General features: G+C 41.4%; 4 protein-coding genes across 4 annotated transcripts in view; 3 read left to right on the top strand and 1 right to left on the bottom strand.

Annotated features, from left to right (window-relative positions):
• The first annotated feature begins 9118 nt into the window (after positions 1-9118).
• LOC143541134 (DNA replication licensing factor MCM4-like) lies at positions 9119-9915 on the top strand. The gene is made up of 5 exons (XM_077034033.1): positions 9119-9132; positions 9237-9396; positions 9479-9615; positions 9718-9771; positions 9841-9915. The coding sequence occupies exons 2-5, from the start codon at positions 9273-9275 to the stop codon at positions 9913-9915; spliced, it is 390 nt and encodes a 129-aa protein (XP_076890148.1). The 5' UTR covers positions 9119-9132; positions 9237-9272.
• Positions 9916-11072: 1157 nt separating this feature from the next.
• On the top strand, positions 11073-14711 carry LOC143541160 (uncharacterized). The gene is made up of 9 exons (XM_077034054.1): positions 11073-11265; positions 12456-12672; positions 12743-12900; positions 12993-13138; positions 13228-13290; positions 13394-13486; positions 13570-13731; positions 13813-13904; positions 14148-14711. Exons 1-9 carry the CDS (start codon positions 11148-11150, stop codon positions 14614-14616), a joined length of 1518 nt encoding a protein of 505 aa, XP_076890169.1. The 5' UTR covers positions 11073-11147; the 3' UTR covers positions 14617-14711.
• Positions 14712-50524: 35813 nt separating this feature from the next.
• On the top strand, positions 50525-55070 carry LOC143541159 (cationic amino acid transporter 3, mitochondrial-like). The gene is made up of 14 exons (XM_077034053.1): positions 50525-50726; positions 51243-51444; positions 51527-51611; positions 51693-51833; positions 51911-52029; positions 52126-52222; positions 52321-52493; positions 52592-52658; positions 52764-52922; positions 53586-53853; positions 53942-54050; positions 54292-54404; positions 54508-54583; positions 54690-55070. The coding sequence occupies exons 1-14, from the start codon at positions 50579-50581 to the stop codon at positions 54850-54852; spliced, it is 1920 nt and encodes a 639-aa protein (XP_076890168.1). The 5' UTR covers positions 50525-50578; the 3' UTR covers positions 54853-55070.
• Positions 55071-55515: 445 nt separating this feature from the next.
• LOC143541158 (polyribonucleotide nucleotidyltransferase 1, chloroplastic-like) overlaps positions 55516-60948 on the bottom strand; it is a 7642-nt gene continuing 2209 nt past the window's right edge. The window contains 19 exon segments of the mRNA XM_077034052.1: positions 55516-55867; positions 55972-56321; positions 56420-56461; positions 56537-56590; positions 57590-57748; positions 57820-58001; positions 58084-58156; positions 58226-58273; positions 58360-58543; positions 58761-58939; positions 59024-59116; positions 59197-59310; positions 59484-59558; positions 59625-59888; positions 60007-60074; positions 60077-60119; positions 60323-60379; positions 60481-60637; positions 60744-60808. Coding sequence (XP_076890167.1) covers positions 56037-56321; positions 56420-56461; positions 56537-56590; positions 57590-57748; positions 57820-58001; positions 58084-58156; positions 58226-58273; positions 58360-58543; positions 58761-58939; positions 59024-59116; positions 59197-59310; positions 59484-59558; positions 59625-59888; positions 60007-60074; positions 60077-60119; positions 60323-60379; positions 60481-60637; positions 60744-60808 — 2142 coding nt within the window. The 3' untranslated portion in view covers positions 55516-55867; positions 55972-56036.

Genomic DNA, 60948 nt, shown 5'->3' with positions numbered 1-60948 from the left:
TCATATTGTGGCATGACGTGGTGGGCAAGACCAAGAAGTTGACAACTTCGGCTCGCTTGTGCTCATCATCCCCCATAGTTAGTTCAAACTGAATTTGACCTAGGGGATGGATGATTTCATTTGAAACACCACAAATTGGTGCGTTCACCATCTCGAGCCGCGCTTGGTCTGCCGGGTCTAACTTTCTGAAACATTGCTCATACATAATGTCAGATTCGCTTCCAGTGTCCACCAGGACCTTTGACACTTCGTAATGAGCAATGTGTGTGGTGATGACGAGAGGGCTGCTGATTGAAGGGCCTCCCCTGATTCTTGGGAAGATAACTTGCTGCTCGCGCCAATCTCCGTGGATTTGCGCGCTTCTCTTTTTTGACGACTGCCCTTGTCGTCCCCCCTCAGCCACACAGATTCTTTTGTATTTCTTGCTGGCAGAGGCTCCTTCAGGTTGCTCATCCTCTATTCTTGGGTTTTTCACCAAGTGAGCCAGCCTGCCTGATTTTACATCCTTCTCGATCGCATCCTTTAAATGATGGCATGCGTCGGTGTTGTGGCCCGGGGACCTGTGAAATTCACAATATTTGCCACTGTTTTGCGGTCCCTTGTAGTGTAGTTGCTTGGGGGGCTTGAATTGGACATTCTCAGTACTTAACACCTGTGAAGGTGTTTTAGTGATGGGAGTCCATATTCTTGGCAGAGGTCTGCTAGGATCTCTGCCGCCCTCCCTCTTGTCACCCTCCCCGCGATTACGAACATCTTTTTGGGGCTGGGGTGAGCTTGGTTGCGTTTGCTTTTCTGCGGAAGAAAAACTTGTTGGTTGCAACCTGGACCATACAGAGTTCTGTTTGGCCTTCTTCTCTTTGCTGCGCGGTGATTCTGCCTGATGCGCTCTTTCTCTTGCCCTATCTTGGGCAATCTGCTTTTCATTTCTCGCGAAGACTCGCGATGCTTCCATAAGTTTTGCCCAAGTGGTGGGCATACCATCTCTGCTTACGAGAGCTCGGCGGAGTTGATCACTGCGCGCGCCTTGTATAAAAGCCACGCGCAGGAGTTGCTCAGTTATACCCCCGATTGCCAGAGACTCCTGATTGAAACGAGTGATGTAGTCCTCAATCGTTTCATCATTCCTGCGCACGCAGTGCATGATGTCATCAGGATCGCGCGTGTGTCTGCGCTGCTGTACGAAGTGGGCTTGGAACTTTTCCAATAGTTCCTCGAACCCATCAATTTGCCCAGTCGGCAAGCTCTCGAACCAGACCCGCGCCGCGCCCGTAAGGCAGCGGGCAAACATGTGACACCATGTTGGCATCGTCCAGCTCTCTAGGTTTCCCGTGTTATAGAAACCTTGCAAAAAGTCATCTGGATCTGTTGTACCATCATATTTGCCCAGACCACTTGGCATCTTGGTCTTGTGCTGGATTGGGGCCTTAGCGATGCGCTCAGTAAATTTTGAGTGCTTCACTAAGATGGCCGGCCTGTACGGCGTGGTTACGTCCACTTGCCCCCTCACTGGCGGGCTGTACGGCATGTGCAGATCCAGATCTGCTTGGCTCCAGGCGCCATGTTCACAGGCGCGCGGAGTTGTGAGCCTCCTGCATGAGTATCTCGCGTCTTCCTCATGCTATGCACTTCTTCATCACTGAACTTAGTGTGTGCAGTGTGAACAGAATGTCCTTCTTCCGGCGCGCGCGGCCTTTTTGTAGTCTGCTTATCAAACGCTTGCCTTTGTGTTTGGTCGGCTAGCTTTTTCTGTTTGACCATTTCATTGTACTTTTCCATTAAACGCCGCTGCTCGTTTATGAGCCATTCATTCGGATCATTTGTTTCTTCTTCTGGACCCATTGGTCCTTTCAGTTTCGCGCCGGCAAGATTTTGTAACGTGAGATCGTCTGGGGGAGTTTCAGTCTGGCCGTGAGGGGTTGTGATGAAGGGACGGTTACTGGTGGTGCGCGTAGAATCACGCGGCACCCTCAGAAACTGTTGTCCCTCATTGACACCCTCACGTTCAATATCCTCCAGAGCTTGATCAGCGTTACGAATGCCAGAAACCATGGTGATTGATTTTTTTTTATGTAGATCTGATGAGATCTGATTGCCGTTTGTAACAGTGGATGGCGCCAATGAAGAAACGTGGATCTACTCGCTGGCAGCAGATCTACTTTCCTCGGGTTTTGATTGTATTATTTCACCGATGGTTCTTCTGGATCTGTGTTCTTCCACCTACAAAATGAACAACGCCGTTAACTTACCCCTCAGAAAGGGACAGAGGGGTCCTCTTTGGGGTAACCCTCCGGCGTGAGAATAAGTATGTGTAGGAGAAGACAATAATGTGTGAGTAAAGGAATTTGGAGGGTATTGCTTAATAGCTGAATACTGTATGTTACTCTGTATGATTATGTGATTGTGTTTTTGTATGTAACTGACTGTGAGTGAATGTAATTCAATATGATTGAATGTGATATCACTGCCTGTAACTGTCAATGATTGAGTATGAATGTGTCCATCAAAGTGGAGTTGATGCTGTATTTATAGTGCTAGGGTTTCCACTGATTAGGCTCAACCTCGTTGGCCTCCTCCAATCGCACTGCGCCACGTGTCCTCTGGGACACCTGGCGCTTTCTCGTTGGTTGTAATCACGTGGTAGCACATGTGTCATGCTGAGTTGTCGACCTTTCATTTGGCAGCTGTCAACATCAGCATATTCTTACTCCTTAAAAAGATGCCTTCTGGAAGGTTGTCTGACGTGCACAATCAAGGTTGCCCTAATCCTGATTTGGATAAGGACGAGGTCGATTATGTGCATGTGTGATATGCGCCAATCCTGAGGATGCGCGAGGTCTTCTCTTTATTCTCACGCGCAGATATTTCATGCGCAGATGTGATATGCAAGAGCATGTGATATGCGCCGCGCGCTGATGCGCCGCGCGCTGATGTGATGCGCGAGCATATGTGTGCCTGGGCAGATGTGATATGCACGAGCATGTGATATGCGCCGCGCGCCGATGCGCCGCGCGCATATGTGATGCGCGAGCATATGTGTGCCTGAGCATATGATGTCTGAGCATGTTTTGTATGCGCCATGCGCATAGGTTTTGGCTTTGTGCCTTCATAATGTCTTTATCTTGTGGGTTGACCCGCCTTGGTCGGTGTTGAGGCGGGTACATACCTCTTCATATACAAAACAGTTGAAATCTTAAATTGGGAAAAAAACATGGTTCTATATTATTTTAAGCAAGTGAAATTTATGAAGAAAATCACATACAACGTTTTCTTTCTTTTTTTGTGTGGGTGGGGGTGGGGGATCTTTTGTGTGGTTTATGATTTGAATAAGTAACAAATTATAAAGAAAGGTACAAAAGAAAAAGGGATTTAGTAGATTATGTGCTTTTCCTTGTTATAAGTACCATACGTTTCCAACATTCTATCTGCAAGATATATATATATATATATATATATATATATATATATATATATATATATGTAGAAAAGGGTTTAAATAAAAAAAAAGAGTTTCCTAAGAATGGTAAGAACTAACAAAGTTTTGACAAATGACATTACAATCTATGGTGAAAGAACAATTTTAGGAAACTATGTCGGTTATAATGATGAAAGAGTAATTCTAGAAAACTATGTCGGTTTTTGGTGGCTTTAAATCTCAACCATTGATCAACATGATCCAATGACTATGATTTATTCCTAGTCTTCCTAGAAAACTACTTCTTTTTAGTATAACCCTCCCCTATATATATATATATATATATATATATATATATATGATGAGGATCATGAGAGAACCTTTTTAAAATTGAGAACTATAAGAATCATTTTGAACCATAAAAAAACCCAAAAATAAAAAAAATCATAAAATAAAAAAAAACACAAAAATAAAAAAAGTAAAAAAACCAAAATTCTTATTTTATCATCCCGGTTTCATTAAAAAAAACTCGGTTTAGCTAAATTATATACACCTATGTATAGTATATACATATATGTACATTTACATGTTTTTTTGTACACATGTGTATAATTTAAGATAAATGATACTGTACATATGTGTATATTACGTAACTAAAGATTAAATAAAATTATACATATGTGTATAATACGACGCATTTTTTTATTTTTTAATTTTTTTTAATGAAACCCGAATGAAATATAAGAATTTTACTTTTTTAAAATTTTTATTGTTTTTTGTTTTATGATTTTTTTAAATATTTTTTTTAAATGTGTTTTTAGTAGTCCAAAATGGTTCTCAAAGTTCTCAATTTGCAAAGGGTTCTCTTAGGATCCTTACCTTATATATATATATATATATATATATATATATAATTATGAAGGTACTTGAACACGAGCATCCGTTGAAGCTCATTGATTTGCAGGTGAAGAATAAAGATGCAAAAGACTCTGATGATTATGATGAAGATGAGGAAGATGATTACGATGAAGAGGAGGAAGAGAAGAAGAATGTGGTTGCACAACATGAGTTTGTGTGTCCATGCAAGCGGTGCGACCTACCAATCAACGAGTATTATAGGTACTACTATGAATGTGTGGATGATTCATGTGATTACTCTCTTTATAAATTTTGTACAAAGGTCCCACCAACTTTAATACACACATCACATTCACATCCTCTTCCCCTCAAAATAGCTCCATATGAAGAAAATTGGCCCAATTGGACATGCTTTTCTTGTGAAAGGGAACACAAAACTCCTGGAGTAAGGTATATGTGTTATTATCCTTGTTTTTTTCGCATTGATATAAGTTGTGGCGTGGAAGCAGACAAAAAAAGGATCCATCACCCTAGCCACCCACACCCACACCCACTAGTGCCTCTCATCTCCAAACCCATTTTATGTCTATATGTAATGCTTGTGGGGAGGAACATAAAGGGATATTTTTTCATTGTGTAACATGTTCTAACTTTGCTATACACAGTGAGTGTGCTTTCCTACCAAAAAGTTTGATATCTTTCATCATACACATCCACTCACTCTATGTTATTCCTTCCCAAAAGAAGAACAAGACACTAAATATGACCCTATATGTAGAGTATGCAATGATGATTTTTATAGGAAAAGGGGGAATCTTTGGATTTATAAATGTGAAAAGTGTATTTATTATGCCCATTTGAATTGTGCAACATCAAGAAAAGAGTCATTCATGTCCATCATGTCTATAAGTAAGTTAACAATTGCATGTGATTTCTTCCATTTAGTTATTATATAGGCCATCCAAACGAATAACTATTTGTTTCCAATCTTTCTTTCAGGTAGAGTTCATACGTTTAAAAATTTTGAAGATGCCGACTATCCTCATCTTGTCCATCTACCATTTCCTAATCAAACTTACAACATATCCAGACAATTATTCGTCAAAGATATTGGACCTGCAACTCAATACCTGGAAAGGGTACATCGTCATGAGCTAATATTAGTTGATATACAATGGATAGATGGTGCAAGCTCCTCATCGAAGACCAGCTCGTTGATGGTGTGTCATAACCCAATGAAAAAGATAGAGCTATTGTGCAATGGATGTGTGAGACCAATCACGGAGATGCCTTTTTACAAGTGTGGGGCCAATGAAGATGAAACTTGCAACTTTGCTCTTCGTGAGTGGTGTACTCGCCTGCCAGCAGAAGTATACAACCATCCAGGTCACCCACAACATCCATTATTTCTAGCGTCATTTTCCTCATGCCCAGATGAGTTATTCGGCATTTTTCGTTGTGATGTTTGTCTCCTATTTTGCAATGGATATGCTTATTGTTGTGAGGAATGTGACTACAACGTTGATGTCACTTGTGGGTTTTTACCGGAAAATATCACACATAAATCTCACGCAGGTCATATTCTTTCAATAGATAAGGAGATTCCTTCTCGATATATATCTCGCTTGCCTTTATGTTTTATGTGTCTGGAAAGTGTCTATGCTTATAGCTGTCGCATGTCTTGTGTATATATACATCCGAAGTCTGCTTTCTGCTTTCTCCTTTCTTTCTTTCTTCTTTACCTATGAAGCAAAACAGTGGCAAAACCTAAATCAAATAATTATTTTTCATCGTCAAAAGCTGCAACAGGTACTCACCCAATCACCCTTCTTTGCAATTGTCTTAAGTATTTTAGGTCTTTTGTTGTTAACAAAATATGTATTTGGGTTTTTTGTAAGATGAATGAAGAAAAAGTATTTATTTAGATTTTATATTGTTTGACCCGCCCCGCCCCGCCGACTCGAAAATTTTTTATTGTTTGACTTTGACCCGACCCAAACCGAACTGCTGTCCCGAAATTTTCTGGATCCATAACTTCGGCCCCCGATGATTTTGGTCAAGCTTCGCCACTGATGATTTGAGGTGTTCTTTTCTTACAAATATGTCTGCGGGATAAGAGAAGTTAATTAGGGTTTGTAGATGTTCTAATTCCATGTTCTTGGATAGTAATTTGGGTTTATTGGGGTTTCTAGATGGATTGTAATTTGGTTCATGATTAGGGTTTTGGGTTGAGTTGTGTACTTATTTGTTCATAGAGAATAAAGATGGTGGTTTCTTTTATCATCATATTTAACACGTTTCAACTTTGTGTGGATTTATTTAATTTATTTGGTCCATTTTATTGTTTTTAGAGTATGCAAGTTGTTTTCTTTTCTTGATTTAATACAATAAAAGTTACAAAGTAGTACTGATAGTGGAATTATCCACATAGGATGAAGTTTTGTAGAACATGAAATAATTAGGGTAATTAAATTGTGTTCATTTATGTAATCAGTATGTGTTATAATCGTTGGCCAGCTAATGAAACTATTGTGACTATTAATAGATAAGAGAACACATTCAATAAACTGTTATATTTCTTTACCAATCCTAATATAATAATCTTTGTACTCTATTGTAGTTTTGAGTATGGATGCACAAGATCAAGGTGTATCCTACACCGATCTTCTTTGTGGGAATTCTATTGTGAGCCTTGACGACTCTCCACCTTTCCCCGCAAATGCAAACAGTGTTAAGAAATCAAAAAGGGGTGTGAACTTCACCGTTAAAGAAGACGAGCTAGTCGTTGCTGCATGGCTTAATCATAGCCTTGATTCCATTCAAGGAACAGATCAGAAATACTCTCAATTGTGGGAAAATATCTATTTGTACTTCGAGCAACATAAAGAAACCACAAACGAAAGGTCAATCAAGTCTTTATCAAATCGATGGTCTAGCATTCAAAAGGCCACTAATACTTTTTGTTCGTGCCTAGATCAAGTTGAACGATTAAATATAAGTGGCATAACCGATCATGATAAGGTAAAATTCCACACTCTAATTTGTTTTGTGAGTATTTTATAATGTTGGGTTAATCTTGACGGGTCGGGGTCAAAGTTGGGTCATGAAATTAAATTAAGTTTGCTTTTAATGGGTAAGTTAAGTGTCAATAAAGCAAAGTGAGTCCGAACCAACATAAAAATACTTATTTTGTTTTTCTAACATGTATTTTATTTGTTTAAATGCAAGTTTGATAAGGCGAAGTTTTTGTACCATAAACAAGAAGAATTCAACTTCGCGTTTGAGCATTGTTGGAACCTATTAAAGGACCAACCTAAGTGGATTTTACGAGACGCGAAGGGCGAGTCAAAGAAAAAGAGGATGACGGTCCCATCCCAGACCCCAACCACAACCCCATCCGAGGCTGGAAATGCAGTTGAAAATGAAGTTATCTAATTGGATCGACCACTGGGTAGGAAAGCTGCAAAACGATCACGAAAAGTTGAAGGTAAGCAAACCGAGGAAATCAAACAACTCAGAAAGATGAAGTATACACTTTTAGAGGAGTCACATGCTCAAGAGAAAGAGTTTTATCGCCTTCAGGCCGAGAAGATGGCGTATGATAGACTTGCTGAAGAAGAAAGGATGAGATTGAAGGCAGAAAAATTGAGAATTGAAGCTGAGAAAGCGAAGCTTGCAAAGAATGAATCCGATCAACGGATTATGATGTTGGACGTGAGTGTTATGACAGAACTCCAACGACTATATTTTGAGGAACTTCAAAGAGAAATCATAATGAGACGCAATCGTGATTGAGATAATCAACTTTAAAGGCCGAACAATAGTGCATATATATTAGTGCTACAAGAAATCGTATTCCCCTTTTTGGTGTTACATGGAAGTCTTATTGCATAAGAACAGATTTTTTTTGGCATTGTCTAACCTTATACTTTTATATTTTTTGGGTTTCATGAATTCAAAGCCTTCTGGCCTTGTGGATGCTGGACTTATTTTGTTTTTAATTAAAGGTTGTTGAAATGTTGTTTTGTTTGAAATCAATGTGCTTTAGGTTGCAATTTAATGTGTGTGTTTTGTTTGGGTGTGTGGTTGCTTCAAATTAATGTGCTATAAGCTGCAATTTTGTTAAACTGTGTGAAAAGTTAAGGGGACATCAATATCATTCTGCAGCTCTTGTTGTTCTATATGTTCATGTAATTGTTTCTTTTGTATTGCATTACCTGCTAGTGCATTGGTCTTTGGATTACAGCTGTGATTTGTTTGTATTGTGTACAAGCATGTGGACAAGAATTTATTGGACAAAAGCCATGTGAATATATTTTGAAGTTATGTTTTAAAATTGGATGGAGATTGTTATGGTTTGCTTATTGTTGTTTCAGATAAGTTGGTATGCTAGTTCCAATTTTTCTTTTTGGTGGCATGATGATGATACAAGTATCTGATATACAAAAGATAACATCATTCTTGGTATTTTGTAATTTTGATTTTTAAGCCAACATAGTAACCCTAAGGGTAATTTTGGTATTTTATTTACCTTCAGTATTGGCAGCAGGTTATAGATTTTTAGAAGGCTAATACGAGTAGTTCATAATTACAAGTGCAGTTTAGTGAAGCTTCTTTTCGCGTTACAGTGCAATATTTTCGCATCAGTTGGCTACAAATGGTGTATGGCATGTTTGGATCGGTCAAGTAGACTTTAATCTATTTTGGATGAAGTTAATTGGGAATTTGCTGCGAACTGTTTGGTTTATTGGAGGTCAAGTTTGCTGCGAATTTGCAAACGGGTCAAAGTCAACATAATAAATGGAACTAGGGATGAGCAAATTCGGTTGTTAATTGTTATACTTCCAGGAAGTAGTAAAAAGGTTGTTAATTGTTATACTTCATTACAATTTTTTTGTAACTTTTTTTTTTCAAACGGGCCGAATCGAAAAAAGTCGTTAAATTTTGCTAAACTTTGAATCAACAGGTGATTACAGCTACTCCTAGACAACTTGAGAGCGTTATGCGCCTCAGCGAGGCTTTGGCCCGCATTCGCTTTTCAGAAGAGGTTGAAAAGAAAGATGTTGTTGAGGCTTTTAGGCTTCTAGAAGTTGCATTGCAGCAGTCTGCAACCGATCCTGCCACTGGTAAGCATTCAAACAAGATAAAACAAAATACATGTTAGTTGGTTAATTAGTTAGGTAACTGATAAAGATGTTTTCTTAACAGGAACCATTGACATGGACCTGATTACTACTGGTGTCTCTTCAATCGAAAGAATGAAAAGAGACAATTTGGTTGCGTTGACTCGCAACATTATTATGGAAAGGCTGCAACAAGGAGGTCCATCTATTCGTATGGTTGAGGTGCGCCTTTTTTTATTTTTATTTTTATTTTTATATTTCAGTTAGCTTATTTATTGTTATTAAGCATTAATATTTAATATGAAAACCATAATTACTCTACAGCTGCTTGAAGAGTTGAAGCAGCGTAGCGAGATTGCTGAGTTGCATCTTAACGATGTAAGTGTCGCTCTGTTTTTCTTGAGCAGGACTATTTTAAACATCTCCTAAGACTTTTTTTTTTGGCAGTTGCGAAATGCACTTGGTACTCTTGCAGGTGAGTCGTTGGTGGATGTCCGCGGTGATAGTGTAACAAGAGTATGAGCAAAGGCTAATATCCGCTTCATACAAAAGTTCTAGAGATTGTATGCTTATTAACATTAAGACGGAGTATTGCGACATTTGTGTACTTTTGGGTTATATATATGTTGAACGCTTTGACATTATATGTGTGATGTTAGTTAGAAATGCTTGTGTATGAGATGAAAGGTGTTCGGATTTGCTGCATGGTTTAACCTCAGTATTGGCAGCAGGTTATAGATTTTTAGAAGGCTAATACGAGTAGTTCATAATTACAAGTGCAGTTTAGTGAAGCTTCTTTTCGCGTTACAGTGCAATATTTTCGCATCAGTTGGCTACAAATGGTGTATGGCATGTTTGGATCGGTCAAGTAGACTTTAATCTATTTTGGATGAAGTTAATTGGGAATTTGCTGCGAACTGTTTGGTTTATTGGAGGTCAAGTTTGCTGCGAATTTGCAAACGGGTCAAAGTCAACATAATAAATGGAACTAGGGATGAGCAAATTCGGTACTACTACTGAATCAGTACTAAAGTTTCGACTTTCGGGATCGTTACGGTACCGGAACCGGTATTTCATGAATTTTTACCTTCGGTACCGGTATTATCCCGGTACCGTACCAGTACCGAACCGAATATTTTGATACCGGTACCAAGAATTCGCGATTTTCGGAATCGATATTTTTGGTACCGGTACAGTACCAAGCTCATCCCTAAATGGAACTCAGTTGAAGCGTTGTTCAATGAAGTGCTATTTTGGATGAAGTTAATTGGGACCTACGAAGAAATTTAAACGCATATCGATTATAATGTTTGGTTTAATATACTATATGAGTTCGAGCCGACTTTAGGCTTGCATAACGTTTAACGCAATTTTTCGGAAGGTTATTAGAATTATTTTAGACGAAAAGTATAATAAGACAAAATAGTCTTTAGTTAAAATTGTAAATGAATAGAAAGAGAAAAATAATAAAAAAGAATGTAGAGATAAATATAGAGGTTAGGATGTGTGGTGTTTTTTAAAATGAGAGGCATATTTTAAAAAGTAGTGAATTTTTGTTAAATTATATGGTTAAAGATGGTGGATGGGATAACAATGCTCTTAATGCGTACTTATAATAATAATAATAATTAATCTGTTTTTAACGCACACGGCACACATGTACGATCATTTCGCTAGCGGTGATGCAACGCCACGCGCCGTCGCACGCGGCGTATCCCCAATAAATAAATGAATGTTACCATCGGAGTGTTTCAATGACGGCCATGGCTAATAATAATAACAATAATATTGTATACACTTTCATGTTATTATGCATTGTTTACGGTTTCCTTTGGATCTCACTTTGCTCCGATCACCGTCTTCCACCACTAGGTACACACTTCACATTTGATGTTATCATCGATTAACTTCATATTCATTAGTAATCGATCATAATTTTCTATCAGAATTTAATTTTATTGTTTCATGTTTAAGTTAGGGTTTGATATCTTCTGTTTACGGCTTAGGTTTACATGAATTCCAGTTGCAAATGTCATTAGAGACTGAAGTTCAATTTGGTAATTTATTACGAGAACTCGAGCTCGCCTCGTCTTGAGTTACACTCGAGCTCTTTTTCTAAAGCTCGTCTGCTAGTGACTTAGTTTTTCATGCTCGAGCTCGGCTCGTTTATTATTTATTAGTTTTATTCATATAAGGTTTTAATTGTTTTTATATATTTTGCGAAAAGCCTTAAACGAGCCTATACTCGGTTGTGGAGTGTGAAATCAATACATAGAAGCCTAGAAGAGATAAAATGTAATAATGCATGAGTCTAATTGAGCTTCTCATACAAGGCTCGAGCTCGGGTTCGATAACTAAATGAGCTTTGTTTGAGGCTTGTGAATCATTTTTTCAGGCTTGAGCTAGGATCATTTATTATTTATTAGTTAATTTATGTATGTTTTTAATTATTTTTATATAGTTTGAGAAAACCTTTAAAAAGCCTAAGCTCGGCTCAAGCTCAGCTGTGTGGTGTGAAATCAATACATAGAACTAGGGGTGTAAACGAGCTGAGCCCGAGCTTGGCTGGGCTCAAGCTCGGCTCGTTTTAGCTTATGAGGGCTCGGGCTCGGGCTGGAGCTCGGCTCGTTTGAGCTCTTTTTATAAAGCTCGAGCTCGGATCCTGAATTTTTTTTCAAGCTCAGGCTTGGCTCGTTTATTATTTATTAATTAGTTTATACACGTTTTTAATTATTTTTATATATTTGGAGAAAAATCTTAAACAAGCCTAAGCCCGGCTTGAGCTCTTATAGTACCTTAAACGAGCCAAAGCTTAGCTCGAGCTCAGTAATGTAGTGTGAAGTTAATACATAGAAGTCTAAAAGGAGGTAAAACTTAAAAACACACAAGGCTCGAGCTCGGGCTCGATAACTAAACGAGCTTTGTTTGAGGCTCAAGCTCATTTCCAGCATTTTTTTGATTCGATCTCGAGTAGCTCGTTAGCGGCTCGGCTCGTTTGCGCCCTTCTATATGAGATTTACAGTCATACAGATACTAACTATTCTTATTGTTTGAGATCACAGGCATTAATGTTGGGAATCCAGCTATAGATGTTAGTCCTACATCATTAAATGTACCTTATGAAGGATCCAAAGATGTTGTATCATGTGCACGTGTTCCTGTATCTGGTGTATCGCGATTGAAGCTCCAACATTATGCAAGTGTGTATAATATCACGTTGTATCCTTCTGTATTGATCCCTAAGAAACAGCACACCAAAATTCAAGTCTGCTTTCACAGGTAATGCATTTCAGATTCACTCCTGTTACTAATTATTATCTCATTCCATATACTTGTTAAATTATTGCAGGAACTCGTCACTGGGATTATGCGAGTGTGAAAACGATGACTGGAGATCTCTTCAAAACGGGCTGTGGATTTCCACCATGTCGCCATACGAGCACAAGTTTGTTGATGTGAAATTCGGTAGTATGATTACTAGTTCTGTAACTGTCACTCTTGAAGAAGGTCCTTGTTTATCTTCATTTATTACAGTCTGTTTGATCCATATGCTTATTTGTTAGTTCTGACATTTAGTTTGGTGATTGTGTGACATGCAGTGCAACAAAGATGGCGTTACGTATTACTTACTGTAGGCATTGTTTTACTTTTTTTGGCACCCGTTGTCAGTGAATGGGTTCCCTTTTATTACGCCAGTTCTATGGTTATTGGAATCATAACTGTTGTTCTCATAATTCTTTATCAGGTACATGTTTCTGTTTAACTATATATGGTTATTAGCTCTCTGGTTTTCAGGAATTGTTTAATAATGATATTATTTATGTTGTTGAACAGGCAAGAATATTGTTACCCATTGGTAGAAGAAACACATTTTACCTCGCTATAGTGTGCTCAGTAGTAAGTTTTACACACATCTTTTTCGGTATAATTTACAAAACTAAATACAGTATATTTTGGTGTTCTAAAATATGTATATATTTTGCTTGTGTAATTCTTTCAGATTGGAGCAGGATCTTTTGTAATGCATCATATTTCATCATATCTTAATTCAGTCCTTTCAAACTTTGGAATGAGTCCAGATATACAGAACTTAGTAAGTTTTCCTTAACCTATTCCCACATTATCGGTTGTATTTCAATAACACGTGTTATATGTTTATTATCTTTAATTCTGCAGGTGTATTATTTTGTTGGGCTTGGAATATTCCTCTTAGGAGCCGCTCTTGGATATTGGATTCTTAGAAAAAATCTTATTTCAGAAGATGGTGAAGTTTATGTTGGTGTTGCTCAATTTGTCAAATGGTCAATGTTTGTTGTTGCAGTCACATGTATTTTCCTGGTGAGTTATTTGTGCATTAATTGGTTTTACAACTTTCCAAAAATTATTTGCTCATTTATTTATTTTCATCTCTTTTTTCAGAGTCCCAAGGACAACATTCTGGCAATGGTTGCAGTGGGGTCTTGTTTGGCATTATATCATATGATCATGTGGACGAAGGGGTACTACTGTGAGTAAGTTAGATTAATTTAAATGTGCCGTCAAGAACAATATGTGATTATATATCTTGATTGAATGTCGATCAAAATAAGAAAACAGGTTATAAAAAACATATAATAGAAAAGGGTAGAATGGTCATAAAGTAAAAGTTCTATCATAAAGTAAAACATATAAAAAAGTTTCAATAAGTGGAACCTTAACTTTCTAATATAATTTTTTAGTTATGTTATTAATATAAAGACTTTGGTTTCTTGCAGTTCTCAGTTATATACTAGGAAACGGTATCTCGGGGCTAGATGTAAACAGACAACCTTGAAGTACGGGCATGCTGAATTTCTAACCTGCTCAAAAAAGACTAGTCCTTTAAAGGGTTTGATGAATTCTTTCAAATGGTCAAACTCCCGGGTCAAAGGTAAGGTGTCACCATTGACCAAAACCTGGTCAGGTTATGACGTATACTCAACATTTCACAAGACTCCAAACAGGAAGAAGTTCTCAGAGGAAGAATGGGACGAATTCACAGAACAATCAACCCGACATTCAGTTGCTGAGCTGGCGTCTTCTCCTGAGTTCACTGATTGGGTTATTAAGAATGCTGGTAGATTCAAACTTGTTCGTGAAGATAGTTCAGATGATTTAGAGGGAAGTGATTCGAGTTCTACAAACGATTGTCAGCAACATAATGGAAACGGGGTAGGGTTTTTCAACCGGTTTATGTTCAGTTGAAGTGAATAGCTGGTAACACTAAATAGTAAATAACTAATATTACTGAGTTCGGGAGTTTTTTAGTCATGAAGTCTAGTCAAATGTTTGACTTTACCGTTGGTCAAATTGGAATATTCGAGAGGAGTTGTATAGCTTAGAGTCAAATTTTGGTTTTATGCTAAAATTGGTACAAATTTGATTCTTATTTTGCCTTGAGGGTTCTTAGTTTGACTTTATGGGGTCAAATTTAGTACTCTTGGTCTCTAAAGTTACATGATTTTCTATATTGTTTTTGTTATTTATGCAGCTTTTATTATTACTAAAAGTTTTAAACAACATATTATTGAGATACTAGAAAGTCAAACACTGACTTTTTCAGGTTCAAATCTTTTGATTAGTTGGTTGGATGCAGATGACCAATGTATCAAAGTTGATAAAGGTTCAAAACTGGATGGAGCTGTTCATGGCTGACTTTTCAATTTGGGTTTAAAGAACCATCTTAGGCGGTGATAAGAAAACGAAGACGTTGAATATCCTTATCGATAGAAAATTTTGTTGGTCAAAAAGGTTGTTGAACCCCGAGCTTTCAACTTTAGGAACCTGAAGTACATACGTGTGATCGCTGTATCTTTTCTCTGCATGCATCAATGAATTAGCAAATGGAAGTGACCTCATATGATAGGATGGAATATTGGAATTTCACATATGATCTATAATCACTTGATTGTAAAGGAAATGAGAGAGAATGGAACATTACAAGCTAAAAAATCTGGCGCTCGATATTCTAAGATTGAGAAGTGTGTTCAATACAGAACCAATTTTAAGTAATAAAAAAACTACGATAACCATACAAACACTTACACAGTCATGGCAAGTAATTATGTATGTGGTAAGATAGAGAAAGAGAGAAGTAAAAAACTTGGTTTTGTATCATATTTTAAACTTTTAGTTTTTTACTTCAAAATTACTTGGTATTGAATTATTTTGAGTTGGGAAACAAAAATATAAGCAAATTTTCTATCTTGGGAGGAAAACAAATGGGTTGATTGTATAACTATAAACTAACAACACACATCAGTATTTTATTTTATATTTGTTAATAGATTTACCTCCTTGTGTTTGTATTTGGTTTCACCGAAAGGTTGTGCGGGGCGTCTAACTCAGACAACCAAGCTCGAGTGAGTTAAAGTTAGGTGGCACATGTTTATTGATTGGTTTATCTGATATCAGACACTATAAACAATCTACGAGGCATCATATTGGGGCAATACTACGATAGAGTTAGCTTCTCATTTTCTTAGTAAAACATGTATATCTATCACGTTAAAACTTAAAAGGTTAAATGTTACTGAGTCTTGTTTCTAGTAAAAATATATGTCATGTGACATAATAGTATCTAGTTGCTGGTAAGTAAAAATAAATAAGCTCTATTCGATTCTTTTAAAGTTTCATGAAGAGGTAGGTCCCAGCAGAGACCAGTTGGTCCCGCAAGACTCACCTTGAACAGGTACGTCTGTGCAAAGGTCATCTGCTCCCGCAGGACCCACCATGCTCATAGAATCTTACGCGCAGTACGCAAGCTGTACACGCAGGGAAAGCCTCCCAATGGTGAAGTACCCCGCCTGTTCCCGCAGTTGCGGATACAAGCCATCAGGGAAGGCTACCCGCAGACAGCAGAGCTACACGCACAAGACACTAGCTACTTCAGCAGTCACGTGAAGGAATGAGCAAGGCGGGAACAATCCCGCCCAAATGAGCCAGTCTGAGTCTGAAAGATCTTTTATACCATACCTACCAAGGTATGGATAGGACAGACGATCTGACCAGAACAGCCCATGAGCCAATCACAGGGTGACAGCTCACAGACAACAGTGCGAGGAGGAGCACCCTCTAGTACTGTTTGTCACTATTAGCCGCTGCCTACTCACCAACCCTTACTATGGAGCATGCGCAGCCTACAGTTGGTGGAATAGTGTTACTGTTGGCCGTAACCTATTCACCAACCAGCATGGCCTGCGTACAATCCACCGTAAGTGGGACGTGCATAGTCTACAGTTGGTGGAATAGTGCAGCCGACTTTGTTACTGTTGGCCGTAACCTACCCACCAACCAGTATGGCCTGTGCGTAATCTACTGTTGGTTGAACAGGAATACTATTCAGCCGGCTGTACCTTCTAGAAAACCTACCTTCGGCTATAAATACTCCAACATCTTGGAATGGTAAGATCATCTGCTATCCAGTTATCTAGCAATCTCTTAATATACACTTATATTCAGAGCAACCTAGTCTGATTCTCACGCCGGAGGGTGGTCACAAGGAGGAACCCCCCCCCCTTCTCAGTGACGAGCTTACGGTGTTTGTTTTGCAGGTCTCCTGAAGAACAGCCTTCTCAGCTAGACCTCATTCGTGGGAAACATTACTTAACCCTCAGATTATCTATAATCTGTACCGGGTCACTTAGTGTTTCTTCATTGGCGCCATCCGTGCATAAAAGCTAGAACTATTTTAGTTTTCACAATTTCTGAAGAAATGGTTAACGTTACTCCGGTCCAAAGGCCCGTAACTGATCAAGAAACCCCGGTAACCACCCCAGCAACTGGGGGGAACACCGGCGGTTATACAATCCTTACGAACACTACCCCGACTACCCAAGCCGGGGCAAGTGGAGTAAATATTCCATTGGGGTTCACCGATACCCAACTGGAAAAACGAACGAAGGTCCCTCGCCAAACACTAGATCAAGTGAAGGCGTGGGCCGAAGCACGGCAAAGAGAATTCCAAGCCGAATTGGATGAACGCTTGCGTTCAGCTCAACAGGCTGACGAATTCACCAGTACTCGCCAACACCTCAATATGAGCAGTGACTGCGAGTACTCAGAAGACGAGTTGGAGTCTGATACCGACGCGAACCCTCGCCATAAGGCGAAAGGGAAGCGTAAGGACACGGACGTCCAACTAAAAAGGAATTTTGGGGAAGCTTTTAAACCAATCGCGGAGAGAAACCCGCGTGACTTCTCCAAAACCTTTAGACCAACTGCTACAAATGCAGGAAGGTCAAAATTCGCAAGAGACATTGCGGAGGCAATCGCCCCGAGAAGTGCCAAACAAATGTCAAACATTGGCACTTATGATGGTCTATCCGACCCAGACGACCATCTGAACAGGTTCATTGCGGGGGCTACCGTCAGCAACTGGACGGAACCCACGTGGTGCTACATGTTCCAGATGACTCTGGTCGGAGCAGCCAGGGCATGGTTCGATCGTTTACCGATCCACCACATATATGACTGGGCGGACTTTCAGAACAAGTTCAGCCAGCACTTCAGCCAACAGAGGAAGTACACTGAAGAGCAGTGGACGATCCTCAACTGCGTGAGAGAGGAGGATGAATCTTTACTAGACTTCATCACTCGCTTCAACTCCAAAAAGCTTAGTCTCGGCAACATAAGTGAGGATCTGGTTCGCGCCGCCTTCATCCAAGGCGCCGAATACCCAGAACTTATCCGCACGTTGACGGGTAAGGATGGCATGCCATCCACATGGGATGCCATCATGACGGCAGCAAAGCGCTTTGCCGAGACGGAAAAGCAACTGGGAAGGGACCTTCCCCAGAGTACGCACCTCTACACGCAGAGGACAAGAGAGAACAATGTCCGGATCGCCCGGCAGAACAAAAAGAGGAGGCTAGGTATTTGGCAGTCAAGGGTAAACTTTGACACCTCATCCAGCTCTCGCCCTCTTGTTGGCGGAAGGGACAACACACACCCTTCAAATCGAAAACACCGGTGGACGCCACTCACAAAGAGCGTCACGGAGATATTTGCCACGGAAAAATTGCCATGGCCCAAAGCCCCATCGATCCGGCAGAAACCTAATGCGGATCAAAGCAAATCCTGTGATTTCCACGGGACAAAGGGTCATGGTACCGAAGAGTGCACATCCTTGAAGGATATTATTGAAACATTTGTTAAGGATGGAAGGCTTGCACATCTCGTGGCATCGATCAGGAAGGGAGGAAGGAATGACAACCGGTACAGAGGTAACGGACGAAAGCCCGTCGACATCAGCATCAACATGGTTCATGGCAAGGTCAGAGGAAAAAAAAGACGGGTGATAGAACCATGCGCGTGGAAGGAAGCTGAGGTGCGCTTCCCGCGAGTGCCAGGAGGCCCCAGCAAAGAAGGCCCCATCGTCATCAGAATCCAGCTGGGGCACTACATCACCTCCCGCACTCTTGCTGACAACGGCGCTTCGTCGACAGTGATGTACAGGCAGTTCTTTGATAAGCTGGATGATGAAGACAAGGAACGCTTGGAAACGGTCTACGCTTCAATGGAAGGGTTTGATGGCAGTACAGAAACACCCCTGGGTATCCTATCTTTCCCCGTTACTCTTACTGATGGGAATCATTCACGCACAGAAGACGTGGATTTTGTCGTAATGAAAAAGCCACACCACACATACGACATCCTATTCGGAAGAGATGGGATGGCAAGATTCAACGCCGTGGTATCTTCAGTCCACGGCATGATGGGATGGCCAACAGCTGAGGGTGTAGCAATGATCTTTGGCATTCCCCAGGTATGCATTGCATCTGTCTCATCTAAACCCAAACCGAAGAAGGCTAAACCAACCGTCACTGAACCGGAAAAATGGGCCTTCAATGGCAAATACCCCGACCAGGCCGTTACCATTGGACCAACAATTGTTGATCCCACCCGCACCTTACTCAAGCGCTTACTGCAGAAAAACGCTGACATCTTTGCGTGGACACCAGCTGACATGACTGGTGTACCCCGAAGTAAGGCGGAGCATAAGCTCAAATGCGATCCGGCTGTTACGCCAATCGTACAAAAGCGCAGGGTAATGGGGCCTGAACAAACTAACGCGTGTAGAACCCAAGTCAAGGAACTCCTTGACGCAGGCATCGTACGCGTTAGTAGATATCAAACATGGGTTGCAAATCCCGTAATGGTACCGAAGAATGACAAACAATGGCGCATGTGCATAGATTTCAAAGATTTGAACAAAGCATGCCCCAAAGATTGTTATCCGTTACCAGAAATTGATCTCAAAGTGGATTCGTTGGCGCCATTTCGCCTTAAATGCTTCTTGGATGCGTATAAAGGGTACCACCAAATCCACATGGCCATTGATGACCAGGACAAAACCGCATTTCGGACGCCCGATGGTACATTTTGTTATAAAATGATGCCATTCGGACTTAAGAATGCAGGGTCCACGTACCAACGACTAATGGACAAAGAGTTTCATGCCCAAATCGGGAGAAACTTGGAAGTCTATATGGATGATTTGGTCATCAAAAGCCTCGAGCCTGAGGCGATGTTGAAAGACATTGAAGAAACTTTCAACACGCTCCGAAAGATAAACATGAAGCTCAACCCGAGCAAGTGTTCATTTGGGATGGAAGAAGGGAAGTTCTTGGGAGTCATTGTTACTAAAGATGGCTTTAGAGCGAACCCTGAAAAGGTCGAAGCCATTGTTAAAATGGAATCACCTACCACCATCAAACAGGCTCAGACACTGAATGGGCGACTAGTCGCACTTAATCGCTTCTTGGCAAACCATGCGGATAAGTCGTTTCCCTTCGTGTCAACACTGAGAAACTGCTTGAAGAAAACGCACTTCCGCTGGACACCAGAAGCGGAAGCAGCTTTTCAGGAGATTTGGTCACGCCTGATCGAACTCCCAACGCTTACAGCACCACAAGCGGGAGAGGAGTTAATCCTATACCTTTCCGCAACAGATAGAGCAACCGGGGCAGTCTTACTAATAGAACGAAAGGGCATCCAGATGCCAATCTATTATGTTAGCCGTATACTAACAGACGTAGAAACCCGGTACTCTACCCTCGAAAAATTGGTCTTAGCACTTATACACGCTTCACGCAGGTTAAGACGATATTTCCAGGGCCACCCGATCACCATTCTCACCAACTTCAAACTCTCAAATGTTCTAGGCAAACCCGAATTATCGGGACGTCTAGCCAAATGGGCAATTGAATTGGGAGAATATGCAATTAAGTACAAACCAAGACCAGCCATAAAAGGCCAGGTCTTGGCCGATTTTATTGCAGAAGTCCCCGTTTCGCGGGAAAAAGAGTGCCAGGAGGAGGCTCAACCCTCCACAGCACAGGACGTCAATGATGTCTGGCGACTCTACACTGATGGAGCAGCCAATAACGAGGGTTCAGGCGCAGGGTTAAAATTAACCAACCCAGCAGGCCAAGAATATACTTACGCTATTCGGCTGGACTTTCCAAGTACGAATAACGAAGCCGAATATGAAGCATTCTTGGCCGGTTTAAGAATTGGGCGTAAGATGGGAGTGAAAAACTTAGAAGCCCACGTGGATTCCATGCTGGTGGCCAACCAAATAAATGGAACATACACGGCTGTGAATGACACCATGGCCCTGTACCTCGCCCAGGCAAAAACCCTTATGCGTGATTTTAGTGATTGTAAAGTCATACACGTCAAGCGCAGCGAAAACAAATCTGCGGATGCGTTAAGCAAGCTTGCATCACTAGCCTTCACCCACTTGGGAAAGGACATCCGCATTGAACTCCTCGAAGCACCATCAGTCCCGCACAAGGAAATTTGTGTCATCCAAACCGGTACAGAAACGTGGATGACACCAATAATAAATTACCTTGCAGCAGGAACACTACCAGAGTCAAAAACACAGGCAAGAAAACTACGCTGTAAAGCACTGAATTATCAGCTCGTCAACGACATCCTTTACAGACGTAACTTTCTTGGCCCACTCTTGAGATGTGTGGACAACCAAGATGCCGACTACCTCCTAAGGGAAGTACACGAAGGCATCTGTGGGGTACACGCAGGCCCCCGCGCTGTTGTAGCCAAGCTAAACAACGCGGGATACTTTTGGCCGGGGATGCATACGGATGCACTGGCATACATCAGAAAATGCAGGTCTTGCCAGCTTTACGCACCTAACACGCATCGCCCAAAAAACGAACTGGTTCCAGTCACTTCTTCGTGGCCATTTCAGAAGTGGGCCATCGATGTGACAGGCCCATTTCCTACAGCAGCAGGAAATGTTCAGTTCCTAGTGGTAGCCATCGACTACTTCACCAAGTGGATAGAAGCAAAACCTTTAGCCCAAACAACCGCAAAGCATATCAAAAAATTTATTTGGGAATTTATAATTTGTCGTTTTGGACTTCCACAGAATTTGGTGAGCGATAACGGCACCAACTTTGCTGACAAGAAGCTACAACAGTGGCTGAAAGAACTTCAAATCACCCACACCTTTACCTCAGTGGCACACCCGCAAGGTAATGGTGAGGTGGAGAGAGCAAACAAGAGCATCGTCGAAGGCATCAAGAAAAGACTTTTGAAACACAGATCCGGCTGGGTGGACGAGCTTCCGCACGTCCTTTGGGCAAACAGAACGCTGAAGAAGGCAAGTACGGGGGAAACCCCGTTCAGCCTCACTTATGGCACGGAAGCCATGGTCCCGGTCGAAATTGGTCTACCCTCACCAAGGGTCTTGAGTCAGCCAGAAGACAATGATGCGGAAAGACGGTTGGATCTTATGCTAACCGAGGAACGCAGAGACTTAGCCGCAGTGCGTGAAGAGAATTACAAACGACAAATGCAAAAGTACTACAACACGCGGGTAAAACTCTGCAACTTCAAGGAAGGAGACTACATACTGCGTAACAACGAGGCTTCGAACCAAGAGCGCCCAGGAAAGTTGGCCCCAGTCTGGGAAGGGCCATATGTTATCAAACAAGTTCTGGGAAAGGGCGCATACCGGCTCGAAAGGCTCGATGGCACTCCCATCCCAAGAACATGGAATAGAGCTCAATTACGCAAATGTTATATGTAGATCAATTCCAAAACTTGTAAAGAAAAGGCCAAGAGCCACTTCTAATGGAAATGATTCTCCTTTCATAATGTGTTTACCTTTATTCTTATGAACTCCCCACTGGTGCCGGTGTTTACCACATAAAGGGGGAGAAGTAAGTCGTTACGTGTGGAAGGCGGCAAAACCCGCATAAACACAACGTTAGAAATAAGGAAACCCTACACGCAGGTCAGGTATGGGTAAAGTTTAGCCATCCTACCAAGTGCAAGTGACGGTTCTATCCGCACAATCACGACGGAGGAAGCGAAACTTTAACCCACTATCAACCACGTTCAAAGGTTACCTTATCCTAAATACTTAGAAATAAGGAAACCCTACACGCAGGTCAGGTATGGGTAAAGTTTAGCCATCCTACCAAGTGCAAGTGACGGTTCTATCCGCACAATCACGAAGGAGGAAGCGAAACTTTAACCCACTATCAACCACGTTCAAAGGTTAACTTATCCTAAATACTTAGAAATGAGGAAAACCTGCACGCAGGTCAGATAAAGGTTAAAGTTTAGCCATCCTATCAAGTGCAAGTGACGGTTCTACCCGCACAATCACAAAAGAGGAAGCGAAACTTTAACCCATCATCAACCACATTCAAGAGGTTAACTTATTCTAGAACACTTGGAAAATTGCTAACTTAAACCAAGTATGCAAGTCATGAGTTTATAAAGCAAGGAATCCAAAGAAGGAAATAACAATCTTATACGCAAAAAAGATTTACATTTCAATAATATATTACAAGAATGATCGGGTTACTACCCGCCTAGAAGAGAATCTATACAAGTTTAAGCAATGGAAAGGGATCTTCGGGGTCAAGCTTCAGGGCCGCCTCCACTAGGACCCGCTCCGTCAGAAGAACGGGGTGGTTTGAGGAAAGCTTTGAGGACAGCTAACCCATCATCAGCAACAGCTACTTCATCCACCTTTTCCACCACTGGATGCGGGAAGGCGGCATATTGGTTCAATGCTTGGTCGTAAAGGGAAGTTGGAAGGCGGGACGCCTTTCTCAACAAACCCTAGACCAAGCATGAAGCCGGCCTTTTCCCCATCATCATGAGAAGCGTTGAGGGCTGCGGTTATAGCATCATCGTAGGAGGTCTCTGAAAAGACCCGACGCACAACCTACAAAGAAAAAAAATACATTAGAACCTTCTTACAAAAGAAATGCGTGAAGATAAATCTAAACATACCTGAGGCAACGCTTCTCGAAGAAGCCATTGGAGGGCAGCTTGAGCTTCGGTATGGGCGCGTTCGGCTTCGCTCTTGTTAAGGTTGGCAAGTAAAACTTCCTTAGCGGCAGCCTCTTCGACGCCCTTAAGCTTCCGCTCGATTTGGTCAAGCACCCCCCTCTGGTCCAGGATTTCCTGGAGTTTCTTGGCATCTTCCATTGCCAAGGCATCATGAGCGCGTTGGAGAGCCTCTAATTTGCCTTTCAGCTCCTCATTCTCCAAACGCAGAGGCTCAACAACGGCTTCAGCCTGGGCAGCCCTCTCGGTTGCGTTTCGCGCAGTTTCTCTGGCCAGCCGAAGCTGTTCATTCACAGCTTGGGCAGCCTTAGAACGGGCCTCGAGTCGCGCCTGAACTTCAACCTCGAGGGCCTTGAAGGCCTTCTCCTTGGCGGCGGCAGCTGCCGCCAGCTGTTGGTTCTCCTCCCGGAGAGCACGCGCTTCAGATACGTCTTTGGCGCGAGCTGCTTTCAACTTGTCGTTTTCACGACAAAGCAGCTCGATGCGCGGCTGCATCCGGGCCTGGAGAACCCGAAGCTCATTGGTTAGCCTACCCTCCTGGTAGCTAGCCATGGCTTCCCCCAACGCACCATGAGGAGCAGCGTGGCGAGCCCAGTCCACGCACTCCACAGGGGTACGAAGGGTTGTTCCTCGGCGTATGTTCCATCGTGGAACATACACTTCATTGGAATCCGACACTGCAAAAGAAACAAAGACAGTAAGGAAAAGATGATAAAAAAAGGGGAAAAACAAAGGAACCCTACGCACCTGTAGGGTCAATGACAGGCCGATATCCGCCAAACCCATCACCTGAACCTAAAGGAAATCCATCCAACAGGTCAGGCAGATGGGAAGGTGGCAAAGATCGGCGGGAAGCCCTGCGCATACCTGATGGTCCGGCTGTCGGTGCCGGTGGCGCGGGCATGGTGGCAGCCGCCGTGGTTGCCGTCGTGGTCTCCGCCGCGGTCGCCGCCTCCTTAAAAGCAGCAGTAACCGCCGGTTCCGTGAAGGATGCTGTAAAAATCGCACTCACGGCCGGCGGTGACGTCATCTCGGCCGGAACAGTTGGCTCGACGGAACGAGCAACTGGACCAGCGGATGCAGGCGCAGGCGACTGGGTCGACGCCTCAGGAAGGCTGACCGAGCCTACCGTCATTGGCAAGGAGGTACTCCCCTGCGTTTTACCCCGGATTGCGTCAACATCCCCGCCTGCACAAAGAAGAAAGTGTTAAAAGAAAATTATGAAGTGACAAATCTACAAAGGCATTATGATTGTACTTACGGGTTTTCTTGACCCTGAACGTACGGACGGGCGGGGAGGAACCCGATGGAACCGGCCTCTTGGTACCGGTCACCGTCGTCTTCGTTGGTTCTCCGGAGGTAATGGTCGTAGCCTCCGGAGCAGTGGTCTTCTCACCAACGGGCTTCCCCGCCACCTCTTCACTATCTGACTCCGTGTCAGATAGAACCACTGGATCAGCTGTGGGGGCCTTCTCTTTCCCCTTCACGCCGGCAGCAGTCTTCTTCTTCCGCACAAGGGGAGGACCATCTGCGGATTCCTCAGAAGAAGATAGGATGTAAGGATTTCCAACAGCGGGTACAGCATTGAGGGGTTCGGGATAAAATATCTCCTTACCTGGCCGCCGGTGGCTCAGGATCTCTTGGCCCGGCGGATAGACCTCCACAAACCTATCCGCCGTTTGCTCCAGGATGGGCAACTCATTGTCGTCCAGAGCACGAGTGCCCACCCGCACGGGACTGTCAGCTTCCCGCGGGAACAGGAGCGACTCCAAATTATTCCCCTCTGAAAGAAAAGAGTTAGAAACTAAACTAATATCAGCAAGAAAGACAAGACATACCATAAGGAATAGAGTTCAAACCGTATTCGAGAAGGATAGGAAACCGAGACGCATCCTTCCATACCCGGCTCATCCCCAGCAGCACCATCCCGGACTCCGCAAACCGGTAAACCGGAGATTGGACCCGGGATATCTTCGCGAACCATTCCGCCTCCTGGTAGCTGGAAGCGTGAAGGCTCGGAAGCGCTTGACCCTTCTTGAACTTCATAGCAATGGGGATGGCGCGGGCAGAGATGTAGAAGAACTCCCGCTTCCACGATCGGAGACTGCGCTCGGTCACGCAGATCTTTAAACCCTTAATACGGGTTGTCAGGGTGTACCACCCTTGGACGCACCTCCAAGTATAGAAGGTCATCAGGCGGTCCACGTAGGGTTCAATACCCAGAATCCGGCACACCCACTCGAAGTGCCGGACCTTGGCAATCGCCATCGGATGCACCTCGGTCAGGTGCACCCCGTGCCTCTCCAGGACACGGTACATAAACTTTGTCAATGGGAACCTAAGGTTTCCATACACAAAGAATGCAGCATATACCCCGATCTTGCCACTGGGGGCATCGTACACAGTCTGGTGAGATTCAGGAAACTCAGGCTCGAGGGACTCGAGCATGAACTTCCTGACGATGTACTGGTACTGATCGATAGGTAGAGCACACTGGCACTCGCCAGCAGTACTCCTATCGTCGGCTACAGCTTCAGCATCATGAGAAGACATTTTTGCAGAAAGAAGTGATTTCGGGAAAATGCTTGCCTGAAAAAGGGGAGTATTTGCCGGAAATCACTAAGAAGAAGAGAGGTGAAAGTGTGAATTGCAAATAACCCTCTTCCCCTTTATATAGTAATCGCAATTAATGCGGTGAATTTAATGCGGAGGAGAGAGAAATCGACAGTGCAATGAAACTATGACACGTGGCAAAAAGCAAGCTGGCAACAGCTGTTGAAAGGACGTGCCAGTAACTTCGCGGCCACGCGCCCGAAAAAACACGCCCACGCGCCTGAAAAAGCGACTGGAATGACCATGTTCTGTCACGTCACCATAACTTCCTGCACGTCCTGACACAGTCAGAAGAAACTGTCGCACGACGTTTCAGATGTTTGGATTGTTCTTATCCTTACCAACCTTTTGAATTTCAAAATTCAAAAAGATTCAAAAAGCGGGAAAACACCCCTTACCTTGGCAACCAAGTAACCATAAGACGGACGCGGGTACAGTGTTAAGGCAAAACCCTTCACATACCTTGCACCCGCAGGGAATTGAAGCCAAGAATACCTCGGCAACAAAGTAACTATAAGACGGGTGCGGGTACAGTGTTAAGGCAAAACCCTTCACATACCTGACACCCGCAGGGAATTGATGCCAGAGGCACCTTGAAAGTAAAGTAACCGTAAGACAAGCGCGGGTACAGTGTTCAGTCAACCCTTCACGTACCTAGCGCTCCGCAGGGAATTGAAACCAAGAAGGATCTTCTGGGCAATGCTTGCGGAAACGGAAATAACATCCCCGCATAGCGGGAACGTCGAGAACTACATTGTTTGAGGCTCCAGGATGGAATTGGTGGTTTAACATAATTGATCACTATGTTCAAAACCACTAAAACCTCAAGGAGAATCCACACAAGTGAGACTCAACGCTCCTGACTTGCGAGAAGGTTACATACCTACCCGCATCATACCCAAAGATCAAGCAAAAAAATCGGGAATTTTTGCAAGTGACATTAGGAAACCCGCGGGAAGAATCCCCACGGAGAACCTTAAAACTAAACCCTTTTCAAAACCCCTTGCTTAAAGTCCAAAAGTTCACCTCACTTTATTAAACATTCGTGAGAAGAACATTGGACTGGGGGGACTTGAAGAGGTAGGTCCCAGCAGAGACCAGTTGGTCCCGCAAGACTCACCTTGAACAGGTACGTCTGCGCAAAGGCCATCTGCTCCCGCAGGACCCACCATGCTCATAGAATCTTACGCGCAGTACGCAAGCTGTACACGCAGGGAAAGCCTCCCAATGGTGAAGTACCCCGCCTGTTCCCGCAGTTGCGGATACAAGCCATCAGGGAAGGCTACCCGCAGACAGCAGAGCTACACGCACAAGACACTAGCTACTTCAGCAGTCACGTGAAGGAATGAGCAAGGCGTGAACAATCCCGCCCAAATGAGCCAGTCTGAGTCTGAAAGATCTTTTATACCATACCTACCAAGGTATGGATAGGACAGACGATCTGACCAGAACAGCCCATGAGCCAATCACAGGGTGACAGCTCACAGACAACAGTGCGAGGAGGAGCACCCTCTAGTACTGTTTGTCACTATTAGCCGCTGCCTACTCACCAACCCTTACTATGGAGCATGCGCAGCCTACAGTTGGTGGAATAGTGTTACTGTTGGCCGTAACCTATTCACCAACCAGCATGGCCTGCGTACAATCCACCGTAAGTGGGACGTGCATAGTCTACAGTTGGTGGAATAGTGCAGCCGACTTTGTTACTGTTGGCCGTAACCTACCCACCAACCAGTATGGCCTGTGCGTAATCTACTGTTGGTTGAACAGGAATACTATTCAGCCGGCTGTACCTTCTAGAAAACCTACCTTCGGCTATAAATACTCCAACATCTTGGAATGGTAAGATCATCTGCTATCCAGTTATCTAGCAATCTCTTAATATACACTTATATTCAGAGCAACCTAGTCTGATTCTCACGCCGGAGGGTGGTCACAAGGAGGAACCCCCCCCCCCCCTTCTCAGTGACGAGCTTACGGTGTTTGTTTTGCAGGTCTCCTGAAGAACAGCCTTCTCAGCTAGACCTCATTCGTGGGAAACATTACTTAACCCTCAGATTATCTATAATCTGTACCGGGTCACTTAGTGTTTCTTCATTTCATTTACAACTTTTTAATGCGGTATTACATCTAGTTGGTTAGTGATAATCGTATCGCTAGTTGTCGCCTGATCGAATCAAACTTTTTACCGATGACAGCTTGTATGATCAAGTGAATCAAACATGTGCGGTTTTCAACTGGTTTACGTGCAAGTGAAGCAAGATTATATTCAAAATAAAGTTATGATATCGTGTTTAAAAGATATTTCAAAGGTCAAAACTTAAACAAATAAACCTTTTTATTAATTGTATGGATACATGGACTAGAAAACCATTGTCCATTTGTCCATTGTACAGTTGTACTAAAGTTTATTAAAATTGTATGAGCTGATCAAAGTTGGCTTTGACTCTAACCAAATTTTTTAAGGCGATTGTTTCAAAATAGAAGTCATTTTTCTATTATAATTAAAATTCTTAAGACAGGAAAATATAAATATTAAATATGACATGACTCACTAATCGATATGAAAATAATCTTTTACTTTTATAATTATATTAAGTATTTAAGAATGATTCGATATATAATATACTATCATTTGCTCTTGTCATGCTAATACCGTTATTATATAAGAAGTTACTATAGAAGTTTGAAAAGTTTATTTGTGAAGGTATATAAAGAGGATATTGTTATGTGCCACCAAGCATGCACAAAGTGGGCATAGTGAAGATCATGGGAAATAACATGCAATCCTAATTCTTTTAACTTGAGTATTTGTAGTTAATGTTTTGTTAGTTTGCAAGTAGTGGATAAATAGGTAGTTACTTTCTTAGTGGGTCTATTTAGTTTTCAATTTGAAGCCTATAAAAGGATGTACGATTAGGAACGAAGGTATGAATAAAATTATTATGATTTGATAAATCAAAGTCGCTTCCAAAAATCTATGAATTCTATTCTGGTTTCCGTCTATTTTCTTTGGACCATTTGATTAACGAACACGGTTCGTAACAGATATGTGAAGTTATTTTATCTTGTTACTTTAGAGGAAAGTTGTTAGGACTTTTAACTAACGTATAAATTTTTATACTTACGAGATCCTATGACATGTTAAAATAAACGGAATCACGTAATAGCAACTTGTATTGGATATGTGGTCTTCATCAGGTTATAAAATATGAAACCTAATATAAACAAGATTTGAAATTGAGACATCTGCTAAAAGAAAATCATGTGTCACTCCTTTAGTTTCTATTATTTAATCATGCAAGACAACTACATTATTGTTGTTTGGCGATATACTTTTCAAATATTATGGGCAATAACTTAAAATGTTTTTATGTGAAAATAAATAATTTGTAAACTTATCCTAATTTTTAAATATTATCTTGTCATTACTTTTGTTGTTTTTATACATGTAGCAGTGTAAACACGTGAATAAATAAACTAGTTAACTTAAAATTGATACAATATAAATATATTATATTATATACACTTGCGTTACCTATGGGAGTTTGCAAGAACCACTAATTTTTTTATTGGATTAACCAAGATCCGGTCCCAATTATTAGTTATCACTTTCGTGCGTGACTGTCATACTCAATGTTTAGGTCCATAAAGTTTTTTTATTTTTCTTCATACTTGCTTCTTATGTCCCATTTGATTTATTAAAAGAATAAACTCTTTGGATACATTATACGAGAAACATAAAAGGTGTTTACATGGTTGGTTGTTACTTCGTCTATGGATTTCGTGCCAGACATGAAATGTCAAATAGCTGGGACAATTGAAGACCCGTCACAGATTGACTAAGAAAACAAATAAATCTTAATTAAATCATCAATTCAATATGGTACATGCATATAAATAAAATAAATCTTAATTAATGGTATTATTATTTAATACGCATTCATAATCAAGTTGAGATGATAAACACTCAAAGTTAGACGCAAACGATAACTTCATAAAATCTAGATTTTAACAATCCAAACTATCAACTATTATATAATATTAATGTTACTTAGAATTTTCTTAGTGATAATCCACACTTACATTTTTATTACCAATAACAATCCCAGTCGGACAGACAATTAACTTAATTTATTTTTTAAGACGCAGCATGTGATGTGACAATTACCTGCACTTTTTTAATTATTAGTATTATTTTATGCTCAAGATATGAGTAAGAGAAATGGTTCTTTATTGTCTGTTTCACATACAATTATTCTCACAATTTTGGTTTTGTAGCTAAATTGGGTGTTTTGAAAGATTTGTCACGTGGATATAACTTGTTCAACTTAATTATGTTTTATTAATTAGCATTCAATAATTGACGTATAAATTTAAATTCTGATCGGCCACTCCATGTCCTGCTGGAACCATTACACGCCTATACGTCTTATGGACCCCGTGAATTATCAACATGTCGGGCCTGATATGGGATCTTCATTATCGATTAAAAAACATAAAAAGTTGATAGGGGTGTTCTTCGGGTTATTTATTCGGGTTTCGAGTTTGAGCTCAAAGCAAATAGACCCAATAACTGACCCAAATAAGGTCGGGTTGTTCGGGTTTCGGGTATGAAGAGGTAGGTCCCCGCAAAGCCCAGTTGGACCCGCAAGACACACCTTAAAGAGGTACGTCTGCGCAAAGATCAACTGGTTCCGCAGGACCCACCAGGTTCAGAGAAGACCTTACACGCAGTAAGCCAGCTGTTCCCGCAGGAAAGCCTCCCTTGGTACAGTACCCTGCCTGTTCCCGCAGCTGTGGGTACAAACCAAGAAGGAAGGCTACCCGCACTAACAGTAAAGCTACACGCATAAGGCACTAACTCTTATACTTCAGCAATGTCACCTGAAGGAATGAGCAGGGCGGGAATATTCTCGCCCAAAAGAGCCAGTCCGTACGCTCCCAGAAGATCTTTTGTACTATACCTACCAAGGTATGGACAAAAAGACAAGATCTGGTAAAAGCGACCCATGAACCAATCACAGGGTGACAGCTCACCGACAATAGTACGAGGAGGAGCACGCTCCAGTACAAAACGGCGCCATCAGTCGCTGCCTACCCACCAACTCCCATCGTGGCACGAACATAGCCCGTAGTTGGTGGAAAAGGAATATTATACAGCTGGCCGTACCTGCTTGGAAACCTACCTTCGGCTATAAATACTCCAACACCTTGGAACGGTATCATCATCTCATATTATCTTATCTTCTCTAGCTATTTCTCTCAATATACACTTATATTCAGAGCAATATAGTCTGATTCTCACGCCGGAGGGAGGTCACAAGGAGGAACCCCCCCTTCTCAGTGACGAGCTCACGGTGTCTGTTTTGCAGGTCGAGAAGAACAACCATCTTTGCCGGACCTAACCCTCGTGGGAAACATCTACTTAACCCTAAGATTATCCTTAATCTGCCGGGGACATTTAGTGTTTCTTTATTGGCGCCATCCGTGCATTAAGCTAGAACTAATTCATTTTCTCAGTTTTTTCAAAACTTCTGGAAAGATGGTTAAGGTTACTCCGATGCCAAGGCCACCGAGTGACCAAGAAACTCCGGTAACCACAACCCCAGCTACTGGGGGGAACACCGATGAATACACGGTTTTTACGAACACTACCCCGGTTACCCAAGCCGGGACAAGTGCAGTAAACAATCCTCCCCTGGGATTCATTGATACCCAGGTGGAGAAGCAACAGACGAGACTCCCCCAACAAACACTTGAACAAGTTAAGGCTTGGGCGGAAGCACGTCAAAAAGAATTTCAGGCTAAGTTGGACGAACGTTTACGTTCACTCCAGCAGGCCAATGACAAATTCGAAAGCACACGACAACAACTCAACATGAGCAACGATTGCGAGTATGCGGATGATGAAGATTGGGAAGAATCTGACAGTGACGCAAACCCTCGTCATAAGGCGAAAGGGAAGCGTAGAGAAGACTTCCGCTCGAAGAGAAATTTTGAGGAAGCCTTCAAACCAAAGAACACGGGGGGAAACCCACGTGACTTTTCCAAAACTTTTAGACCAACTGTTGCGAATGCGGGAACGTCCAAATTTGCAAGGGACATTGCGGAAGCAATCGCTCCAAAAAGTGCCAAACAGATGTCCAACATAGGCACTTATGATGGCGTATCTGACCCAGACGATCACTTGAACAGATTCATAGCGGGGGCAACCGTCAGTAACTGGACGGAACCCACATGGTGTTACATGTTCCAAATGACGCTCGTCGGGGCAGCCAGAGCGTGGTTTGATCGTTTACCGGTCCATCACATCTACGATTGGGCAGACTTCCAGCACAAGTTCAGCCAGCACTTCAGTCAACAAAGAAAATATACTGAAGAGCAATGGACGATCCTCAACTGCATCCGAGAGGAAGATGAGTCTTTTCTAGACTTCATCACGCGCTTCAACTCAAAAAAGCTAAGTCTAGGCACTATTAGCGAAGATCTTGTTCGCGCCGCTTTCATCCAGGGCGCTGAGTACCCAGAGCTTATCCGCACGTTGACGGGTAAAGATGACATGCCATCCACATGGGATGCCATCATGACGGCAGCTAAACGCTTTGCCAAGACGGAGAAGCAACAGGGTAGTAATCTTCCCCAGAGCACAAACCCTTACACGCAGAGGACAAGAGAAAATAACGTCCGTACCGCCCGACAAAATAAGAAGAGGAAGCTTGTTATTTGGCAGTCAAGGATAAACTTTGACACCTCATCCAGCTGTCGCCCTCTTTTAGGCGGAAGGGACAACACGCACTCATCAAACAGGAATCCCAAATGGACGCCACTCACCAAAAGCGTCACCGAGATATTTGCCACCGAGAAACTCCCATGGCCAAAGGCTCCAATAATCCGACAGCGTCATAACGCTGATCAGAGTAAATCCTGTGACTTCCACGGGACAAAAGGCCACACCACGGAGGAATGCACATCTTTGAAGGATATCGTCGAAACATTCGTCAAAGATGGGAAACTCACACACCTCGTGGCGTCAATCAAGAACGGAGGGAGGAATGACAATCGGTACAAGGGCAACGGACGAAAGCCGTCGACATCAGCATTCACATGGTTCATGGCAGCGTCAGAAGAAGAAAACGACGAACAACAGAGCCGAGTGCGTGGAAGGAAGCTGAAGTGCGCTTCCCGCGTGTGCCAGGGGGCCCAACAAAGAAGGCCCCATAGTCATTAAAAGCCAACTGGGGCACTACATCACCTCCCGCACTCTTGCTGATAACGGCGCTTCGTCAACGGTCATGTATAGACAGTTCTTCGACAAGCTAGACGACGAAGACAAAGAACGCCTAGAAACGGTTTACGCCTCGATGGAAGGGTTTGACGACAGCACAAACACCCCCTTGGGTATCCTATCTTTCCCCGTCACTCTCACGGACGGGAAATACTCCCGCACAGAAGACGTGGACTTTGTCGTAATGAGGAAGCCACACCACACATACGACATTCTCTTCGGGAGAGATGGGATGGCAAGATTTAATGCCGTGGTGTCTTCGGTCCATGGCATGATGGGATGGCCAACAGCTGAGGGTGTCGCGATGATCACGGGTATTCCCCAGGTATGCATCGCATCTGTCTCATCTAAACCCAAACCAAAGATGGCTAAACCGACCATTACCGAGCCAGAAGAATGGGCCTTCAATGGCAAATACCCTGACCAGGCCGTCACCATTGGCCCAACAATCACTAATCCCACACGCACCTTACTCAAACGCTTATTGCAAAAAAATGCTGACATCTTCGCGTGGACACCAGCTGACATGACTGGTGTACCCTGAAGTAAGGCGGAGCATAAGCTCAAATGTGACCCGGCTTTTACGCCAGTCATACAAAAGCGTTGCGTAATGGGTGCGGAACAGGCTAACGCGTGTAGAACCCAAGTCAAGGAACTCCTTGACGCAGGCATCGTACGCGTTAGTAAATATCAAACATGGGTTGCAAATCCTGTCATGGTACCGAAATCCAACAAACAATGGCGCATGTGCATAGACTTCAAAGACCTAAACAAAGCATGCCCCAAGGATTGTTACCCGTTACCCGAAATTGACCTTAAGGTAGATTCGTTAGCACCGTTTCGCCTTAAATGCTTCCTTGATGCGTATAAGGGATACCATCAAATCCACATGGCCGTTAACGATCAGGAAAAAACCGCATTTCGGACGCTCGATGGCACATTTTGTTATCAAATGATGCCATTCGGACTTAAGAATGCCGGGTCCACATACCAACGCCTGATGGACAAAGAGTTCCATGCCCAAATCGGGAGGAACTTGGAAGTTTACATGGATGACTTGGTCATCAAAAGCCTTGAGCCAGAAGCGATGTTGAAAGACATCGAAGAAACTTTCAACACGCTCAGACGGATAAACATGAAACTCAACCCGAGCAAGAGTTCCTTTGGGATGGAAGAAGGGAAGTTCTTAGGAGTCATCGTCACCAAAGATGGCTTCAGAGCGAACCCTGAAAAGGTCGAAGCCATTATGAAAATGGAATCACCTACTACCATCAAACAGGCTCAGACACCGAATGGACGACTAGTCGCACTTAACCGCCTTTTGGCAAACCATGCGGATAGGTCGTTCCCATTCGTGTCAACATTGAGAAATTGCTTGAAGAAAACGCACTTCCGCTGGACACCAGAAGTGGAAGCAGCTTTTCAAGAGATTCGGTCACGCTTGATCGAACTCCCAACACTCACAGCACCAGAAGTGAGGGAGGAATTAATTCTCTACATCTCCGCCATAGACAGAGCAACCGGGGCAGTCTTACTAGTAGAACGAAAAGGCATCCAGATGCCCATCTACTATGTTAGCCGCGTTTTAACAGACGTAGAAACCCGGTACTCTACCCTGGAAAAATTAGTCTTAGCGCTTGTACAGGCTTCACGCAGGCTAAGACGATATTTCCAAGGCCACCCAATCACCATTCTCACCAACTTCAAACTTGCAAACGTTCTAGGCAAACCCGAGTTGTCAGGGCGCCTAGCCAAATGGGCAATTGAATTGGGAGAATACGCGATAAAGTACAAGCCAAGACCAGCCATAAAAGGCCAGGTCTTGGCCGACTTTATCGCAGAAGTCCCCGCTTCGTGGGAAAAAGAGTGCCAGGAAGAGGCTCAACCCTCTCCAGCACAGGACATTGATGATGTCTGGCGACTCTATACTGATGGAGCAGCCAACAACGAGGGTTCAGGCGCAGGGTTGAAACTAACTAACCCAGCAGGCCAAGAGTACACTTACGCTATTCGGCTGGATTTCCCAAGTACGAATAACGAAGAGGAGTACGAAGCATTCTTGGCCGGATTAAGAATTGCGCGTAAGATGGGGGTGAAAAACTTGGAAGCCCACGTGGATTCCATGTTAGTAGCCAACCAAATAAACGGGATGTACACGGCCGTGAACGACACAATGGCCTTGTACCTCGCACAAGCCAAAAACCCTTATGCGCGATTTTAACGATTGCAAAGTTGTGCACATCAAGCGAAGCGAAAACAAATCTGCGGATGCGTTAAGCAAGCTTGCATCGTTAGCCTTCACCCACTTGGGAAAGGACATCCGCGTTGAACTCCTTGGAGCACCATCAGTCCCGCACAAGGAAATTTGTGTCATCCAAACCGGAACGGAAACATGGATGACACCAATCATAAATTACCTTGCGGCGGGTATACTACCAGAGTCAAAGACACAGGCAAGAAAGATACGCTGTAAATCACTGAACTATCAATTTGTTGATGACATACTTTACAGGCGTAACTTTCTTGGCCCACTTCTCAGATGCGTTGACGACCAAGATGCCGATTACCTCCTAAGGGAAGTACACGAAGGCATCTGTGGAGTACACGCGGGTCCACGCGCAGTTGTAGCTAAGCTAAACAACGCGGGATACTTTTGGCCGGGGATGCATACGGATGCGCTGGCCTACATCAGAAAATGTAGGTCCTGCCAGCTCTACACACCCAACACGCATCGCCCGAAGAACGAACTTGTTCCAGTCACTTCTTCATGGCCATTTCAGAAGTGGGTCATCGATGTGACAGGCCCATTTCCCACAGCAGCAGGGAACGTTCAGTTCCTAGTGGTAGCCATCGACTACTTCACCAAGTGGATAGAAGCAAAACCCTTAGCCCGAACAACCGCAAAAACATATCAAAAAATTTATTTGGGAATTTATTATTTGTCGTTTTGGACTTCCACAGAATTTGGTGAGCGATAACGGCACCAACTTTGCTGACTAGAAGCTACAAAAGTGGCTGAAAGAACTTCAAATCACCCACACATTTACCTCGGTGGCACACCCGCAGGGTAATGGTGAGGTGGAAAGAGCAAACAAAAGCATCGTCGACGGCATAAAGAAAAGACTCTTGCAGCATAGATCCGGCTGGGTGGACGAAGTTCCACATGTCCTTTGGGCGAACAGAACGCTAAAAAAGGCAAGCACGGGCGAAACCCCGTTCAGCCTCACCTATGGCACTGAAGCCATGGTCCCGGTCGAAATTGGCCTACCCTCACCAAGAGTCATAACTCAACCGGAAGACAATGATGCGGAAAGACGGTTAGACCTTATGCTAACCGAAGAACGCAGAGACTTATCCGCAGCGCGTGAAGAGAACTATAAGCGATAAATGCAAAAGTACTACAACACGCGGGTAAAACTCTGCAACTTCAATGTCGGAGACTACATACTGCGTAACAACGAGGCTTCGAACCAAGAGCGCCCAGGAAAGCTGGCCCCGGTCTGGGAAGGGCCATACATCATTAAAGAAGTTTTGGGAAAAGGCGCATACCGGCTCGAAAAGCTCGTTGGCACCCCCATCCCAAGAACATGGAATGGAGCTCAATTACGCAAATGTTACATGTAGATCAATTCCAAACTTGTAAAGAAAAGGCCTAGAGCCACTTCTAATGGAAATGATTCTCCTTTTATCACATTTTGTTGATAGCCTTACCTTTATACTTATGAACTGACCACACTGATATGCCGGTATTCACCGCATAAATAAGTGTGGGAGGAAGTAAGTCGTTGCGTGTGGAAAGCGGCACAACCCGCATAAACACAAAAACAGTAAATATTTCTAGGGAGATGAGGAAAACCTTCACGCAGGTCAGATATAGGTAAAGTTTGATCATCCTACTAAGTGAAAGTGACGGTTCTACCCGCACAATCATGATAGAGGAAACAGAACATTAACCTATTATCAAACACGCGTCGAAAGGTTAACTTATTCAAAACATTTAGAAAATTGCTAAGTTAAACTAAAATATGCATGAGCAAATCATATAATGTTTACAAGGCAAGGCGTTAACAAAATATTTATATTCACAATAAAAATTCAAACATTACAAGAAGGGCTAGGTATCTACCCGCCTACAAGAATACAAATCTATCCTAACGGTTGGAATGGATCTCAAGGTTCAAGCTTCGGGACCACTCCCTCCAAACCCACTTGAACCCGCACCATCAGTTGGCTGTGGCGGTTCAAGGAAAGCTTTGAGAACAGCTAGCCCGTCATCAGCAGCCGCAATTTTGTTCACCTTCTCCACAACCGGATGCGGGAAGGCAGCATACTGGTTCACAGCTTGGTCGTAGGCAGCTTCAGTGTCTGCATCGTGTAAAGGAAAGTTGGAAGGCGGGATGCCCTTCTCTGCAAATCCTAGACCAAGCAGGAAACCAGCCTTCTCCCCGTCCTCATGAGAAGCGTTGAGGGCTGCACTCATGGCATCGTCATAAGATGTGTTCGCGAAAATCCGATGCACAACCTACAAAAAAAAATATATAAAAAACTTTTCTAAGTATAAAGAAAAGCGTAAAAAAAAAATTAATTATGGAGCTATGCATACCTGAGGCAACGCTTCTCGCAGAAGCCACTCCTTATTTGTCAGAGCCTCTTGAAGGTTAGCTTGAGCTTGATCGCGGGCGCGTTCGGCTTCATTCTTGTTGAGGTTGGCAAGCAACACATCCTTAGCAGCAGCCTCTTCAACGCCCTTAAGCTTGCGCTCAGTGCGATCAAGCATACCCTTCTGATCCAGGAGCTCTTGGAGCTTCTTGGCATCTTCTAAAGCCAAAGCATCATGAGCCTGCTGAAGCTTCTTTAGTTTGGCTTTGAGCTCTTCGTTCTCAGTGCGCAGAGGCTCAGCAACGGCTTCAGCTTTGGTGGCCCTCTCGGTCGCATTACGCGCAGTTTCCTTGGCCAACCTAAGTTGTTCGTTAACAGTTTGGGTAGCCTTGGAACGGGCCTCATGCCTGGCCTGAATCTCGACCTCAAGGTCCTTGAAGGCCTTCTCTTTCTCCGCAGCAATGGCGGCGAGCCTCTTGTTTTCCTCCCGCAGCGAACGCGCCTGAGCCACCTCCAAGCTACGCGCCGTCTTTAATTTGTCGTTTTCACGACAAAGCAACTCGACGCGCGGCTGCATCCGGGCAAGAAGGATTCGTAGCTCATTGGACAGCCTACCCTCCTGGTAGCTAGCCATTGCCTCCCCCAACGCACCGCTTGGAGCAGCATGGCGCGCCCAGTCGACACAATCCGCAGCCGTCCTTAGGGTTGTTCCTCGGCGGATATTCCACCTTGGAGCATACACCTCATTGGAATCCGAAACTGCAAAAAACAAATAGTTAGGAAAAAATGATAAGAATAGATAATAGGCCAAAGTAACCCCACGCACCTGTAGGGTCGATAACAGGCCGGTAGCCGCCAAACCCATCACCCGAACCTAAGGGATATCCATACAAGAGGTCAAGGAGATGGGAAGGAGGCAAATATTGGCTAGAGGTCCCAACCCCAAACATACCTGAAGAACCGGCCATGGACGAGGTAGTCGTTGACACCGGAGGGGGCATAGTAGAAGCCACCGTGGTAGAGACCATCGGAGGTGAACTCATTGGAGATGAACTCACAACCGTGGTCGCCGCTGCGGATGAGCTCGCAGGAAAAGTCACCGCCGGTTCAGTGAAAGATGTAGTAAAGATATCACTGACAACCGGCGGAGATGACGTCATAACTGGAACAGTTGCTTCAACAGTGTGAGCAACTGAACCAGCACCAGAAACAGGCGCAACCGCCTGGGTCATCGCCTCGGATAGGTTGACCAAACCTACCGTCGTGGGTCCTGAACTGCTCCCTCCCGCACCGCTCTCAAAAGCGGATAAGTCCACTCCTGCATGAAGAGAATATATTAAAACAAAGACGGAAGGAAATGCGGAAAAGATGAACAAAAAATTATACTTACGGGTTTTCTTAATCTTGAAAGACCTGACAGGCGGAGACGAACCCGATGGAACTGGCCTCTTCACGCCAGTCACCGTCGCAACGCTTGGTTGCTCGGAGGTGACAGCCGTCTCAACCTCCGAAACAATGGTCTCGCCACCACCAACGTTCCCCGCCGCCTCCTCACTTTCAGTCTCGGAATCAGACTGATTTCCCAGGTCGATGACGGAAGTAACCTTAGCCTTGCCCTTCCCGCCAGCAGCCTTCTTCTTCCTCACAAAGAAAGGCCCATCTACGGATTCCTCATCAGAAGATGACAAAATCAGAGGAATTCTAGCAGAAGTTTGAGCATGAAGAGGACGAGGATTAAAAAACTCCTTACCTGGCCGGGTGGCACTCAAAATTTGGTGGCCCGGCGGGTAGAGTTCTACGAATCTATCCGCCGTTTGCTCCAGAATGGGCAACTCGTTCTCATCGAGATCACGAGTACCCAACCGTGCGGGACCACCAGTCTCCCGCGGATGCAATAGCGATTGCAGGTCGTTCCCCTCTGAAATAAAAAAAGACAACGTTAGAAGAAAAACCCTAAACCAACACAAAAAATGGAGCATACCGTAAGGAATAGAGCTCAAACCGTATTCAATGGCGATGGGTATTTGCGGCGTCCCGGACCCAGCATCCTTCCATACGCGGCTCATCCCGAGCATCACCATCCCAGACTCCGCGAAGCGATAAACCGGAGTCTGGATCTGGGAGATCTTAGCGAACCATTCCGTCTCCTGGTAATTGGAGGCGTGAAGGTTGGGGAGTGCCCTCCCGTTCTTGAACGTCATCACGATGGGGACGACGCGAGGAGATATAGAAAAACTCCCGCTTCCAAGAACGAAGACTGCGCTCAGTAGCGCAGATCTTCAACCCCTTGATCCGAGTAACCAAGGTATACCAGCCCTGGATGCACCTTCAGGAGTAGAAGGTCATCAGGCGGTCGACGCGGGGCTTGATGCCCAGAATGCAGCACACCCATTCAAAATAGCGAACCTTAGCAATCGCCATCGGGTGCACATCCGTCAAGTGTACACCGTGTTTCTCCAAAACACGGTATACGAACTTCGTTAATGGGAATCTGAGATTCCCATATATGAAGAACGAGGCGTAAACCCCTATCTTGCCCTTAGGGGCATCATACACCGTCTGGTGGGGCTCCGGAAACTCAGGCTCATAAGGCTCGAGCATGAACTTCTTGACGATATAGTGGTATAAATCGACAGAAAGAGTACACTGGCACTCGCCAGCAGTACTCTTATCGTCCTTATCAGACGTGGACGTCGGGTTCTCGAGGTATACATCGGACTCCTCGACGTTTACCTCGGGATCATGAGTAGAAGAAGACATTGTGTAAGTGTTAAAGAAAGCGGTTTCAGAAGAATGCTCGCCGGAAAAGATGAGTATTCGCTGGAAATCGCTTAAAAAGGAAAGAAGAGTGAAGTGAAGGTATGGGATGAGATGCACCCTCTACCCCCTTATATACTCATCGCAATGAATGCGATGAATTTAATGCGGAGGAGAGAGAGAGCGCAGGTGCAATGAAACGACGACACGTGTGGATAAAGCAAGCTGGCAACATGTGTCAGAATGGCGCGTGACATGAAACTCGCGCCCACGCGCCTGAAAAAGCGTCCTGATTGACCACATGCTGTCACGTCGTCATAACTTCCTGCACGTCCTGAAACCGTCAGAAGACGCCAACGTCCCTTCAGCCGTTTGGACTGTCCTTATCCTTTCACCAACTCTTCGAATTTCAGAGATTCAAAAAGATTCAAAAAGATTCAAAAATAAGAGGGAATATACCCCCTTACCTTGGAGAACAAGAAACCATAAGACAAGTGCGGGTACAGTGTCAAGGCGAAACCCTTCACATACTTAGCACTTGCAGGGAATTGAAGCCAAGATACCTTGGAAAACAAGGAACCATAAGACAAGTGCGGGTACAGTGTCAAGGCGAAACCCTTCACATACTCAGCACTTACAGGGAATTGAACCCAAGAAGGATCTTATGGGCCATGCTTGCGGAAAGATAAATAACACCTCCGCAGGGCGGGAACGTTGAGAACTAGATTGTTTGAAGCTTCAAGGTGGAATTGGTGGTTTAACATAACTGATCACTATGTCCAAAACTACCAAAACCTCGTGAAGAATCTATACAAGTGAAACTCAACGCTCCCGACTTGCGAAGAGGTTAAACACCTACCCGCATCATAACCAAAGATCAGGCAGAAAAGTCGGGAATTTCTGCAAGTGACATTAGGAAAACTGCGGGAAGAATCCCCGCGGAAAACCTTAAAAAACAAAAACCCCTTGCTTAAAGTCCAAAAGTTCACCTCATTAACAATTCATGAGAAGAACAATGGACTGGGGGGACTTGAAGAGGTAGGTTCCCGCAAAGCCCAGTTGGACCCGCAAGACACACCTTAAAGAGGTACGTCTGCGCAAAGATCAACTGGTTCCGCAGGACCCACCAGGTTCAGAGAAGACCTTACACGCAGTAAGCCAGCTGTTCCCGCAGGAAAGCCTCCCTTGGTACAGTACCCTGCCTGTTCCCGCAACTGTGGGTACAAACCAAGAAGGAAGGCTACCCGCACTAACAGTAAAGCTACACGCATAAGGCACTAACTCTTATACTTCAGCAATGTCACCTGAAGGAATGAGCAGGGCGGGAATATTCCCGCCCAAAAGAGCCAGTCCGTACGCTCCCAGAAGATCTTTTGTACTATACCTACCAAGGTATGGACAAAAAGACAAGATCTGGTAAAAGCGACCCATGAACCAATCACAGGGTGACAGCTCACCGACAATAGTACGAGGAGGAGCACGCTCCAGTACAAAACGTCGCCATCAGCCGCTGCCTACCCACCAACTCCCATCGTGGCACGAACATAGCCCGTAGTTGGTGGAAAAGGAATATTATACAGCTGGCCGTACCTGCTTGGAAACCTACCTTCGGCTATAAATACTCCAACACCTTGGAACGGTATCATCATCTCATATTATCTTATCTTCTCTAGCTATTTCTCTCAATATACACTTATATTCAGAGCAATCTAGTCTGATTCTCACGCCGGAGGGAGGTCACAAGGAGGAACCCCCCCTTCTCAGTGACGAGCTCACGGTGTCTGTTTTGCAGGTAGAGAAGAACAACCATCTTTGCCGGACCTAACCCTCGTGGGAAACATCTACTTAACCCTAAGATTATCTTTAATCTGCCGGGGACATTTAGTGTTTCTTCAGGGTAGAACGAGTTGGGTTAGTTCGGTGCAAGTAGGGGTGTAAACGAGTCGAGCCGCTTGTGAGCTATTTGAGTTTTGTTTTAATAAAAACTAAAGCTCAAAATAAGCCGAGTTTTTTCAAGTTGGAGTCGAGCTCGATGCTCAAATAAAGCTTGTTTAGTTATCAAGCACAAGCCCGAGCTTTGCATGGGAAGCTTGTTTAGGCTCTCCAAGATTTAGCGAGCCTAGTGTGTTTTTGAGTTTTATCTTTTTATGGACTTTCTATATTAATTTCACACTACACGGCTGAACTCAAACCGAGTTTTGGCTTGTTTAAGATACTACACGAGCTCAAGCTAAGCTTAAGCTCGTTTAATGTATATAAATTAATTAACAAATAGTAACCGACTAACCGAGCTCGAACTTAATAGAAAAAGCTCGAAAGACAAACTCAAAATCTAGTCAAACTCGTGTTTTACGCCCCTAGTGTAACACAAACATATAATCAGAATAACCCATAAAATAATATAAAATAAATATATTATACACCTGTGTTACCTTTGGAATTTGTAAGAATCACTTATTTTCAATTTTTTTAAGACCCAATTACAAATTTTGTCCTTTAAAAAAAGCCAAATTACGGTTCGTGTCCTTTACTTGCAGGCGGTGTCCTTTAAACTTTTTTTTCCTACAAGTTTTGTCCTTTACGCTAACTGGGTTAGAAAAAGTCAGTTAAATGCCCTCACGTGAGACGCATGTGAGGGCATTTTTGTCCTTTCTTATATCTCTGCAACTAAGCCTCTGTATCACTCTTCCCCCTCCCTGTCGATCGAATCAATTCCCGGCGATCAGAAACCTTAAACCCTCGTGTGTCCGACGCGACTAATCAATTAGGGCTTCAATCAATTGCACATCATTCTCAGAACTTAAACACGTAAGATGGATGATCCTCCTCATCCTCCATTCTACATTCGTGAAGCTGATGAACAATCAAATGCTGATGCGTTTTATGGTAAGTTAAAACTTTAGGGTTTATAATTGGGTTTATTTAACTAACAGCTGTTTAATCTTGTTTGTATAGTAAATAATCCACATTTGTTCACGATCAAGATGCACCATGGTGGCAGTTTCACTAAATTTCCAGGACGGGTTTATAAGAGAGCCGTTGTCCATTATGTTGACATGCTAGATATTGACAAGTTTTCAGTTCACGAGCTTGATCGAATCTTGCTTGAATTATCCTATCCTACAGATAAGGTTAGATTCTACCATTATGTAGTACCGGGTTCAGATTTGGATTGGGGGCTTAGAGCTTTGGGAAGTGATGATGATGTTAGGGGATTTGCTAAGTATATTGGAGCTTTTAATCAGTTAATGAATGTGTATGTTGAGCATGAGTTCACCTCTGTACACACATACTTCTGCTCAACCTCAAAGTTTACCATTGAAGAGATAACAAATGAGGAGTTTCTTGCAAGCGAGGTCGTACTAGATAAAGCAAACTCAGTTAAGAAAATGTTGTTGTTGGAATGGCAAGATAGCACAAATGAGGTAGTTGTGGAACAAGACAAACAGGATGCAAATGTGAATGTTCAAGAAGAGAATAATGTTGGTGTTGTTGAACAACAAGACCAGATTGATATATGTCATGAGGATCCAGAATTTGACCCTATGTTTGGAGAGGATGCTTTTGGTGTGCAACCTACAAATGAGGTGGAGATTGATTACAATGGTGATGTAGATGGAGGTGGGGATGGAGGTGGATATGGTGTGCAGCCTACAAATGAGGTGGATATGGATTACAATGGAGGTGGGGATGGAGGTGGGGATGGAGGTGGGGATGAAGATAGTGAAGATTCTTCAATTTCAGATGAAGAAAGTGGAGATGAGTCTTCAAGTTCAGATGAAAGTGGAACTGATGATAGTAGGGATTCTAACTATGAAATGAGAGATGAGAGTTCTGATGATGATGAACATCTAGAGGGTTGTCCAGTTAAGAAACCAAAGAATGTGAAGAAATCTAAGAACAAAAAGAAATCTAAAAATGTTAAGAAAACTAGGGATGGTGATGAAGATTCAGAAAGTGATTCAGATAGTGACTTCAACTATGAAGATGGTGAAATACATGATGTAGATGTAGATATGAGGGATTTCAGACTGCATACTGATTTTGAAGTTGAACAGCAGGATGCAAATTGTAGTTTAGAGGTTTTGGACATAGAAACGGATGATGTGATGTTGGATAATGATAGGATGTATAATGAGAAACAAAGAAATGAGGGGGACATGGATTATCTTTTCCATGTGGGACAAGTTTTTGGTACAAAAGCAGAGGTGAAGGATATGATCAAGGCACATGCAGTTGAAACAAGAAGACAAATTAGGATAAGAAAAGATGATTTGGTAAGGGTCAGGGCTGTGTGTGAAGGAGATATGGAAGTGCAGGGGGGTGGATCTAGCAGTGCTAATAAAGATGAGGGACCAGTCCAGAAAAGTATTGGGGGTAGGGGAAAAAGGAAAGACCCACTTGCTATTAGATGCCCTTGGTTACTGTTGTTGTCATACCAAAAGAGAACAGCTTCATGGAAAATTACAAGGTTGATAAATGAACATAAATGCCTTCAATCTAGGGAAATTTATGCTTGCACAGCCGGGTTCCTCTCAAACCATTTGGTTACTGATCTTCAAGATGACCCAAAGCTGAAAGTTAAATCCATCAAAGAAAGGTTTCAAAGGAGGTTTGAAGTTGGTGTGTCTGAGATGAAAGCTTATAGGGCAAAGATGTTGGCCAGGGAACATATAATTGGAAATTTCAAAGGCCAATATGGGTTATTGAGGGATTATATTGAAGAGTTGAAGAGGACTAATCCAGATACAACAGTGAAGCTTGAATTAGAAGAATGCTCAGATCCAACATCTGAGACAAGACAATTCAAGAGGATATACATCTGTTTGGGGTCTTTGAAAAAGGGGTTCAAAGCAATAGGTAGGGATCTGTTGCGACTGGATGGGGCTTTCCTTAAAAGTGCTTGGCCTGGTCAACTTTTAACAGCAGTTGCTCTAGATCCAAACAATGGATACTACCCTGTTGCATATGCTGTAGTTGAAGCTGAAACATTGAACTCTTGGGAATGGTTCTTGGAATGCCTTGGTGATGACTTGGATATAAACAACAGATCCAAGTTTACCTTTATGAGTGACAGGCAAAAGGGTCTTATACAGGCTGTAGATAAGTTGTTTCCTTCTGCAGAGCATAGGTTTTGTGTGAGGCACATTGAAGATAACCTAAGAACACTCTTCAAAGGAAAGCTTTTAAGGGATGCTCTTTGGAAGCTGGCTAGATGTACATCACCTACACAATATGAGAGAGAGATGAACAACCTAAAAAACTTGAACAAAAGGTGTCATCTTTGGGTATCTAAGATCCCACCAGAAACATGGTCAAGGTCACACTTCTCTGGTAAGTTTTTAATTTTGTATCCTTTATTCTCTCATAACTTTCAAGTTTTGTCCTTTATCTTTTGTGTTTTGTTATAATAGGTAGAGCAATGTCTGATGTGTTGACCAACAACATGTGTGAATGTTTCAATTCAAAGCTGGTAGATGGAAGGGACAAGCCTATTATCACATTGCTGGAATACATCAGAGAATATGTGATGAGGAAGATTGTTACTGTGTTGAAGGTAATTGATAGGTCATCAGGGTTACTAACACCATATGCTACACAAATTATGGAGTCAGTGAAGAAGGAAGCAAGCAGGTGAGTTGTATGTGAATATTTACTTGTCTTGTAAATGATGTGAATGGTTTACATATTTGGATGATAGGTACTCTGTGCATTGGAACGGTGAGGATCATTATCAGGTAACAGGTCCATATGGTGATCAGTGTGTAGTGAACATGAGCACAAGTACATGTGCATGTAGGAGATGGGAGATAACTGGGATACCTTGTAGACATGTGGTGGCATGTATTTGGTTGAAGGGTGCACATGACAGATCTGTTGGCAGGCCAGAAACATTTGTCAAACCAATTTACACAATGGATAGGTGGAAGGCAGTGTATAGCTACAAGGTGTATCCCATCAATGGTATGAGTATGTGGCCCACATCACAAGTCCCAATCCAGATCACAGCTCCTAAATTAAAAAAGCAAACTGGAAGGCCAAAGAAATCAAGGAAAAAGTCAGCAGTGGAAAGGGAAGATGGTGGTTCAAGGAAAAAGTCAAAGGTTGATGCAAAGGGCAAGGGAAAGGCTGTGGAGGGTGAAGGCCAGAAAGTGAAGGCAGTGAGAAAGACAAAGCCAAAAGGATCAAACACTTGTGGGACATGTGGTCAAAAGGGTCACAACAAGAGATCATGCATGAAAAATTTTGCAGATTAATGTGCCTACTGTTTGACTGTTTTTGTAGTTTTTATGACTTTATGGTATGGATATTTTTATGACTGTTTTTGCAGATTAAGTTGTTAGACTTTTTTTGAAGTTTTTCATGGTATGGATGTATTAAGTTGTTGTCTGGACTTATTTTAAGTTTTTCAAACACTTGTATGGATGTATTAAGTTGTTATGGATGTATTAAGTTTTTCATGTAATGGTTTGGCAGTTTTTACTTATTTGCAGATTGTGCATGATGTGCAGATAGATGGATGTGTAGATAGATAGTGCACAATGTGCAGATAGATGGATGTGTAGATAGATAGTGCACAATGTGCAGATTGTGCATGATGTGCAGATAGATGGATGTGTAGATAGATAGTGCACAATGTGCTAGATAGATAGTGCACAATGTGCAGATAGATGGATGTGTAGATAGATAGTGCACAATGTGCAGATTGTGCATGATGTGCAGATAGATGGATGTGCAGATTGCAGATTGTGCATGATGTGCAGATAGATGGATGTGCAGATTGTGTATGATGTGCAGATTGTGCATAATGTGCAGATTCTGCATAATGTGTAGATTGTGCATAATGTGTAGATAGTGCACAATGTGCAGATTGTGCATCATGTGTAGATAGTGCACAATGTGCAGATTGTGTATTCAATCCATCCAAAAGTCCAAAATAAACTAACCAAAGATTCAAAATAAACTGATGATACATTGCTTAAAAGGGATCCAAAATTACATCCAAAATAAAGTCAAAATACATAATACTTAAACTGCATAAAGTCCTAAATTAACTAATAAAGTCAAAATACAAATAGTCAACAACTTCAAATTCAGTCAACTAGTTACATTTTCATTGCAATTACAATTGCAATGAAAATGATCCAACTAATGACCAATCTGTTCTTCATCTTCCTTGCTTGTTCTTTATAACTCTCTAAACTTTGTTCAACCTTGTTTTTCGACTTCAATAAGCCCGGGATAATCTCCAATGCCCGTTCACACATTGGTGGGTCACGCCATCCAAGAAAGGGGCAATCCGATGTCTGGAAAAGAGGAGAAACATGAAGTATAAACAATTGACTGGAACTTAAATCGAATTACACACTTACCATGTCCGGACAAGAGAAAAACCGACGACCGGGATTTCTATCAGTCCATGAAGTTCGAACAACTGCTACCTTGCCACAAACACAGTAAGCCATCATCAATTGAGCCCTGGTATTTGAATTTCGCATCGAGCCCTAATTGATTGAAGCCCTAATTGAGTCGCGTCGGACACGAGCCCTAATTGAAGCCCTGATTGAAGCCCTAATTGAGTCGCGTCGCCGGAGAATTGAATCGATTGAAGGACACACTGATGGAAAAGAGGGGGAAGAGTGATACAGAGGCTTAGTTGCAGAGATATAAGAAAGGACAAAAGTACCCTCACATGCGACTCACGTGATGGGATTTAACTGACTTTTTCTAACCCAGTTAGCGTAAAGGACAAAACTTGTAGGAAAAAAAAGTTTAAAGTACACCGCCTGCAAGGAAACTTAGAAAAGGACACGAACCGAAATTTGGCTTATTTTAAAGGACAAAATTTGTAATTCTGTCTTTTTTTATTAAATTGATGACTCGGCAAGGCCCATGGGTTTGGAGAAAGAGTACAAAGATCCGGCCACAAGTATTACTTTTCAGTGTGGGACCAATGTGTATAAAAACTTTACATTTAGATCCCATAGTTTCATAAAGTTCAATCCTGCCCCTTAGCTCTTTTGTTGAAAGAGGGTCGATGAGCGACATCTTTTTTAACGATTAATTATTACACTTCATATGGATTGAACTATTGACCTCTAATTCTATACCCTAACCATTTTACCATCACACTAAAGTGAGAATGACAAGGTCAATGAGCAACTAAGAGTTGGTGGAGTAGAGAACGAGGCAAAAACTATAAGAATATTTTCATATAATACAGTTAAAATATTGTACGGTAATATGTTTGTTAATCAACTAGAAAAAAATAAACCACATATCCAAATTTTGCTAAAGATAATTATAATAAACCATAAATTGCAAATTCTATCTAACAAACACATGATTAACTTGTTAAACATGACTTGGGGTCTAACATCACATCCAATGCATTCAAAATTCACCGAATCCAATGATATTGGTTACATATTTACAAGCTACAAGCTACGTGAATTTTAAACGTGTTGGATATCATCTTGGTTATATATTTACAAGCAACACGAATTAAGGTCCAAGATCATACCTAACATGTTCAAAATTCACCGAACCCGATGATTCTTGTTAGACAATTTATTCAATTTAAATCAATAGAACATAACTTAAACAAAAAAGTTACTTCCAAGTGACTAATATTTAAAAACACCCAACTTAGTTACAAATCCAAATTTGTGGGGCACCAAATTGAAAAGGAAACTCCAAACATGAGCAATAATAATATAATAACAACAATAACAAATTCATGAAAAGGCAACTTGCATAGATCACGAATGAGTGAATATGAGTGAGTGAGAATTTAAAAAAAGTTCGCATCTGCACCCATCATATATAGAAAGTACACGTGACTAGATAATAGTAATAATAATATAATTTTCTTTTGAATGGTAAACGTATCCTTCTTCAAACGAGTTACTAGCAAAATTCATCACATCGAATTACACTCGCCTTTGGATTCGAGGGAAACCCCCATCTAATACCAACGCTCATGAGCACTCGTCCGAAGACACGACGGTGCTTGAGATGAAACGCGTACAGTTTAATGATCCAAGTAGTAAACGCCACCTACGCGCTTGTCTCTCATTATCACCTAGTGCAGACGAAACTAAATGACTGAGGTAGAAATCGTATACAGGTCACATGATACATCAAATGTTCTCTTACCACTCCACCACTAGGTCATTGGCATAGTATTAATAATAATAATAATAATAATAATAATAATAATAATAATAAAGAAATTTCAGAACCAACCGTGCCTTTGCACACAATAAAAACAGAGCACATCGAAAGAAAGCAGAGAATCAAACTCAAACCAACCAAACAGAAACAAACCAATATACCAACTTTTAATTCATTCATTCATTCATTAATCAATCAATACGCAAGCAATCAAGGCTCTCGGAATCATCCATTTCAATCCAATCCATCCCTCATCGAGGGAAGGATTGAATCCATCAAGAAAACCCTAAATCCTCTGTTCTTATTATTATTATCCTTGCCGCCAGTTTTTCAAGATTCTGTGATTAATTGAACAAAACCCAGGAAACCCAGATTTGTTTTGTTGTTAATTTGATGGGTTTTGTTTCTGAGGGAGGGGCAAAATCGGGATTAAGAAGTTTGGTGAGAAGAAAGAGGGTTGATTCTGTTCATTCAAAGTCTTCAGATACAGGGCATCATCAATTGGCTAAAGAGTTATCCATTCTGCATCTAATTGCCATAGGTATGTAATAATAACACAAAAGTTACTTACTTTTTCATATTTTGATTCATTTTTCTTTTTTTTTTCATTATTATTATTATTATGTTGGAATTGTGTCATTTTATTTGATTTTGATTTTAGGGTTTTAATTATGAATATTGATTAATTATTAAAGGTGAGATTTTTAAATTTCTTAGGCATTGGTTCATTTTTTTTTAATAATGAAATTTTGTCATTGTATTTGATTGTGGTTGTAAATTATCATATTATTTCAAGACTAAGATTTTAGGGTTTTAATTATGGATATTGATTTATTATTAAAAGTACTGAATTTATTTTGGGATTTTGAAACTTGTTGGGCATTGGTTCAATTTTTTTTTAATTTATTTATTTTTTAATATTGAAATTGTATCATTTCTGTTTGATATTGATTGTAAAGTAATCATTTTTCGAGACTAAGATTTTAGGGTTTTAACTATGGATATTGATTAATGCTTAAAAGTACTAAATTTATTTTGGGATTATAAAATTTGTAAGGCGTTGGTTCAACAATTGGAGCTGGAGTTTACATTCTTGTGGGCACGGTAGCACGAGAGCATTCGGGACCCGCGCTAGCCTTTTCCTTTTTAATAGCTGGAATAGCAGCCGCCCTTTCGGCTTTTTGTTATGCTGAGCTGGCAAGTCGTTGCCCTTCGGCTGGAAGCGCCTATCATTATTCTTACATATGTGTTGGAGAAGGGTACGTTCTTTATGGTTATAATTCTCAACACATTCTAATAATTATTTTTAGTTGGTAATAATTATAATTTGTAAATTTACAGTCTTGCTTGGATAATCGGTTGGGCTTTGATTTTGGAATATACAATTGGCGGATCTGCGGTTGCTCGTGGAATTTCACCTAATCTGGTGCATAAATTTTACATTTTTACGTTTTACATTTTATGCAGTTTTTTTTTTCTAATGTAAAATTATTTGTTTTTTCTTCAGGCATTGCTTTTTGGAGGCCCGGATAGTCTTCCACCATTTCTGGCTCGATACTCTGTTCCTGCACTTGGACTTGTGGTGGACCCGTGTGCAGCCTTTTTGGTGTTTGTTGTTACCGGGCTGTTATGTGTCGGAATCAAGGAGGTAGTTATTATAGTGTTTTATTATTTGTTTTTACTTTTTTTAAATAAATTTGTTAAGTTATTTGTTTTATTTGGCAGAGCACGTTTGTGCAATCGGTTGTGACCGCTGCAAACATTTTCGCCATGATTTTTGTTATTTTAGCCGGTGGATATCTAGGGTTTAAGAGCGGATGGGTCGGCTATAAAGTTTCTACAGGGTAAATGACACTACTTTTGTACTGTACTTAAATTAAATGTTCATCGACAAAATAAAAAAAAAATTATTTTTTTTATTCATTTTTGTTGTTTGATAGATACTTCCCATATGGAGTAGATGGGATGCTTGCAGGTGCTTCTACAGTCTTTTTTTCGTACATAGGGTTCGATTCAGTTGCCAGTACAGCTGAAGAGGTACTTAAACTAATTATTCGACTTTTTGTCACGCACGTGAAGGAATTTTTTTTAAAAAAAAAAGTACCTTATGGAACTTAAATTGATGAACTTTACAGGTGAAAAATCCTCTAAGGGATTTGCCTTTAGGAATTGGGGCTGCGTTATCAATTTGCTGCATGTTATATATGTTGGTCTCGGCGGTTATTGTTGGTTTAGTACCTTATTATGCAATGGATCCCGACACCCCTATTTCTACCGCTTTTGCTGGCCACGGTATTCAATGGGCCGCGTAAGTAAATTAATAAATTCACTTAGTGTTTTTTTATCATGTTTTATTTTTGTTTCTTTCTCATAAAGATTAAATTTTTATTTTTTGTTATTTCGCAGGTATATTATAACTATAGGTGCTGTAACTGCTCTGTGCTCGACATTGATGGGTTCACTTTTGCCTCAGGTGAACGCAATCAAATGTCTAAAGTCTAGACAAAGTTACTTTGCTTTATATTAGATGTCACTTGTGCGATGTTTTATTAATTATTTATTTTCTTATGTCTTGAAGCCACGGATCTTGATGGCTATGGCTAGAGACGGTTTGCTCCCATCATTTTTTTCAGAAGTAAATCCGCGCACGCAAGTTCCAGTCAAGAGCACAGTTCTGACTGGTTTGATTGCTGCCACCTTGGCGTTTTCTATGGATGTCGAGCAGTTGGCGGGGATGGTATGTGACATGTGGCATCTTTTTTTAGATAATTTGACTTCACCTGTTTTGACCAGCCACCCGTTTTGCCCGGTCCGCCCATCTTTCCATAAGCATCCCACTAAAATTATTCATAGATTTATTTTTCTTCTAAAGTCACTCAACTTTTATTAGGTGTTCCGATCTTACGTAATGTTTTATAAATAAACGTGTTTAAAGTTAAGTGAGGCAAATGAAATATATATGAATCTTGATTACTGTTTAACGTAATGTTTTATAAATAGACGTTTTTAAAGTTAAGTGAGGCAAATGAAATATATATGAATCTTGATTACTATTTAGTGATTATCTTTTTTTCCATTTTGACTTAAAACGAACAATTATGAAACTTGGTTATTATTTAGTGAATTTGTTTTCGTCACAATTACTTCATACTTTATGTTAACTGGAAAAATAATAATCACTAAATATCAATCAAGATTCATATATAGTTTCATTTGCTTCACTTAATCTTAAAAAGCTTTTAACATTTATAAAAAAAGTACACAAGGTAGGAGCATCTGATGAGTGTCGATTGACTTTAGTGGAACGCTTTGAAAACTTGGTTACTACTGTGTGGAAGTTTTTCTGTTTTATTTTGCTTTTTAAGGTTGTATAACAATAGTTGCATCTTTGTGTTTGAAGGTTAGTGTAGGCACACTTCTTGCATTCACAATGGTGGCAATCTCGGTTCTCATACTTCGATACGTCCCACCAGATGAGGTCCCACTTCCATCCTCATTTCAGGCAGCCATAGATTCGGTTTCATTGCGCTATAACAATATTATTAGTCCTGACGAAACCGATGTTGAGGTCAACAAGGGTCAAAGTGTGGAGAAGAAAAGTACACGTTTTCCCTCAAAAGGAGAGATTTCAGCTAGCTATCCTCTAATTGCTAAAGTAGCAGCTCAAGGTTTATAATCCGTGCTCCTTATTATTCATACACATTATCTTTTATTAGGAAAATTTTAAGGGCCAATGGCGTTTTGTGAATTCTGTAGCTTTATTCAGTGAAAAGAAGAGAAGAAAAATTGCAGGGTGGATGATAACGCTTAATTGTGTTGGAGCGTTGATTCTTACGTATTCGGCCTCAAATCTTGGTATTCCTAGGTTAGTTTGTTTCATGTTTGTATGTTAAGTAATCTTAATAGAATAATATTCGGATGTTGATTTTGTAATCACAAAAAACACATCAAGTATATAAAAATTTTTAGAAAATCGATAAAAGAGTGTTTTCAGGTCAACACAACCCGACCCACCCTTTTGACTGATTAGACCTGTACATGTTACCACCTTTAAATCAAGACTTGTGAGGTTTATTGACTCTGGTTCTTATTGCTTTTACAAACAGTTTATTATGGTTGGCATTATGTGGAATCGGTGGACTTCTATTATTGTTCAGCCTAGCCGTGCTCACTTCTATAGAGCAGGATGATGCGCGACACAACTTTGGGCACACAGGCGGTAATATATCCATATTAATTGTTTTCTTTTTATAGTTGACTTTTTATGGAGAGTCAAACACGGTGAATAGATTCTAAAACATACTATTTGTTCTGTTTTATAGGTTTCATATGCCCGTGGGTCCCTCTGTTGCCTATCCTTTCTATTCTCATCAATACATATCTGCTGCTAAATCTAGGGTGAGTATTATTATTATGGTAGAATTTTATATATACCTCTACAAACTTATTAAATATCGTATATACCTTTATATTTACTCATTTTTAATTCATTTCGAAACTGTAGGGCGGATACTTGGATGAGAGTATCAGTATGGCTAATGATTGGAGTGCTTGTATATGTATTCTATGGGCGGACCCACAGCTCGCTGCAGCATGCAGTGTATGTACCAGCATCACATGTGGATGAAATATATCAAAGCAGTGCAGAATCGTTGCCTTCTGAATAGACGATGAAACGGGACATGATTAAAACTTAGATTGTTCGTCACATCCGGTGCCTTGTGCTTTATGCTATTTGTGTTATATGTTCTGCAGTTAAGTTAACAACCAAGGAACATGTCCATTTTATGTAAATATATATACACGTATATGTACGTATTGATTATTAGGGTTGGTTGGAATTCTTAATCAGGAATTCCAAATTGAAATGTATTATTCTGCTTTTTTCATATTTTCCAATTTATCTATTATGTGTGTTGGTTTCGGCCTTCGCATCCAGAACTTCGCATCTACATACAAAATGTGTTTAAAGAACACACACACAATAACACATACACTAGAACATATGTGACAATGTTTGATCTGCTATAAGAGACAAATTGGTTGAGAAACTACTTCCTTAAACACAGAACATGTCTCTACCGAATCTTTTATATGTACAAAATCACAATGTTAAAATCATTTTGGTCCTTTTTGGATTTCTTTTGAAATAAAACTAGTGTAAACTAAGTCCCAATAGTTTTACCATCATAAGACAGCATGACATAAAAAACCACAATTCAAGGTGTCATCTTTATTCAAAATATTATAGCACAAAGGTATTAGTTTGTTGGCTAATGTTTTGACTTGGAATAAACTTTGTAATTATCAAGAACCATCTAAAGCTAGTGTTAGGCACTCAATGTACTTGACATTTCTGGTATCTGAACATTAAAACACAACCTGCTGGTTCCAAAATTCTCACATGTTAAAACAGGCAAGAAAATGCAAAACTGGTCTTGTACATGATTAATTCTAATCTATATACAAGTGTCATAATTAATACAAATTCAACGTCATTCATACGATCCAGTGTAACGGTTTCTCCTTCGTAAGACCCACAATGCAGTATCAAGTGATTTATAGGCAGAATTTACTGACTGTCCTGTCTTCCCATCAATCATGAACATAAATAAAGGTACTTCAAGTTAGTTTGCCAGTCCCGGTTTTTGTTTCCAAGTGATATCGATACGAATTCAACTCCTGTGAAATAAAAAACCCAAAATCTAGTTACAAAATTAAACCACTTTAGTGTATTCTTAATTTAATTTTTGTCACTGCAGACATCTATGATACATAAATCATACCTCTATCCTTATAGAGCAGGTCATGTCAAAACAGATGAAATTACTTTTATACCCGTATGTTCCTTTTATCCAACTGGAGCCTCTCCATTAATTAGTGCACTTCCACTGTCATCAGATGCAGCAGTATCAGATTTGTTGCTGCTTGTTTTCGGCTCGTTTTTGCGGGACCCAACATATCTCTTGGTAAACGTACCTTCAGGGGTTTTATCCACCTCACCCTTATGTGGGTTTGAACTTTGTCTAGGTTTACTTTTCCCGCCAGCTGGACGTGGATTTTCATTAGGTTTATCAGTACCCTGATCTGGTAGCAATGCTTTTCGGCTTAAGCGAAGTTGTCCTTTTTCATTTATCTGTAATATACATTAAGATAATTCTGAATAATGTACAAAAAAAAAACTAAAACAACCCTCATTATATTAATAAAACATGATTTTTAAAAAATTCAAACCTCAATGAGCTTGACATCGACTATGTCTCCAACCTTGAAAGCCTAAAACAATATAAATAGAATGTCATTATTTGATTGAAAGAATATAAGATGCTAACAAAAGGTGATAATACGTACATCGTCTGGTTTTGAAAGCCAATCTGGACTTAATTCACTAACATGACAAAGTCCCTGAAATGAAGTTTAAAACTTGTTTTAGATTTATAATAACTATATATATATATCAATCAATCAATCATGCCCAGTAAAATCCCACCGACAGCAAAGCTATAAGTAGGGTCTGGGGAGGGTGGGATGTAGGCACACCGTACCTCTATCCAAAGGAATAAAGAGGTGGCTTCTAGAGAGACCCTCGGCTCTAAGTACATGTGTATGAAGCAAAATAAAGGAAATCAAAGTTTAACAGTTATATAAAAACTACTACTAATTATAATAATATTAATAATAAGATCACAGTTTAACAGCTATATAAAAACTAATAATAATTATAATAATAATAATATATGTAAGGGAAATACCATTATGGTATGTGACCTAAATAAGTAAAGTCTAAGCCCTAAGGTATTCAAATCTCTCTAAAAATCCTTAACTTTAATTCTACTTCTCCACGAATTCCTATCCTCAACCATGTCCTCGGAGAGGTTTAGGTCTATCAAATCATGCCTAATCCTCTCATCCCAAGTCAATTTCAGTCGTCCTCTACCCCTCCTCCCCTCTATAGTAATGTTTTCTACGGATCTAACAGGATTCGTCGTCTGTCTTCTCTTTACATGTCCAAACCATCTCAATCTCCACTCTCTTATCTTGTCTGCTATGTTCGCTACCCCTAATCTCTCGCGAAACACAACGTTTCTTATTCGGTCTAGCCTTGTGTGCCCACACATCCAACGTAGCATTCTCATTTCTGCTACCTCCATCTTCCGCACTTGTGCCTTCTTGATGGCCCAACAATCTGTTCCATATAGCATTGCAGGTCTAACTGCCACCCTATAGAATTTTCCCTTTAGTTTAGTCGGGAAACTCTTGTCGCACAATATACCTGTGGCTGCTTTCCATCTACACCATCCTACCTGAACTCGGTGGGTCACATCACTGTCTAATTCCCCATCGCTCTGTACAAATGATCCTAAACATCACCATAAGGAACAACAGATGTGATAGAAGTTATACCTCTCGGCCAGGTACTATTTCTACAAAAACTCCATAAGGAACAACAGATGTGATTCTACAGTTCCTATATACATCACCAACAACTGGAACCATTGTCAAGTTACTAATAATAGCTCTAGTCTTCTCTAAGCTTGCCAAATCTCTTGATGTTATTTTGACCTGCAAAAGTCAAAAGACATGTGAGATAGTGATTATGAAAGAGCATAAAGAAGCTGGCATGTTTAGCTTACTGTTCCATTATCTTGAGTGTCGATAGACTCCACGCCAGTCTCTTCAATAATACTCTTGACCTTTTTACCCCCAGAACCGATGATAAGGTTAACTTTATCAGGTTTAACCTTCATAACCAGAATGAGTGGAGCATGCTTAGAAAGCTTCTTTGATGGTGGAGGTGAGCATTTCAACATCTCAACTAAAAAAAATAAAGTCAACCCAATTTTTAATATATGTGTATGTATTTAAAGATATGTTGGCATTATGTGTTTGATATTTACCAAGAATACGCTTTCGCCCTTCCTTTGCTTGCAGTAAAGCCTGCTTCATTATTGACAAAGTAATTCCACCCACCTATAATGTAAAAAAGCAGATTGTTAAGATATAAAACGATCAAAATTCAACAAAGATAGAATAAATAACCTTTATATCCATTTGAAATGCTGTTACTCCATCATCATTCCCAGCAACCTGCATCATTAAAGTTCAGTAATGTCATAACCGTTATGAATTTATGATAAGTCAAGAACCATTGTTTTAAATTATAATTAAGTTACCTTAAAGTCCATATCTCCAGAAGCATCCTCGGATCCGGTGATGTCAGATAAAATAAGTGGAGTCCCGTCTCCCCCAAATTCCTCTGTGTCTAGAACCATTCCCATTGCTATACCCGCAATAGAACTCTTTAATGGCACACCAGCGTCTTGTAACGCAAGGCATCCCCCACAAACTGATGCCATGCTGTCACATCATCATACAACAAAAAGAAGTATAAATGTTAAAGAATGTCCCTTTGAAAGCTGTAATAATAGAATTTGGCCAACTTTCAACCCATTTGACTCGTTACAGTTTTATCTAAAAGGTTTTAATTTGACCCATTTGAGATAAATAAATTCAAGTATTCAACCCATATCTAGTATTTCCTATAAGAATAAAACACCCTTAAAAATTGTCATACCTTGAAGATCCATTACTTTCTGTTATGGTGCTCTCGACACGTATAGTATATGGAAAATCATCTTCAGAAGGCAAAATCGGTTCTAGGGCTCGTTCTGCAAGTGTACCATGACCAATCTCTCTTCTACTTGGTGCTCCAATTCTTCCAGCTTCCCCAACACATGATGGTGGGAATGAATACTGTATAATCAACAAAAGACGGGTTTAATTAATACCAATAATCTAATTAATATTGTATTTAACAGAGCTAAAGCATAGTCACACCTGAAGATAGAATCTTTTTACATCTTCTACGCCTACAAGGTTGTCTATTCTTTGTGCCATCTGTTTATCACCAAGTGTAACCACTGCTAACGCCTATAACACAGCACAATAAATAAAAACACCATTTTCTCAAAAGGTCACAAATGTCTAATTTTGATAGTTTAAATACAAACCTGTGTTTCACCACGTGTGAAAAGAGCACTTCCATGTGCTCTAGGAAGTAAACCACATTCTGAATCAATAGGGTGTATCTCCTCTGAAGTTCTACCATCACTTCTTTTCCCTCCCTTTACGAGTAATACACTTTAATTAAGACAAAAGCATTGAATATAAAAAGAAGGATCAACTTCATATATACCCTTAATGCATGGGTATATATATGAAATTACCCCATTAAGATCAAAGACTAGCATATCTATGTTTCAATCAGTTTCTTAATAGCAAGTGATTGCATGCATACCTTAACTATTCGGTTTCGCAGGTATTTGGAACTAACACTTTTGAACGCCAATTTCACATCTACCTCCGAGTAGAACTACATAGGAAAAGAGAAGAATAAAATATAAAATATAAATGATTAAGGAAGAGAGGATAATTATACCGTGGGAACTGGTTTTTTTAAAACTGGCTTAATGTGAACATCGCCTTCATCAAATTCACCATCAACAACAAATTCTTCCTCTTCATCTTCATCCTCCAACATGTCTGGAGTTATTTCAGCACCGACACAAGTTTCATTTTTGCTGACATAACCCTCCTCGGTAAGTATGTTTAGAACTTTGTCCTCTAATAATGAGAGGGCTTTTCTTCTTGGTACTTTGTTTTTAATTTGTAGAACATTGACTAACTCATCACCAGCAATTTCCTGCATTGTGTTTACTTGTGAACTTGAGAGAAAACATGATGCAGATAAATGAATTTCATAGGGTGATAAATCAGATTAAAACATCAACATATTTAGAAAGATAAAAAGATGCACATACTTCTACATGCTTATACAGCTCAGGTGGAGGTAACTTGATTGAATCAAGCATTTTCGGTTTTCACATATTTTTGCCAAATTTTCCACCTCTTTGCATATGGCTTTTACAGCATCCTGATGCATAAAAGAAAATAAACTTTTAACATCCAGATGCAAGTACACGTATAGGCATAGAAAACAAAAGACTATCTAATCCCATTTCTTGGTTTATCTAGCATTAGTTATTTAACAATAAAAGTAAACCCTACTATTTATATAAAATAGTCATAACAATCCAATAAAACTGAAAGTAAAATCCAACAAAATTAGATAACAACCTGGCCAACTTCTATTGCTTGAAGCAACTTCTCTTCAGGAAGAAAGTCACAGTACCCCTGAAACGAACAAGTCCATAAACACAAAAATACCCATGTAAGGAATGTGATGATGATGTACGCATAGTGTACTGACAACAATAAAAGAATAGTGGTACAACCTCTATCATTAATATCCCGGTTTCTGAGCCTGCTAACATTAAATCCAGTTTTGAATCTTCCATCTCCATGGTTGTTGGATTCACAACAAACTTATCACCAATTAAACCAATTCTAACTCCTACTACTGTCTCTGTGTGTGGCACTTCTGAGAGAGCTCTGTTTGGTACACAGTGTGGCAATAACTGTAATTAGGCGAACTGAAACTAAAATAACCTATGATATCATCTAAGAGAAAAATGCTTAGTTTGGTATTAAATCTTACAATGCAATTCCAGCCGCTGTAACCGCCAAAGAATCTGGGGAGTGCAAACCATCATAACTCAAAACCTGCAAATGAAATGAGTTCCAATATGGATTATATAATCCAACAAACATAAAACTTTGAACTTCATATATGCATTTAGCATCATCCCTTTTTCACTTTTAACGTATCTTTAACTTTAGAAGTCCATGGTATTTTCAGTTTT

This window comes from Bidens hawaiensis, unplaced genomic scaffold (assembly GCF_021521415.1).
Source record: "Bidens hawaiensis isolate Kalapana, Puna unplaced genomic scaffold, B.hawaiensis_p1.1 tig00012472_1, whole genome shotgun sequence".
NCBI lineage: Eukaryota > Viridiplantae > Streptophyta > Magnoliopsida > Asterales > Asteraceae > Bidens > Bidens hawaiensis.
This window is presented reverse-complemented; position numbering and strand designations above follow the sequence as displayed.

Excerpts from the sequence above, each read along its gene's own strand:
- LOC143541134 (XM_077034033.1), top strand. The coding sequence starts at position 9,273 with ATGCGCCTCAGCGAGGCTTTGGCCCGCATTCGCTTTTCAGAAGAGGTT. Across the intron at positions 9,616-9,717 it reads CATCTATTCGTATGGTTGAG|CTGCTTGAAGAGTTGAAGCA; the intron begins GTGCGCCTTTTT and ends ATTACTCTACAG. Across the intron at positions 9,772-9,840 it reads CTGAGTTGCATCTTAACGAT|TTGCGAAATGCACTTGGTAC; the intron begins GTAAGTGTCGCT and ends TTTTTTTGGCAG.
- LOC143541160 (XM_077034054.1), top strand. The coding sequence starts at position 11,148 with ATGACGGCCATGGCTAATAATAATAACAATAATATTGTATACACTTTC. Across the intron at positions 13,291-13,393 it reads TCGCTATAGTGTGCTCAGTA|ATTGGAGCAGGATCTTTTGT; the intron begins GTAAGTTTTACA and ends TAATTCTTTCAG. Across the intron at positions 13,905-14,147 it reads ACGAAGGGGTACTACTGTGA|TTCTCAGTTATATACTAGGA; the intron begins GTAAGTTAGATT and ends GGTTTCTTGCAG.
- LOC143541159 (XM_077034053.1), top strand. The coding sequence starts at position 50,579 with ATGGGTTTTGTTTCTGAGGGAGGGGCAAAATCGGGATTAAGAAGTTTG. Across the intron at positions 51,834-51,910 it reads TATGTGTCGGAATCAAGGAG|AGCACGTTTGTGCAATCGGT; the intron begins GTAGTTATTATA and ends TTTATTTGGCAG. Across the intron at positions 52,494-52,591 it reads CACGGTATTCAATGGGCCGC|GTATATTATAACTATAGGTG; the intron begins GTAAGTAAATTA and ends GTTATTTCGCAG.